This window comes from Mustelus asterias, chromosome 6 (genome assembly GCF_964213995.1).
Source record: "Mustelus asterias chromosome 6, sMusAst1.hap1.1, whole genome shotgun sequence".
Classification (NCBI taxonomy): Eukaryota; Metazoa; Chordata; class Chondrichthyes; order Carcharhiniformes; family Triakidae; genus Mustelus; species Mustelus asterias.
The window spans coordinates 112623529-112683435 of NC_135806.1; the positions used below are offsets into that span (position 1 = coordinate 112623529).

The following is a 59907-nucleotide window of genomic DNA, read 5'->3' on the forward strand; positions in this document are numbered from 1 at the left end:
CACGCATGGAATAAGCTGAATAATTAGTGTTCTTCACCTTTCAATGAGTTGGTTTGACATTCGGATTGAATTGCACATATTTTTAATTTACCGATAATCATTATTATTCAAAGTATTGAAACAAAAAATATGCACGACTAACAATTGGCAAGCAGCCAATGAGTGACCAGTTAATCAGCTCTTTCCTGATTGGTGGAACAGCATTACCCAAAACAGCAGGACAACTTTTAGATCGTTGTTGGCTAATGCACGAGGCTATTTAACTTAAAGTAGAATCTCAATTTAGCATGTTATAAAGCAAGTGGTACCGCTAACAATGCACTACACACTCAGCACTGTACTGATGTGTCAGTCACAATTATGTACCATATATCCTGGGGTAAGGCTTAAACTCACCTCTGAGTTAGAGGTGAGAGTGAGCAATGCTGACACTGGTTTTCAAGCTTCTCACCAGCCTGAAATAAAACTTCTAAATTATGTTTCAAATTAATGGCATACCCCAGGCTTTAAAAGCCTCCTGGAGCTGGTATGGAATGGTTTGATTCCTAACTCCACAAAAAGTAAAAGATGGAAATGTCAGGACACGAACAGGAAATCAAGCCACTTGCTGCATAAGTACTGTGTAGGAGGCCATTTTAATCATCACTACTGTAAAATATCTCACACTGCAGCTCTATGACAACTGTGAGGATGGGACAAGCAAGTTACCCTTCATGATGCTGAATTAAGAACTGTTTAACAGCAGCATCTGTTCAGATGACCAAACACTTATTTACATGCAGAAACTGAAGTTTACTTTGTGATCCAATCACAATCAAATTGTCATGCGCCTGTGCCCAGAATTAAGCGAGAAGGATGGAGTATTGTGCTCTCTAACCAAACAATATTATATATATCTGAAAATACAGTTCATAAAGGCTGTATAAGGGACGTTTATTAAGTCTGATGCAAACCTATTAACTTGATGGTTCAAGTTGGTTACCTTGGCAGTGTGATAAATGGGCATATGAATTGCATTTTTTGTACCTTCTTTGTTTAATCGCCAATGCACCCATCAGGCATTCTCAGATAGGATGAATGATAGATAAGAGTGTACACTATTTGTGTAATGGACTCCACTTATCTCTGTGTGTTGGTTCCAACCGGCCTATGATATAGCTGAAAAAAAGCTTGGCTATTTCTCAGGCAATCCAAGCTAAGAGCCATCCACAGGCAAGCAGAATAACAAACAAACAAACCTGCAAGCCAGCAATTCAAGTGGATCAGCGATAAAGAATACCACATTTTAAATAACGCAGCTGATTCAAATATTGTCAAGAGCATCTTTGGGTGTTATTATGAGTGAGTCACCTCACCCATTATTTTTATGACATCGGTAAAGGACAAAGTTCAAGGAAGCACATTGCTAGCGCATTCCATGGTCAAGGATACAGTATTTTCAAATTCATCTCAACATTAAATATCAGAAAATGAGAAATAATTGTTCTATTCATTAATAGGATTTGGGTGTTGTTGTCAAGATCAGCATTTATTGCTGTGTCTCTATTTGCCTTTCAGAAGGTGGTGATGGGCCATTGTAGTCCCTACACTGGAGGTCATAGTGTTTCTGCAGTGACAACTACATTGCCGTGGGTCTGGAGTTATATATAGGCTGGATCGAGTAAGGATGTCAGATTTCCTTTTTCAAAGGACATGAGTGAACTAGAGGGGTTTGAACAAGAATCCGGTAGTTTCATGGTCACCAGTATTGAACTAAATGAGGTTCCGTGTTGTTCGCCTGTGGATAAAAAATCAGGAGCAGTTCAGCCAGGGGAGGAACAGCTCGCCTGCAGTTATTTAACTGCTGATGGCTTTTAACAGGCCGGAGTCAGGATAGAAGCAAAATACTGCAAATGCTGGAATCTGAAACAAAAACAGAAAATGCTAGAAAATCTCAGCAGGTCTGACAGCATCTGTGGAGAGAGAATAGAACCAACATTTCGAGTTAGGATGACCCTTCATCAGAATCAGGATTCCTGCCTTTCAGGGACTGTAAGTCCTGCCTGAGAGAACTGCTGGTACTGCACTTGGGGCTTGAGGAGGCAATCAGCAATGGATTGGAACTTTGTAGGTGTTTAGGGTTGGGACAGGGTGACAAGGCTTTCAAAAATCAGAACCAGCTCACATTGAGAAAGCCTTGAAAAGACAGAGCTCTGTGATGATTGACATGTTGGGTGACCAATGGCAGGAGTCTGGGGGAGAGGCAGTTGACAACTTTAAAGACACCCAATGATTGCAGGCAGCAGTTACAAACTACAGACTTTTGTTTCACTGACATTTTCCTGTCTCAAAAAAAGCTGAACCAAGGTTTCATTCGTCACAAAACCCAGACCCTCTATTCCATACAGACATACAAAATAAGAGCAGAAGTAGGCCATTTGACCCCTTAAGCTCTGCCATTCAACAAGATCATGCCTGATCTGTTTGTGTTTCACATTCCCATCTACATAAATGGAGTTTAACCCTGATAAATGTGAGGTGATTCATTTTGGTAGGACTAATTTAAATGTGGATTACAGGGTCAAAGGTAGGGTTCTGAAGACTGTGGAGGAACAGAGAGATCTTGGGGTCCATTCCCACAGATCTCTAAAGGTTGCCACTCAAGTGGATAGAGCTGTGAAGAAGGCCTATAGTGTGTTAGCTTTTATTAACAGGGGGTTGGAGTTTAAGAGCCGTGGGGTTATGCTGCAACTGTACAGGACCTTGGTGAGACCACATTTGGAATATTGTGTGCAGTTCTGGTCACCTCACTATAAGAAGGATGTGGAAGCGCTGGAAAGAGTGCAGAGGAGATTTACCAGGATGCTGCCTGGTTTGGAGGGTAGGTCTTATGAGGAAAGGTTGAGGGAGCTAGGGCTGTTCTCTCTGGAGCGGAGGAGGCTGAGGGGAGACTTAATAGAGGTTTATAAAATGATGAAGGGGATAGATAGAGTGAACGTTCAAAGACTATTTCCTCGGGTGGATGGAGCTATTACAAGGGGGCATAACTATAGGGTTCGTGGTGGGAGATATAGGAAGGATGTCAGAGGTAAGTTCTTTACGCAGAGAGTGGTTGGGGTGTGGAATGGACTGCCTGCAGTGATAGTGGAGTCAGACACTTTAGGAACATTTAAGCGGTTATTGGATAGGCACATGGAGCACACCAGGATGATAGGGAGTAGGATAGCTTGATCTTGGTTTCAGATAAAGCTCGGCACAACATCGTGGGCCGAAGGGCCTGTTCTGTGCTGTACTGTTCTATGTTCTATGTTCTATGCTCTATCTGATAACCTTTGATTCCCTTGCTTAGCCTCCGCCTAAGAATATTCAGTGATCCAAAGTTGCACAACCCTCTGAGAGAAAAATATTCTCATGACCTCTTGTCCTATTAGGGCGACCCCTAATTTTAAAACAGTGCCCCCTCATTCTCGACTCACCCACAAGAGGAAACATCCTTTCCACATCCACCTTATCAAGACGATTCAGGATCTTATACACTTCAATCAAGCCACCCCCCCTCACTCATCTAAACTCCACTGGAAAGAAGCCCAGAACATCCAACCTATCCTCATAACACAACCTGCTCATTCCAGGTTTCAATCAAGTAAACCTCCTCTGAACCACCTCCAACACACTTCCATCCTTAAATAAGGAGACCAAAACTGTACACAGTATCTGAGATGCAGTCTCACCAATTCCCTGAACAACTGAGACATAACATCTGTGCTTTTATGTTCATGTTCTCTTGTAATAAATGCATTCCATTAGCCTTCTTGATTACATGTCGTACCTGCACACTAACTTTTGGGACTCACCTTCGAAATTCTGCAATCATTCTCCATTTAAGTAACGCCCTGTCTTTTTATTCTTCCTGCCAAAGTGAATAATTTCACATTTTCCCACACCATACTCCATTTGCCAGATTTTTGCCCACTCACTCAACCTCTGTCCTGACCACTGACTAAATCAGAAGACTGTATCCTAACTAGTATGAGTGAGTTCTGATACAAAGCTGCCGGGTCATTCTCTCTCTCCCTGATGTTTAAAGTTTAAAGTTTACAGTTAAAGTTTAAAGTTTAAGGTTTCAAGTTTAAATTAACACTGCAATGAAGTTACTGTGAAAATCCCTGTCACTGTGTCGCAGTGTCTGCAGCCCAGCCTCCAGTTCAATGACTCTGAGCCAAAGTTCCTCAAGCCGCAAGCACTTACTGCAGACATGTTTGCCCAGGATCACAATGTTATCCAGGAGATCCCACATGCTGCAGTCTTGACACATCACCTTAATATGTTTTAAATAATTGCTTAATTGTTTTATTCACTTATTTATGTTACATTTTTATATATTTTATTAACTTTACTGCCAATTTTTGTATTATTTTTAAAACTTAGGGATAGAATAGAAGTTACCCACTCACCAGTTACTCACCAAACAACCAGCTACTTTCCCAGTAATAGAGTAAGGGCCAATTCCTACCAAGTGAGAAATATAGCAAAGGAAACAAATACTCCCTTTCCCTCTTCACCAAATTCCTAAAAATAAAGTTAAAGTTTATTTATTAGTCACAAGTAGGCTTACATTAACACTGCAATGAAGTTACTGTGAAAATCCCCTAGTTGCCACACTCCGGCGCCTGTTCAGGTACACTGAGGGAGAATTTAGCATGGCCAATGCACCTAACCAGCATGTCTTTCGGACTGTGGGAGGAAACCGGAGCACCCGGAGGAAACCCATGTAGACACAGGGAGAATGTGCAGACTCCACACAGACAGTGACCCAAGCTGGGAATCGAACCCAGGTCCCTGGCGCTGTGAGGCAGCAGTGCTAACCACTGTGCCACCAAGTGCCCTATTCCACCACTCACCAAACTCCAAATCTGTACTCAGTTTCCTCAGCTGCACTCCGTTTCACTCTGACTTCATGTGCAGTGCACAAAGGTTAAGATTCATCTGCTTTGAAAAGCCTTGTTTGTTTTAATTGTCACCCTGGCTTAACAAGAGATGTTTACATCAGAAACTGGAATTTGAACTGGCGAACTCACCTCAAGTGCGGGAGAATTTGTTTGCACCCAGGGCCACAAGGAGGAAAGCAAGCAATCATTCAATGATATGCGGGCAAATCATGCCATGGCTCAACCAAATTTGCTTGTCACCTTTTCAGTGCTGATTGGCAGCATACCAATGGACGCCACCTGACTTCATTAAGTGCCGCATGTGGTTGGCAGGCAATGCTGCCAATCTTCTGCCATCACCTAGAGACTGATCTGAGCTCCAGATGCCAGTGAACGGATTTCTGTACTTGAGGGAGTTTAACGGTTGGCGACTGGGCGGCATTCCATTGCCCAGGTTGCAGCACAGTGTAACACGAGAGGAGTTTTTTGAGTTTGCTGACAGTAAGTGGAACACAGGAAGCGGGTTAAAGGGGAGAGGACTCAGCAGAGCAGAAAACTTAGGAGAAAACTGTCAGACACCCAACGTGTTTAGTGAAAAACCAGTCCTGTCTTGGCAAAATGGGGCCATCTGATCACCAAGGTTTGGGAGGGAGGTTGACGAGGGAGGGTATCTGGAAATTGAGAGGCCATGAGTGAGGGGTTACTTGGGGGAAGGTGACACCTTGGGGGCCCTGCAATGTCCCAGGCGTGGACCTCTTCTGCCAACAGTTAAATCCAATTGACCCCTGGTGGCTGGGCTGCCCAACACCACACCCGGGTGCTGTAAAATTGTGGTGAGGGCAGGGACAGCCAAGTAGGTGGTGGGCAGGCCCCCTCACACTGCATCTAAGGTGAGTTACATGGGTTGCAATGAACTAAGCAACTGGCCGTTAAATCCATGCTTTGCTTCATGCAGCTGTTGAATATAAAGTTGCAGATTCTTTCAAATTCCTTAGAGTCATCACCCTGCAGGTTAATTTGAAGTTTTTTTCAACCACACAGTATGATGGGTGGACAAAACATACCCACTGACATTTCAGTGCATCATGTAATCTCATCACTTGAACTGGCTCCCCACATCTACAATCAGAGCCACTTCTGTATGGAGAGGGATCTCCAGAATCCCATTTGTTGTACTCACTGTGTTCTATAGTCTACAAATAAATATTCAACAATGTCTGTTATGGCCAGATATTGAAAGGTTAGAAACGATGTATGCCACTGAACACATCAGTATCTGTCTGCCCTCAAGGCAATGTTCCGCCTTTTTATACTTTACAACGTGAAATCAGATTTGTAGAGTGCGTCATTCCATTTACTGAGAATAACCCCAGGAATCTGTTTCATTTTTACATGTATTTGAGAATAACTATTGTCCAGGTGAATTGACTTTATAACATTCAACCTGGACATAATTAGTTTTTTTTTAGATTTTAGTCAATCTTCAAAGTGACAGGGATTAACTACCAGCGGTGCTGCTGTTGGACATGTTCTATCGATAAATAGGTGCGGATTAAACTTTAGTCTGCTAAAAAAAAACGGATTAAACGTGTGGCATAGAAACTGAGTGCCTTTCGGAAGATGGATAGAATAATGAACAAATGAAAGGTCAACATAAACATTCCACTTCACTGGCTCAAAGCGAAGGGCATTAGCAAAATGTGATTGTTGTTCATGTTTTATAATTTACCAGAAAAATGAAAGATGACACTTTGACAGCAATGTTTGAAATATAAGAGGAACGCTGAACCCAAACTTTGAAGGGTTCTATGACTAGCATTTCAATGTTATTGCAGAACTTGTTTGAAGTAAATTATAAGCCAACAAAGCAGCAGAAGGGAGTTTCACCCATCAACAATACAGAATGGAAATTCACAAGGGTATTGACCTTGAAATTAGTTGCATACTTCAGTTTATGACATGCACTTCCAGCAAACCATTCTTGTAATCCTCTTCTTCACTCTCTCCAATGTGTTCACATCCTTCCTATGGTATAGTGCCCATAATTGTACACAATATTTCAGCTGAGGTCTGACTAGTGTCTTGTATAAGTTTAGCATAACCTTCTTACTCTTGTATTCTATTCCCTGATTAATAAAGCCCAGAATACAATATTCTTTATTAACTACTCTCTCCACCTATCCTGCCACCTTCAATGATCACTTATATGCCCAGGTCCCTCTGCTCCTGCACTCCATTAAGAACTTTACTCCTTATTTTATATTCTCAGATGAGTGACATTTGATAATGATTTAAAGTAGGAACTTTTTAGCTGATTTTCTCCCTCCCTCCCCAATCTAAGGGTGCTGAGACCAACCGTAGCCCTGAAGCTACATCCCTAGCAGAAACTAGCTCTCTCAGCACCAACCAGAAGTTGGATCAATAATTTTTCTGACCTATATAGTTCAACGGTAGCATGCAAGAGGAAGAGTTTTGGTTAGAATTCTCAACATAAAAGTGCGCGATTGATTTATTCATAAGTATTACAGATGTTAGCAACCAGATACCAAATGCACAATTGTACTGCTGCTCATATAAATCGAGAAACTTGAAGATAAATGTTTTATTGTGCATTTATCATGCTCTTATGACATTTATATGAAGGGTGGTGATATTTGCTGTGAGGATTACAAAGCCTGCACAGGAGAAGCAGATCAATTCGTTCTTCCTGGAATTATAATGGCAAATGTTTTGTTAAACTTTTTTAAAGCAGCAGTGCAGAAAGTTCTGCGGCAATTACTCATAACCAATAAAGCTGCTGAATCAGATTGATGTCCATCTTTCCCCAAGGCTAGCTCTGCAAAAATCTATTGCCTGTCAGGTATAAAGCATTGAAGGACTTCTTCAACTTGGAGGAACCTTGCCCACACTAACTTATTGGTTATAGTCCAGCCACACTACAAACAGTTTTCCAACCCTCCTTTTAAATGGTTCTTAGAAGCTTAGAGTCCCTACAGTGCAAAAGGAGGCCATTCGGCCCATCAAGTCTGCACCGACTCTCTGTCACAATATCCCCGCTCCCCCACCCTGCCCTCATGACCCCGCACATTTTACATGGCTGATCCATCTAACCTACACATCTTTGGCCACTAAGGGGCAATTTAGCATGGCCAATCCACCTAATCTATACATCTTCAGACTGATAGAGGAAACTGGAGCACCCTGAGGAAACCCACGCAGACACGGGGAGAATGTGCAACTCCCCGCAGACAGTCACCCAAGGCCGGAATTGATCCGGATCCCTGGCATTGTGAGGTAGCAGTGCTAACCACTGTGCTACCAGGCCACCCCATCTTGTAGCATGTTTCAGAATATATATGTCCTCGAAGTATGCGAGGCTACTCTCTAGTAACTCAAATTTAGGACATAACCCCCTACACATTTTGACTCAGAAAAAATATATAACCTAATTGAGTGCCAGATTTCTGATTTCACCAGGCTCCTAAACTAAAGAAAACATTCACATATAAAATTCTGAGCCAACTGTAAAACGTGGTCCAATTAATTCAGTTTAAATTGCTCAATGTAAGGTTTAATCTACTGCCAAGATTTTCATGAAGACATTTCATAAGTCTGATCTCTTCTGTAGGTCATGTTTTTGTTGGATGCTTTCTTTCGATAGGTTTAAATTACTACATCATTAATAGTTTAGTCGCGATAAAAGTTGTATTGCCAGATTATTTAAGTCAAAGGTCTGTGCACGTTTCTTAGCACATTAGCAACACTTCTTTAAATATTTACCTCCAATTTAGTAACTAGTTTTGGTTGATTGCTAAACACCAAATCTTTGATTTGATTTATTATTGTCACATGTATTGAGATACAGTGAAAAGTATTGTTTCTTACGTGCTACAGACAAAACATACCATTCATAGAGTGCATAGGGGAGAAGGAAAGGATAGGATGCAGAATATAGTGTTACAGTCATAGCTTGGGTGTAGCGAAAGATCAGAACATTATTAGAGAGTTTAAAAGAGTTAGCGTTCAGTTTTAAGAGCATAGAGCAAGAGTAAAAGATTGAATTTGAGGGTATGCTGGAGACAGCTCACAAGAAGTCTCCACACTCCGGCGCCATCTTGGAATCTCAAATCCAACATATCCTGACTCTCACAGACTAATTCACAAATTGTGTGAGACACTATTCCTGCCTGATACATCGATTCTTCAAAACATTTTCCTACATTTCTCTTCAAATACAATTCTGACATGCTCCTTCAACCTGTGGAATGGTCAAATTTTCCATGATTAGTGCATGACAATGTTCCATAACTTTATGTATCCGCCTGTCAGCTTGTACTGGTGATCTAATGCGCTCATCCATTAATAGTTTGCCCCCATATTATGACTCAGTTTTATGTGCTTTTTTCGCTGCATCTGGCACAGATGGAACACTATCTTATCTATGACTTTCTCCTCACTGGATTCCCACACTCCACAATCCATAAATTACACTCAGTAATCTATTGCCCTCATCCTATGGGATGAAGGGAAGATGCTGACATAGTGGTAAAGTGACTTGACTCGTATTCCAGACGCTCAGGCTAATGCTCCAGGGTTATGGGTTTAACTGCAACTAGTAGCATTTCAATTAATAAAATATGGAATTGAAAGCCAGTCTCAATACTGGTGGCCATTAAACTATCATCAGTTGTTGTGAAAACCCATCTGGTTCACTAATGTCCTTCAGGGAAGGAAATCTGCCTTCCTTGCCTGGCTTGGCCCACATGTAACAGATCCACAGTAATGTAGTTGACTCTTAACGGCCCTCTGAAATAACCTAACAAGCCATTCAGTTCAAGGGCAATTAGGGATTGGCAGCAAATGGTGACCTTGCCAGCGAGACCCACATTCCATTGTTGTCCATATCTTACAGGCAATGGTTATCAGCTCAGTACAAAGAGGAGGCAGTCTTGTCTCTACCAGTAATTCACTTTATTACTGGTGTACAACATAAATCATGTAATTTGTATCAAAACTATGTATCTGAAATGCACTCCCTTTGGTTTCCATGGCAATTCCTGAGTAATGACAGAATATGAGAGATATTATCCGAGGAAAAGAGCTACACTGACCAGGTGTCTGTCTTCCCTCTCCGTCTCCATGTCTGCCGATGTAGAGTTTTCCAATTGCGTTGTTAGTCTCCGGAGTTTCACTGCAGCTGCTCCCGAAGTTTCCACTCTTATCCTGTTGTTATCTCTTCCCAGACATGCTGTCTCTTCATTGTTAATTCAAACTTCCTCACTTATTTCGTACCTTTCTGTCATTGGCCCTAGCCAAAGGTCCTGGGTAGGATTACCTCAATACTCTCTGGCTAAATAAGGGCTTATAGCTTACAACATTTCCTTTGTAACTAAGTAAGCTGAACCAGTTCAAGCCAATTTTAGGCTTCAGGTTACTGTAGTTCAAATAGAGTTTGCAGACTTTAGCTGCCCCCCTTTTCAGTCTCTGGCCAATGTCTCCCCCCTCTTGATCCAAAGATACTTATTTGGCACTGCTCAATGGGCAAAGTGGCAATGCCAAGGGGGCATCTTGGCACTGCCCACTGGGCATCGGGCAGTGCCAAGGAGGTGGGGCCCAATGGGGCAGGGCCTATGGGTGCGGGGCCTCTGGGTGAGATTGGTGGGAGTAGGAGGTCCCGCTGCCACTCTGAGCTCAGCGGTGACTGAGGGAGAGAGGCCAGCGATCAGAGCTGGCCATCAGGGTCGGGGGGAGGGGGGGGGGGGGGGGGGGAGTCGGCCTGCCCAGGGTGTCAGGGCTGCCGGTGGAGGGTTTGGGGGGGGGGGGGGTGTTGTCGTGGGTGGGGTCGCACTGCCAGTGATGCAGTGGTTGCTGTGCTGGCCAGTGAACGAGCTGGTCAATGATTGGGAGGCTGGAAGCGTGGGGCTACTGCGGATGGAACATTTAAATTATGAAGAGAGGTTGGATAGACTTGAGATGTTTTTGTTGGAGCAGAGAAGGCTGAGGAGTAACCTGATCAAGGTGTACAAGATTATGAGAGGCATGGACAAGGTGGATAAGGAGCAGCTGTTCCCCTCAGTTGAAATGTCAATCACAAGGGGACACAAATTCAAGGTGAGGGGCAGGGGTTTTAGGGGGGATGTGAAGAAAAACCTTTTTACCCAGAGGGTGGTGACGGCAAGGAATGAGTTGCCTGGGACGGTGATGGAGACAGGATGCCTCACATCCATTAAAAAGTACCTGGATGAGCACTTGGCACATCACAACACTCAAGGCTCAAAGCAAAATACCACAGATGCTGGAATCTGAAACAAAAACAGACAATGCTGGAAAGTCTCAGCAGAAATTTTCCCCATTAGGCCCCACTCCCATGGCACTGCCCAATGCCCAGTGGGCAGTGCCAAGGTGCCCCTTTGGGCATTGCCACTTTCGCCATTGGGCAGTGCTAGGAGGTCAGGCACTGTCAGTGCAGCGGGCTGGGAAAATCGCTCCCATTGTGCGAATTGTGTTAGGTATACATTCTTCTTTATTTGCGTGGATGTAACACACTCATTGGGCGACAATGTCAGTTCCATGAGTGGCTCAAGGATGGAAGGATGATGATCCTCTGACGAAGGGTCACCTAGACTGGAAACGTTAGCTCTATTCTCTCCCCACAGATGTTGTCAGACCTGCTGAGATTTTCCAGCATTTTCTGTTTTTGTATAACATTCAAGGTGAGGGGCAGGAGTTTTAGGGGGGATGTGAAGAAAAACCTTTTTACCCAGAGGGTGGTGACGGCGAGGGATGAGTTGCCTGGGACGGTGATGGAGACAGGATGCCTCACATCCCGCTATGGGCCAGGTGCTGGTAAATGGGATTAGGTGGGAGGTCAGGTGTTTCTTGTGTGTCGGTGCAAACTAGATGGACTGAAGGGCCTCTTCTACACTGTATGATTCTGTAATTCTCTGATTTATCTCTCAATTTACCTCACTAAAAAATGTTATATGATCATGAATTCATCGTTATTTGTGGAGGCTTGCTGTGTACAAATTGGCTGTCACATTTCATATATTACAACAGTGACTACACTCCATCAGCTGTAAAGTTTCTTCGGATGTGCTGAGATTGGGAAATTAAGTTTAAAGTTTATTTATTAGTGTCACAAATAGGCTTATATTAACACTGCAATGGAGTTTCTTTTTGTTTATATATCCAATTCAATCCAATCAAAGTCCAATTCAAAGTCTCAGCAAGTGAGACATTCCAGATCCAAGCTGACAAGACAGGCCTCTCACTTCCTGTCTTGGGCTTGATCTACATGATCCAAGCTGATTGGAGCAGGCATTGCACCTTCTCCAAGGCTTGATCTCATTTGCATCAGAGCCAAAAGGCCAAGATGCCACTTTTAAAAATTGCTTCAAATGAAGCCTCAGTGTAACCTCATGACTTCAAACACTGCAATGGAGCTTTTTTTTATACTTTTCCAATTCAATCAAATTAAGTCCAATTCAGAGTCTCAACAAGTTGAGACATTCCCAATCCAAGCTGACAAGACAGGGTATGCAACCCCTGTCTTGGGCCTGATCTACATGAGCCAAGCTGATTGGAGGAGGCGCAGGTCTTCCTCCTCCAAGGCTTGATCTCATTTGCATCTTAGTCAAAAGGCCAAGATGCCGCTTTAAAAAATTGCTTCATATGAAAATGAAGCTTAAATGTAACCTAATGACCTCAACCAAGTGCAGCATCCGATCCTGCAATGGAGTTACTGTGAAAATCCCTGAGTCACCTCTTCGGGTACACTAAGGGAGAATTTAGCATGGCCAAGCAATTTCAATTTCAATTTCAGTACGTCTCACATTAGTGCAAGTCTTACCTTATTTTTATATAATTGGGAACCACAATGTATTAAATCATATGGATTCTAATGTTTGATTGATATTCTGGGCTTTACTTCCAGTTAGATTGTCATAGTTCTACTTGTTATTATGAGGTGACAATGCTAATTTGTATGAAAGTTGGGTTTGGCAAATCCATTACAAAGAACAAAGAACAATACAGCACAGGAACAGGCCCTTCGGCCCTCCAAGCCCGTGCCGCTCCCTAGTCCAAACTAGACCATTCTTTTGTATCCCTCCATTCCCAGTTAAATAGAAGAACGGATATTGACTCCTGCTAACCCAGTTTACAGAAACAACAACCGTAGTTTGGACACTGGAAATAGATTGGGATTAGGAGTGAAAAAAAATGTTAGCCTGTTATTTGAGTCCAGCTCACGGCAATCCTACCTATGTTTTCTGAAGATTGGTTTAACTTTTTCTAAAAAAATTTTAGGAACTTTGCTTTTGATACTGAAAGACAATTATGGTTGTATTCAGAAAGTAAACACTCATTTTTAAAAACTCTAGTCTAATTAACTCCATAAAAACTTTTGACTGTCAGTTGAAGTGAGGGAGGTTTTGACACATTAGTCAGTTGAGAATTCTTTTGGATATTCTGATACAGTACCATTGATTTGATTTGATTTGATTTATTATTGTCACATATATTGGCATACAGTGAAAAGTATTGTTTCTCGCACGCTATACAAAGCATACTATTCGTAGTGTGCATAGGGGAGAAGGAAAGGAGAAGGTGCAGAATATAGTGTTACAGACATAATTAGGGTGTAGAGAAAGATCAACTTACTATCAGGTAGATCCACTCAAAAGTCTGATGGCAGCAGGGAAGAAGTTGTTCTTGAGTTGATTGGTACGCATTTTCAGACTTATGTATCTTTTTTCCGATGGGAGAAGGTGGAAAAGAGAATATGTCTGGAGTGTGTGGATTCCTTGATTATGTTGGCTGCTTTTCTGAGGCAGCGGGAAGTGTAGATGGAGTCAATAGGTGGGAGACTGGTTTGCATGATGGACTGGGCTACATTCACAACCCTTTGTAGTTTCTTGCAGTCTTGGTTAGAGCAGGAGCCATACCAAGTTGTGATACATCCGTGCCAGGGATCAGGATTCAATTCCAGCCTTGGGTGACTGTGTGGAGTTTGCATCTTCTGCCCATGTTGGCATGGGTTTCCTCCAGGTGCTCCAGTTTCCTCCCACAGTCCAAAGATGTGTGTGTTTGGTTGATTGGCCATGCTAAATTGTCTCTTATTGTCAGGGGGATTAGCTAGGGTAAATACGTGGGATTACAGGGATAGGTTGGGATTGTTGTCGGTGCAGGCTTGATGGGCCGAATGGCCTCCTTCTGTGCTGTAGGGATTCTATGAATTCTGTCTCTCTCTCTCCACAGATGCTGCCAGATCTGCTGAGCTTTTCCAGAATTTTCTGTTTTTGGTTCAGATTTCCAGCATCCACAACACTTTGCTTTCAAATTATGTTGACGTTGTTTTAAAATAATTTTTTAAAAAGCACAGAGGAGACTGCAAACTAGAAAGTGGAATATGGCCAAAGAGTCCAGGGTGGGAGTTGAGAGTTGTGTTTTTAATTTAAGTTATTGGGTATGTTGATGGAAGCTTGCTGTTGCATTTTATCGCTCCTGGTGTCATGTTGCATCCAAAGTGAACATGTGGGCTGATTTTTTTCTCAATGTGACAATGAGAATCCGTGCTCTGCCACCGTCATATTCACGTATCTTTAGGTAAAAGCGATAGGGGAGCCTGGTAACTCGATTGTTATCAGCGACTTTATACTCACAGCATAAATTACAGACAGCTTTCAACCGAGTATAAAAGGCGAATTTCAATCATGTTCTTCAATACTCGTCAGTGACTGCAAGCTGCTAACACGCCGAGACAGACAGACAGAAAGAAAGATGTCTTCTGGCTTCAAGGTTCCGCTACACATCCTGCTGCTGTGGCTGCTGACTCTCCAGGGACAAGCCAGATACATTGAGGTGGGGACACTACCATCAGTCAGTGTCTGGAAGACAGAAATTCCTCTGTCTACCCATGTGTTCATCCAAATAGTCGTCTGTCTCTTTTTAGTCTTTATTTCAGTGATAAGAATTTGTTTTAGCTATATGTATTTCGATGTCTTTCTTTCGTTCCCGTTCTGCGCTGAAAATAAAGCTATCCTCCCTTTCATTTTCAATTGATAACCATCGCAAGATGCACTTGTCAATTGAAGCAACCCATTCCCAATCCGATGTTCCTTCTAATGTCTGCGCCCAGGTTAGTAAGGTGTGCGGAGTGCCTGGACTCCTTTAAAGCTTCTATGCTAGAATGAGAAACTTGTGATAAGGGAAAAGCCTTGTTTGTTTTCTAAACCGGCGTGTTGAATTTATGTTAGATTGAAATTATCAACAGAAGGTCCCACAGGCGTCCTTTCTACGGGGTTGTTAAAACAAATCCTGAAACAAGTCCTACATAATATATAAAACTGATTAAATATTGCTGATCTGAAAGGCAGGGGGATAAGTTTCATTCAAATTACATAGACAGAAGCTACAGGGAAATGTCTGCCCCTTTACAGCAAGGACTCGGAGTTACCTCAAACATCTTTTTAAGAAATCCACTTCGATACATTTGGACCAAAGTTTGCAACAACAGAAAGCTTGCTTTCCGCACACTATGTGTGCCTCGCGTTTGATTATCACGACATGTGGCCCTACAATATGTTTTCTTTTTTAAATTTCACAGATGTGTGCATATACTTAACGTGTTATTTCCAACTTTTTAAAAGAAAAATGAAATACTCGAGGACACCTTAGGGCTTCTGAACTCGGAGCTGAAGCGGGAACTTCCACAAGACTATGTTTATAGCCGGAATCTGAGTGAGTATTCTGGTCTGGCTGAGTCAGGGGCTATTTTGCTGTTCCCGGTGACAAGACTGGCTTGTTGTTGGGAGGAGTCACGTCGCCTGAACACGGGTTATATAAACTAAGAAACAAGCACAGGTTCTGAAGCTGCAGTCAGCAATTCACCCCCGAAAGTGTTGGCATTGCTGCTGCTTGGTTATATCTGTGTGCGATATTAAACTAAATACCAAACTTGCTCATTTGTTTTGTCACATGGGTTATAATTTTGTCCATTTTGGTTTATCATGTACACTTGACAATGGGGGGGGGGGGGGTCCCATTCAAATTTAAACGATTTGTGAACTGTGACCCATCTTTATCTTCGCATGTTTGCATTCTTAATCTCAGCTCCAAATCCGATCACCGGGTCTGTTTGGGGGCCAGCACCCCACATAGGTCCCTATGTATTTTCCAAATTGGAGTGGATGGGATTTGCACGTCTCCTGGCCTCAGTCTGTAAAAACAGGATAGGGAAGGTACTCTGAATTGTAGTTTAGACAGAAATCTGCCTGGGATGAGGGGGTCAAGGCAGCTACAGGTGAAAGTGAGGTGTGGCAGGGTGAAGCTGGCAAGAGCTCTTCCATCTGCCCACCTCCTATATGTCCCTCTAAAGTTGTAATGTGATGGAATCAGCCACATTATGCCAGCTGTTGGAACTTTGCAAGTACCATGTTGGCTCAGGTTAGTTTGGAATGAAGATTCCTAAATGAGATTCCTAGGCTGTGGAGGTAGACGGAAATATTTACACCCCTTGGGAATTAAACACCTCAGCATCAGCAAGACTTTTATAACCATTGACAATTTCTTGATAATTCCAGCATCCCTTAATTTTATGTTCATGGAATACAATACTTCTAATTTTAAATAAAGGGTCCTGATGGCAAGAGTTGGATTAATATCAATAGCCCATGGTACCATATGCAACCATTTGAACTGTTTCTGAGTTTTGTTCCCTTAGAAGTGAGGAGCGTAATAACACCTCCAGTCCGGTTTCCGAATTATACCATCATTGTCTATACTACATAAGAGTTTGACTTGTTAAAAAGGAGATTGATGGTGAAGCCTACTCTTTAATAGCAGGTCACTGCTGTGATGTGCAAAACAGTCACAATAATTTAAAATAATTAAAACTGTCATCTCACCGGCAAAATGACAGGCTATTCACCAATTCTCAATCTGTATTAAAGTTACTGTCTTGATCAGCAGATTATTCAAATGGCCGTTAACAAAAGTTGCAATGTTTTCATTTTTAGGCTTTTAATTTGGAAGCGTCAAATCTGGCTGTTAGGAAATGTACTTGTAGCCCTCCACTTTGGACATCAGATAGCTGATGGTTAGCTTAATGCAATGCTTCTGTCCACAGAATGTGTCAACATGCTGAGTGTGGAAGGACACTTCACATTCAGTGCTGATCAGCCACAGCTCCATTGTGGTATCTTCTTCATTGGCAATCCGAATGAGGTTATCTCCCTTGAATATGATTATGTCAACATAGACTGTCAAGGTGGAGACTTCCTCAAGGTAAGCATATAAAAGTTTGCTACTTTAAAGAAAAATCATTCAAACTCTAACAAATAGAGCTGTTTCAAATATTTATTATTTTCCATTGAACAAAGCCTAACCTGATTCGTACTGTTAGCTCCAAAGTTTCATGGTTCCATTCTTTGTAGTTTTTTATTATCTACTGATGGTTCTTGGCCTTACTATCTCCGCTAATTTAAATGGATCCCTCACAATTCCTTCAGTGCTCAAGTTGTCTCAAGGAAAGTCTGATTCGTCTTTCATGTCATAATTTATTTTCAACTCCTCAATTTTCAACATTCTTCGAAAACCCAGGTCCATTCAAGATCAGGATAATCCCCTAGGGAAAGTTCTGGTGATAATTCATGCATTGCTGGATAAGAAAACAGCCGATGTTTATGATGGACAACTGTAATCTTGCTTCCAGGATCCACTCTCTTCTCTCCCCATTCAAATCTTTCTTGCCACTTGATCAATAATATTTGACTCGGTGTATCTCTGAATTTCCCCTCCTTGATTATTACAGTCTCTTAACACAATGTGGGGCAATTTGAACCTGGGGTTTGCTGGGTGTAAACTGAGTGCTTTAAGTCAGATGCCCATTTTAAACTCTGCTCGATCATTCTCTTCATTGACTTCAATGAAGATTGAGCAGGGTGTAAAACAGGCGTCCAACCTGAACGTGTTTCAGCCCAGTGATTAGGCTAAAAGTGCTCCTGTTCTTTCTCAGGAGGAATCTGTGTGAAATTATTTGCCTCCTTTGGTCTTTCGTTCTTCATCCAAACAGCAAGCTCTTAAAATCTAATCGCTGCTTCATGACATATTCCATAATTTCCTCTATTACTGAGAAATAACCCATTGAGTGACATCCAGCCTCAGCACATCAGTCCAATGTACCCGAGGATCCAAGATCAACAAGCTGGTTTACTTTGCTATTAGCTTTAGCTCTTCATTACTTTTTCCTACTCAAAACCAAATGTTGTGTAACTCTTCTTTTGTCTTCCAAGGTTTTTTGTGTTTAAAGAAAGGGTAATTTATTTCAGAGTTTACAAAAGGAGCAGGGCCACAGAGCAAAAAAAAGGCACCAGCCTGAAGCTGGATGAAGCAGCTGCATAATGCTGCCAGGCTCCATTTCACACTGACAAGACCTCTGGAAAGAAGTTGGCAAAAAATGGAATGAAAAACATATGCTCAAGCAAATGGGCCAGTGTCTGTCATGAGAGTTAAGAGGTATTTGTAGAATGAGAGAGATACACAGTGATTTAAAACAAAATCAGCCAAAAAGAGGGGAGAGATGGTGATGATAATGCTGAGCAAATGAAAGACCTAGAAACAGGTTAAGTGGAAAGCACAATGGGAAAAAGTTAGCATGACAGTAAAATGCCACTTTCTGGGGATTGGGCATTGCTGGCGAGGCCAGGATTTATTGCCACCTTCTTGAAGCACTGGAGCCTGTGTGATAACAAGGTTATCAGGGAGGGAGCTCCAGGATTTTGACTTGACCAAGGCGAAGGAATGGTGATAATTCCAAGTCAGGATAGTGTGTGACTTGGAGGCGATGGTCGTCCCATGTACCTACTGCCCTAACCTTCTCAGTGTACAGGTTTGGAAGGTGCTGCTGAAATGCAACAAGAGGAGGACGTCATCATGGAAGTAAAATGATTAGAGAAACAGATTGCTGAGACACGGCTTGAGAGAAAAGACAGCACAAGATGGACGGCACAATCGTCCTGTCATTCCTTACTCTTGTAAACAAGCCAGAAAGGTGGAAATAAAGAGGAAATCTTGGGCTTGAAATCGGCCTTGATCTGGGAGTATGTGCATAGTTATCTGAAAAGCAATAAAGACGGTGAGACTTCTGTAACTGTGACTGACTTGTCCTATAACAATAAAAATAGTCCAGATGCATAAATAAGTAACATCTCAGAGTGCATACGAATCAAAGGTATCAAACCAACCACATTTTGTTTACGAACAATACAGATTTCATTAATATTGTCAATTATCACCGGAGAAAAAAGAACATTCTGGAAATAAAAAGTAGGCTGATCAAGCTTTTGTAGAAAAAGATGAATTAACATTATCCCATCTTTTGCTTTCAGATGCTGACTTGACTGGTTGTGTTTCCTGCATTTGTTAAATTTGAAATGTTCAGTAATTGTTCTTTTTGTTGTTGTTTTAACTGGCTTTTGAAATATTGCAACAGTGACTGACGTCAACACAGTCCATTGGCTTTGAGAGGGTGGCACAGTGATTAGCACTGCTGCCTCTCAGCTCCAGGGATCGGGGTTCGATTCCCGACTTGTGTCACTGTCTGCGTGGAGTCTGCACGTTCTCCCCGTGTCTGCATGTGTTTCCCCTGGGTGATCTGGTCTCCTCCCACAGTCCGAAAGATGTGCTGGTTAAGTGCAATGGCCGTGCTAAATTCTCCCTCAGCGTACCCAAACAGGTGCCGGAGTGTAACGACGAGGGGATTTTCACAGTCATACAGGATTCTTGTAAGGGGCTTGATAGGGTAGGCACTGAGAGACACTGATCTGGGAATCAAAAACACAGGGGCAGAGATTCAGTACAAGGGGCTGACCATTTAGGACCGAGATGATAAATAAATAAACTTGAAACTTTAAGATCTCAGAATCACAGAATCATACAGTGCAGAAGAGGCCCTTTGGCCCATCGAGTCTGCACTGATGCGTGGGGATGAATTTTACCGTCCCGCCCACCGGGGAGTCAGAGCGCGCGAGTGGCGGACCACGGGAAGGTCCATTGACCTCGGGCAGGACTTTTCGGTTTTGGGGCAAGCAAGACCAGAAAATCCTGCCCGCAATGTCCTTAAGCCATGTGAAAAGTGTTGTACACGTCTAAATACAGGCTCCTTCTTCTGTTACAAAAGCAAAATACTGCAGGTGCTTTTAAATCTGAAACAAAGAATACAGAAAATGATGAAAACTACTCATTAGGTCAAGCAGCATTTATGGACAGAGTGAGAGAAGCTGGATTTTATCAGCCCACTGGGTAGTGCGTGGTGTACCTTTCTCTTCCTGCAGCTATGCCTTCTGGCCAGTGGCGAGGCCGTGGCAGGCGGCCAGGAATGGGTGGCCATCCTTAAAATGGACAGCTAGCACTGACAAGATACAGCCCTGGGCCCTGTAGACCACTGAAGGGGGATTGCCTTCTGCTGGATCCCCACCGTGATGACTAAATCCATCCCAACATTTCCGGTGGGTGGTCTTCCATTAGGGCTGATGAAAAGGTCATAGACCTGAAAGGTTAAATCTTATTTCTCTCTCCACAGACACTGCCTGATGTACTGAGTATTTCCAGCATTGTCTGCTTCTATTCCTTCCATTCTACTAAATCGTTTTGTATTGATGCACAGGTCTTTGACGGCTGGATATTGAAGGGGGAGAAGTTTCCAAGCACATTAGATCACCCCCTCCCCACCTCAGAGCGTTACGTTGATTTCTGTGATAGCAACAATATCAGGACAATAATCAGATCCTCTCAAAATGTGGCAATGCTCTTCTTCCGAATTCACACGCCAGGAAATGGGTTTTCCTTCACAGTAAGGAAATTAATCAATCCTTTCCGTAAGTATAAAGAGATTATTTTAAGGAATATTTTTGCATGACATTTAGAAGCGATAAATTACCATGATGTCTTTTCAGAGTAAACTCTTTTCTTTCTGAACATTTCTCACTGCTGTCTCCTGATGCATTCACGCTGGGATGCAGCATCCCTAACAGTGGCTGCTTCAGCTGAGGGACCACTGTGGTCTTAGACAGTGAGTGTTATTTAACTGTATGTGTGTGTTTCTGGGAGGGAAGATTACCACAGTCTTACCTGACGTCCCCACACAAGGTGGGTCACTGGATAGGAAACAAGTGGGAAGCCTGGCTTTTATTTGCCCCCACCCCCACCCCCTTCCTAGCCCATGAGGCTGAGGCCAGTTGTAACATCACACTGCCATTCGAGCTGAAATCAACATAGACATGTAAATGAAACTTTATGATGTCCCTATTCCTTTCCATTAACTCTCTAGGGGTGTAAAGCGGGCAACATTTGGATTGCTGCCTTTACAACACCAAATTTCCTTTTGATTGAAGTCAGATATTTTACCCATTTTACATTCCTCCTGAACTTCCAGGTTCCACCCAATCTGTACGCATTGTTAAGAAGGTACAAAATCTGCATTCTACATTAGATTTGACTGTGGTATAGCACCATTAGTCTGTGTCCCTAAACATTCACTCCCTCCACCATTGGCATACCGTTGTTGCAGTATGTTCTAACTACAGAATAGGACATCTTTTATCTTAACCCTCAACCTCCACTACCTAGGACAGCAAAGGCAACAGGCACATGATGGAAATTCCGAGTTCCCTAGTTTTTGATCAAGCACCAGTGAAGAAATGGTAACATATGTACAAGTCAGTCGGGATGAGCAAGGCCGTAAAATTCCACCCATGCTGTTGATATGGTGAAAAGATGTTTGATACAGTGCCACACACAGATGTGTGAGCAAAGTTATAGCTCATGGAATATAAAGGATAGTAGTAATATGGATACATAATTTACTGAGTGACAGGAAACAAATAGTTTTTCATGCTGGAGAAAGGTTTATAGTAGTGTTCCCGGGGGTGTGGGGGGGAGGGGGGGGGGGAGGTGGGGGGGGGAGTGGGTGGTCAGTGTTGGAACCCTTGCTTTTCCTGATATATATTAATGACCTTGGCATACTGGGCACAATTTCAAAGTCTGTGGAGGATATAAAACTTGAAAACATTGTGAGCTGTGAGGAGAATAGTCTGGAACTTCAAAAAGATATAGACAAGTCGGTGGATTGGTCAGACAGATGAAATTCAATGCAGAGAAGTGTGAAGTGATTCATTTGGTAGGAAGATTATGAAGAGACAATACAAAATAAAGGGCAACTCTAAAGAGATGCAGGAATGGAGGGATAGGTTGAGAGAATGGTTAATAAAGCCGACAGTATCATGGGCTTTATTAATAGGGGCAGAGAGTACAAAAGCAAGGCGGTTCTATTGAACTCATGTGAGTCAGTAATCTCGCCTTAGAGTATTGCATCTAGTCATGTGTGATGCATTTTAAGAAGGATGTGAAGGCATTAAGAAAAGAGTGTTTCCAAGGATGAGGAGCTCCAGTTCTGAAGATAGATTGGAGAAGTTGGGACTATATTCCCTGGAGAAAAGGAGATTGAGATGAGAACTGATGCAGGTATTAAAAATCATGAGGGGTCTAGATAGAGTGGATAGGGAAAAACTGTCCCCACTCATTAAAAGATCAAGAATGAGGTGAAACAGATTTAAAGTAATTAGTAAAAGAAACAACAGTGATATGAGGAAAATCTTCTTCACTCAGCGAGCGGCTAGGGTCTGGAATGCTCTGCCAGAGGATGTGATTGTGGTGGACCTCAGTTGTGCCTTTGTCCTATATGGACCACCGTTGTGTGTGTTTGTCATACCTGGACACATCCCCTTCCAGTTTGGTTCCTCCCCTCAGCACCTAGTATAAAGGTGGCTGTCTCCTCCCCCTTGTTCAGTCCAGGTCGGTTAATTGTTGGGATCTGCTCCTGATTCTGTTGTGAATAAAAGCCTACACTTATATTGGCATATCGGTAGTCTTTCGCCTTATTGATAGCGCATCAGTGATGGAGGTAGGTTCATCTGAGGCTTTCAAAAGGGAATTAGACTGTTATCTGAAAAGGAAGAATGTGCCAGCGTTATGGGCAGAAGGCAGAAGTGGAACTAGAGAAGTTGATCATTCAGAGAGCCGGTACGGACATGATGGGCCAAATGGCTTCCTTCTGAGCTGTAACAAATCCGTGACTCTGTGACAACATGAGAAAAATTGGGATATAAATGTACATATTTTGAGAACATTTCAAGCATGAATAAGACAAACATTTAAAAATGAGGAAGGATTGGGACATCCGTGTTCCATTGAACAGGCGTAGCAAATCCCCATGAAAAATTGTGGCATCTAGATTTTAGTCAGACACCATAAATCAATTGAATGGCATTATTAGACTAACATCAGTAGCAGAGACAGCTATTGGGAGCTTTAAAAATGTGCACACATGCAGCGTTTGATCATTCTGAATTCATTAGGTTATGATAATAAATATGAATATTATACACATTATTATATTTCGAAAAATAATTTACAGGGTGCCATTTGTCATCCACAAAACCTCTGTAATGCCTTTACAGTGGAATCGCTAGATTATTTTTCTCTTAAAGAAAATGTTAAACTGAGCTGGGAAAATTGTACAATGTTGACATTTTACCACAAATGTTCATTTTGTTTTATTATAAATAAAGACAATGCAAACTGGATGTCTAGCCAAAGGGTACAGCACATGAATTGGTATGTGTAGTGCCAGGTCAGGTATAAAACAGGCACAAAGCACACCAATTTAGCAATGAGGGAGCCCGTGTATGCCAGGTCCCACTGTTAAATTCATATAAGCATCCTCCAGAACATTCCAACTCCCCAACCATGATGGAGCTGAGGATTTCTGCCAGTGAGACAATTTATTTCTCCCATTATCCCACTGTCCATGGGAGGGCGACTAGCAGCGGCTCATCCCAGTTTTCAAGATGAGTTCAGACACCCAACTTCTCTTGATTCTCGGGTCTCTTGCTGTGGCCGCATGCCCCCTCTGCAACATTGGGTAGGATTTTTGCCCTCGTCCTCCTAGATGGGGTCAAGCACAGAGGCAGATGGACACAACAATTTGCATTGTGTCCTCGTTTGCCATGATCATTCTGCCAATCAGGTCAATTTTTCTCTTGGTGGAGTTATGGCCAGCATGCGGCAGGCTGGTGGCCAATCAAGAGGTTTAAAATGGCCACTTTAGACCGATTGTCAGAAGCTGACTGGAATTTTCCAGTTGACCTCGGTGCCCCTCACACTCAGAAACTTAGGCCAGCTGCCTAAGAAAGTCCTCCCAGTAGCCAAATGTGAAGCCAGTGCTCCAGGCAGGCTTTTATGGCCTTCTCTGGCTAACTGCCCCCAGCTGCAATCTCTTACCTGAACTGCAGGCTTCATCTCCTTCTGAGCTGGAGAACCTCCTGTTGGCCTTCCAGCTTCCAGACCCCACCTGCCATCTTTATTTGGAGGGCAAGCCTACTCTCTGCCCACTAATTGACCAATTAGGAGTAAATCATTGATGGATGACTTTGCTCCACATATTGTGGGTTTGTGACCCCCATTTCACCCCACATTGGATCCTGACCCAAATTCCTGTCCCCGAAAAACCTGCCAGGATTGATTCCTAGCTTTGCGTCTCATAAGACCTCATCTTTGGGAATTGATTGTCAACCAAGACTTCACTTAAAACAAGATGCTTTAACTAAAATATATGATGAAGCTCTCCTCACAGCCTAGAAGAAAAACAAGCTTTCTAAGTAGCTGTCACGTGCTCTAGTTAGCACAACGAGCACTCAGTATGGCTTCATGCATGATGTCTTTTGAACATTACACAGCCATTAATCAGTTCATGGTTCAAGCTGAGCAAATGCATTTTGAGAATTGTATGTTGTTGGCTCCCCTCAGGCACAAGGAATACAGCAGAGAGAATAGTGGCAGAATAGGCTTATGAGATTTGTTGCCAGAAAATGTGTTCCGACATATTTATCCTTTCAACATTGCAAACGACATTAACGGTATATTCTCCCTGTTTGGTCATTAATTCTAATTGTTTGAGGTAATTGTTTAAAGCATTGTTCATAAGATTAGGGAATAATCCAGTGTCTCGAGGGTACTAATAGATGCTGTGTGGGAGATATTCAATAAGTAGTACTTCAAGTGCCAGCGATATGTCAGGAAACATTGGGTGCAAGAGACCACAACCCAAATTTAATCCCCAAAGAATAGCCACAGCAATGTTCAATTTGCACTCCCATATATCAATCATAATGGAACATTACCTTAAAGAGGGCCCAGCCAGCATTCCCACATCTGTTTGTGTATTATAGTTAGCGCTTCACTTTAGCTGAATTGTAGATAGGAACAAAGTACTTCAGTTTCTTTAGAATACTTTGGCTCACATTTTACTCCCTCGACGAAGTTTATTTATTTGCCAAATGGATGTGTTCCTCTTTCGGGCCAATTACGCAAGCCATTAACTCCCTTTTGGGAGGATGCCCAGGTCACCCTAGGGAGCCTGCCTGCATTGGGCCTCAAATTCAGAATGTTTTTAAAACATTTGGAATCTCCCTCTGGCCTATCCAATCAGTTGACTTGACAGGCATTATAGATTTTGAAAATGCAAAGGATTTCTCTCCGTTCCTGTTGCAATGCTGGGCTCCAGCACCAGCAGGTATCCGTGGCGTCCAGCACTGCCATGACACAGATGTCGCAAATTACATCAATGCATATCCACCATTTACATATCTTTTTACAAGAGATATTGTAAGGAAAAGGTGTCACCAGATGAGGAACTGGGAGGAGCCTGATGAAACACATCCCTGATCCATTTCTCACTGCTACCCACCAGTTCAAAGATGTGCGGGTTAGGTGGTTGGCCATGCTAAAATTGACTCTTGTGTCGGCGGATTGGAGTTGCGGGAATAGGGTCTGGGTGGGATTGTGGTCGGTGTAGACTCAATGGGCCGAATGGCCTCCTTCTGCACCGTAGGGATTCTAGGATTCTAGGATCCACAGAGGGAAGCTCACTTACACCATGTTCAGTGAATGGACTGGTGAAAATGAGTAAAATTATCATGAAGAGGAATCTAAAACAGCACAAACAGGCAAAATCAAATAACGCTGAAATAAAAGGTTGGCATTCAAAGCTCTATGACTCTAAAGCAGAACCTCCACTGCAGAACTTTCAGGAGCTGAAGAGTTTGCACTTTTGTGGCTGTTCTGGCTCTCAAATCTTGTTTGCTCTTCCGCAAAGCTTGCAATGTGATTTCGCAGACTCCTAACGGAAGATTCACAATGGTCGTTCCTCATCAGAAGAGAAACTGCAGCTTTTCCATCATTTACCCAACCGAGATCATGATCTCTGAGCTGACCCTGGGACATTTCAATGACTTACAGGTAATTATGATCCATAGAGGATTATGGCTGAGTTCTAATTTTGTGTAATTTATCACATCACACAATATTTTTGCATGTGTATCTTTTTTTTTGTTAATTATGACTTTAAAAGCATCATGAAAAGTATGTTGCTGGATCCTGCAAAATCTGAAGACCTTTCAGATAACAGAATTTTGTATATTTTGGGGACAGGGCAATGGATGAAAACTGGTCACAAACTTCCCAGGGACTGAGGAGATGCAGAGATTATAAAGGCGCTTTCTCCGGATCAGAGTAATGGGACATTAGCTAGAATTTTAAGTTATCTCAATGGTGGCCCGTAAAAGCCTCGGAACAAGCCATCAGATCATCCCATATTTGTCTCTAATTCCTATTAAGTTGCCAGTCTCACTGGAGGGGTTACAAAGATGTTTGCCGTTCCTGCAAACTCAGTTTCTGAGCCAGCAACTCCATCATGCTCCCTGGCAACTGCCTGAGGTTGAACCGTGGTGCTGGTAACTCTGGTGTCATACCTGACCACATGATAAGCCTTTGATCACATGGACCTGCCATTGCTGAGGCCACCTATTTCCATCTGGGTAACATTGCCTGAATCCATCCCTCAGCTGAAACTCTCATTTAGAATTTTGTTACTTCTGGACTTGACTGTTGCAGTGTACTGGTGTCCATAATCTCATGTTCTAACCTCTAAACCTGAGGTCATTCAAAACCTTGCTGTCCAAGTCCTGACTAATACTAAATCCAGTTCACTTATCATCACCTCTACTCACTCACCTACATTAGCATCATCGCCTGTACTCACTGACCGACATCAGCATCATCGCCTGTACTCACTCACCTACATTACCATCATTGCCTGTACTCACTCACCTACATTACCATCATTGCCTGTACTCACTGACCGACATCAGCATCATTGCCTGTACTCACTCACCTACATTAGCATAATCGCCTGTACTCACTGACCGACATCAGCATCATTGCCTGTACTCACTGACCTACATTAGCATCATCGCCTGTAATCACTCACCTACATCAGCATCATTGCCTGTACTCACTGACCAACATCAGCACCATCGCCTGTACTCACTCACCTACATCAGCATCATCGCCTGTACTCACTCACCTACATTACCATCATTGCCAGTACTCACTCACCTACATCAGCATCATTGCCTGTACTCACTGACCAACATTACCATCATTGCCTGTACTCACTGACCTACATCAGCATCATTGCCTGTACTCACTGACCGACATCAGCATCATTGCCTGTACTCACTGACCGACATCAGCATCATTGCCTGTACTCACTCACCTACATCAGCATCATTGCCTGTACTCACTGACCAACATCAGCATCATTGCCTGTACTCACTCACCTACATTAGCATCATTGCCTGTACTCACTCACCTACATCAGCATCATCGCCTGTACTCACTCACCTACATTAGCATCATTGCCTGTACTCACTCACCTACATCAGCATCATCGCCTGTACTCACTCACCTATATTAGCATCATTGCCTGTACTCACTCACCTACATCAGCATCATCGCCTGTACTCACTCACCTACATTAGCATCATCGCCTGTACTCACTCACCTACATCAGCATCATTGCCTGTACTCACTCACCTATATTAGCATCATTGCCTGTACTCACTCACCTACATCAGCATCATCGCCTGTACTCACTCACCTACATTAGCATCATCGCCTGTACTCACTCACCTACATCAGCATCATCGCCTGTACTCACTCACCTACATTAGCATCATCGCCTGTACTCACTCACCTACATCAGCATCATTGCCTGTACTCACTCACCTACATTAGCATCATCGCCTGTACTCACTGACCTACATTAGCATCATCGCCTGTACTCACTCACCTACATCAGCATCATCGCCTGTACTCACTGACCTACATTAGCATCATCGCCTGTACTCACTCACCTACATCAGCATCATTGCCTGTACTCACTCACCTACATTACCATCATCGCCTGTACTCACTCACCTACATTAGCATCATCGCCTGTACTCATTCACCTACATTAGCATCATTGCCTGTACTCACTCACCTACATCAGCATCATTGCCTGTACTCACTCACCTACATTAGCATCATCGCCTGTACTCACTCACCTACATTAGCATCATCGCCTGTACTCACTCACCTACATTAGCATCATTGCCTGTACTCACTGACCTACATTAGCATCATCGCCTGTACTCACTCACCTACATTAGCATCATTGCCTGTACTCACTGACCTACATTAGCATCATTGCCTGTACTCACTCACCCATATCAGCATCATTGCCTGTACTCACTCACCTACATTAGCATCATTGCCTGTACTCACTCACCTACATCAGCATCATTGCCTGTACTCACTCACCTACATTAGCATCATTGCCTGTACTCACTCACCTACATCAGCATCATTGCCTGTAATCACTCACCTACATTAGCATCATTGCCTGTACTCACTCACCTACATTAGCATCATTGCCTGTACTCACTCACCTACATCAGCATCATTGCCTGTAATCACTCACCTACATTAGCATCATTGCCTGTACTCACTCACCTACATTAGCATCATTGCCTGTACTCACTCACCTACATCAGCATCATTGCCTGTACTCACTCACCTACATTAGCATCATTGCCTGTACTCACTCACCTACATCAGCATCATTGCCTGTACTCACTCACCTACATTAGCATCATTGCCTGTACTCACTCACCTACATCAGCATCATTGCCTGTAATCACTCACCTACATTAGCATCATTGCCTGTACTCACTCACCTACATTAGCATCATTGCCTGTACTCACTCACCTACATCAGCATCATTGCCTGTAATCACTCACCTACATTAGCATCATTGCCTGTACTCACTCACCTACATTAGCATCATTGCCTGTACTTACTCACCTACATCAGCATCATTGCCTGTACTCACTCACCTAGATTAGCATCATTGCCTGTACTCACTCACCTACATCAGCATCATTGCCTGTAATCACTCACCTACATTGTCCCTTGGTTAAGCAGTGTCTTGATTTTAAAACTCACATCCTTGCTTTGAACTCTCTCAAAGACATCGCGCTCACTATCTCTGTAATCGCCTATACCCCACAACCCTCTGACTCTGGCCTTTTGGGCATGCCCGATATTAGTTGCTCCACAATTGGCAGCGGTGCTTTCAGCTGCTGAGGGCCTAAGTTGTGGAATTTCCTCGCTGAACCTCTCCGCCTCTCTACCTCTCTTTCTTTCTTTGAGATGCCACTTGGAACCTCCCTTTTTGACAAAACCTTTGGTCATAAGAAAAGAACAAAGAACAAAGAAAAGTACAGCACAGGAACAGGCCCTTCGGCCCTCCAAGCCTGCACCGACCATGCTGTCCATCTGAACTAAAACCCCCTACCCTTCTGGGGACCATATCCCTCTATTCCCATTCTATTTATGTATTTGTCAAGACGCCCCTTAAAACTCACTATCGTACCTGCTTCCACTACCTCCCCAGGCAGCGAGTTGCAGGCACCCACCACCCTCTGTGTAAAAAACTTGCCTCGTACATCTCCTTTAAACCTTGCCCCTCACACCTCAAACCTATGTCCCCTAGTAATTGACTCTTCAACCCTGGAAAAAAGCTTCTGACTATCCACTCTGTCCATGCCTCTCATAATCTTGTAGACTTCTATCAGGTGGCCCCTCAACCTCCGTTGTTCCAGTGAGAACAAACCAAGTTTCTCCAACCTCTCCTCATAGCTAAAGCCCTCCATACCAGGCAACATCCTCGTAAATCTTTTCTGTACCCTCTCCAAAGCCTCCACATACTTCTGGTAGTGTGGCGACCAGAATTGAACACTATATTCCAAGTGCGGCCTGACTAAGGTTCTATAAAGCTGCAACATGACTTGACAATGTTTAAACTCAATGCCCCGGCCGATGAAGGCTAGCATGCCATATGCTTTCTTGACTACCTTCTCCACCTGTGTTGCCACTTTCAGTGACCTGTGTACCTGTACATCCAGATCCCTCTGCCTTTCAATATTCTTAAGGGTTCTGCCATTTACTGTATATTACCTATCTTCCCTATTAGCCCTTTCAAAATGCATTACCTCACATTTGTCCGGATTAAACTCCATCTGCCATCTCTCCGCCCAAGTCTCCAACTGATCTATATCCTGCTGTATCCTCTGATGGTCCTCATCGCTATCCGCAAATCCACCAATCTTTGTGTCGTTCGCAAACTTACTAATCAAACCAGTTACATTTTCCACCAAATCATTTATACATATTACGAACAGCAAAGGTCCCAGCACTGATCCCTGAGGAACGCCACTTGTCACAGCCCTCCATTCAGAAATGCACCCTTCCACTGCTACCCTCTGTCTTCTATGACAGAGCCAATTCTGTATCCACTGCGCCAGCTCAGCTCTAATCCCATGCGACTTCACTCATCAACCTTAATATCTTCTTTATGCCTCTGAGAACGTTATAATGCTCCCGCAAAGTCCTGGCAGTGTTTATGTTTAAGGTGCTATCTAAATACAAGTTATTGATGTTTTTGTTGAAATCGGAAGGAAAATATGATACTAGCAAATGTTTCTTGCCACTGGGATAAAGGCATTAAGTTGGGATCGAATAGAGATGGCAGAATGAGTGCAGCTATAATCTGTTTACATATGACTATACTTAACCTTGAGTGCTTGTTGCTAATACTTGGTGCAAAAAATGGAAAATGTTTCATTTTTCAATTGATGAGTGAAATATTAACACCCACACAGAAAAATAAGCAAAATGGAAAAGATTTAACAAATTCCCCTGTATGTGTACATGGGAACTATTATGACCTTTACAAAATAATGGTCCAATGCATGTATTAAAATGAGCCTGTGTCACAGTTCGGCAATATACTAATTATGTACAAGTATATCTCAGCAGTTTCATGTATCTTTTTGCCTGGCTTCACCAATCAAAGGTATATTAATTGACACCTACAATACATATTCTTTTAGATAGGAATACACTATTAATCTCCACAGTCACACAAACTGTGATTCAGCTCCTCGTCATGTTGAAGGTAGACATTGAAAATGACAAGGCATCATTAGATGCAGTGCCATTCTCTGGCCAGTGAAAATGGATTTGTGTGAATTCGCGAGCATACGCAAAACTCTGCTTACAGGCATCCAAACGTTGGCTGGCTGTCTGCTAAGAAAACAATTTTAACTCTCATCTGTGAATTATACTGCCGCTGGTGAGAAGCCAAAAGCAGAGTGACACAAGCCCCTGGAGGTGGGCTCGGACCACTTTGATAAATTGAATTCACCCAACTTGACATCTGAATTATACTTCACAGCTTATGTTGATGCAAAGCCAAAAACGGCGTCATATTTCTGTAAGCCGTATAATATAACTGGAAAAGCAAAGACAGCTGTTTCGATACAGATAGAGTCTTTACCTTGCTACCATCTCTATTCCCATGGCAACCTACCTGTTAGTGTTCCGCTGATTGAACATGAACCTCCTGTAGAATCATCGCTCGTCCCCTGACAGATATGACGTCTGGAACATGTTTCCAACGTGTACCCAGCGGACTAAAACGTGAAGTTTGATTTACGTAATTCCACACGTTCCTCACCCGAGGAGAGACACTTAATATGTCTTTAGAACAAATACAAGATTAAAAGATGGATTCATTTCATCCAAAGTAAACATCAACCAACATTGTTACAAGTATGACGTTTGTAAGATTGTTGTGCTTTGGGACTGTGTCCTAGGGCAAAATTGGGGCAATGAAGAGGGTCATGTGACCTGCTGGCCTGCTCTGCAGACAACAAGCCTGGTGTAATTAAGGATTACAGTGGGGGGGCAGGGGGGAAGGGCGAGGCAGGTTGCCTTCCTGGAAACAATGAGAGGCTGTGCTGACAGTGGATATTCTGTGTCTCCTGGTCCCAGAGAAATAAGAATATCTTATTTTTAAAAATGATTTGACATAAACTGTTTATTTAATTCCAAAATAGAATTAAGTTGGGGTCTAGAGAATCGCTACTTCGCATTTCTACCTGGATATAATACCCATGTGATTCATGTTGCCAGGGAGAGGTACTTTGAGAGGCGAAGAGTCCTGGGGAAGCCATTGTGGGATTGGGTTGCAGGTTTTATAACAATATCCCTGAACCTCACAAGCAGGGTCAGTCTGCAAGAATCTGAGAGAAAAGAGCTGAGAGATGAAGGCAGCATGTCTCTGTTGTTCGCCACAAAAGACACTGGAAGGAGCTTGCACTCAAATGGAAGAGATTAAGGTTGAAGGTTTAAACAAAGCTAAAAGAGTCATCCAGTTTTGGCCAGAAGAAAGGATCTCCAGGGTAAACCACACCTTGAAAATTTGGGGATTAGAAATTATTCGACTGGAAAAGGAAAAAGGAGCTAAGAATCACTTTGGACTGGCTCCTGGAGAATGAAATGTCAGGACAAAAAACTGATTAATATATAAGTCATGGCAGGGAGATTTTCAGTCATTTTACATGTTAAATGGAGATATTATGTGGTTCAGAGCATAAGTTGCCCACTGAAATAGTGTTTAAGTCAATGTTGCTTTTATTTTGTATGTTACAGTCAAAGTCATTTGGATTTTTGTTGTGTAATCCTTTCAGCCATTCACTAGAAATTCAAATTTATTTTTACAAGTTGTTGGTTTCTACAGAATCATGTCGTTCCTTTGTTTAAGAAGGGAAGCAAGGATAATCCAGGTAATTACAAGCCGATGAGCCTTACATCAGTGGTAGAGAAATTATTGGAGAGGATTCTTCAAGACAAGATTTACTTCCACTTGGAAATAAGTGGACACATTAGTGAGAGGCAACATGGTTTGTAAAGGGGAGGTCATGTCTCATTAACTTGATCGAGTTTTTTGAGGAAGTGACGGAGATTATTGATGAAAGTAGGGCTGTGGATGTTGAATACTTCAGTAAGGCCTTTGACAAGGTCCCTCATGGCAGACTGGTGCAGAAGGTGAAGTTGCACGGGATCAGAGGTGAGCTGACATGATGGATACAGAACTAGCTCGGTCCCAGAAGACAGAGGGTAGCAATGGAAGGGTGCGTTTCTGAATGGAGGGCTGCGATTAGTGGCGTTCGTCAGGGATCAGTGGTGGGACCTTTGCTGTTTGTAATATATATAAATGATTTGGAGGAAAATGTAACTGGTTTGATTAGTAAGTTTGCGGACGACACAAAGGTTGGTGGATTTGCGGATAGCGATGAGGACCATCAGAGCATACAGCAGGATATAGATCAGTTGGAGACTTGGACAGAGGGAGTTTAATCCGGACAAATGTGAGGTAATGCATTTTGGAAGGTCTAATACAGATAGGAAATATACAGTAAATGGCAGAATCCTTAAGAGTGTTGATAAGCAGAGGGATCTCGGTATACAGGTACACAGGTCACTGAAAGTGGCATCGTAGGTTGAGATGGTAGTCAAGAAGGAATACGGCATGCTTGCCTTCATCGGCCAGGGCATTGAGTTTAAAAATTGGCAAATCATGTCGCAGCTTTATAGAACCTTAGTTAAGCCGTACTTGGAATAGTGTTCAATTCTGGTCGCCACACTACCAGAAGGATGTGGAGGCTTTGGAGGGGGTACAGAAAAGATTTACCAAGGTGTTGCCTGGTATGGAGGGCATTAGCTATGAGGAGAGGTTGGAGAAACTTGGTTTGTTCTCACTGGAAAGACGGCAGTTGAGGGGTGACCTGATAGAAGTCTACAAGATTATGAGAGGTATGGACAGAGTGGATAGTCAGAAGCTTTTTCCCAGGGTGGAAGAGTGGTTTAAAGTGCAAGGGGCAATGTATAAAGGAGACATATGAGGCAAGTTTTTTACACAGAGGGTGGTGTGTGCCTGGAACTTGCTGCCAGGGGAGGTAGTGGAAGCAGATACGTTAGTGACTTTTAAGAGGCGTCTTGACAAATACATGAATAGGATGGGAATAGAGGGACATGGTCCCCGGAAGGGTAGAGGGTTTTAGTTCAGACGAACGGCATGGTCAGCACAGGCTTGGAGAGCCTAAGGGCCTGTAACTGTGCTGTAATTTTCTTTGTTCTTTGTAACAAAATAATGCCTTTTGGCTAAAATTTACATTTACATTCAAGCTAAACTAACACGCTCAATGTCTTTACCCTCTGTCGAATATGGACTTTGGTGAAGTATTTTCTTTGGCTTTATGTTTTTACCCTCTGTGGAGCACTACAAATGAATGAGCTGTATGGATTTCCTTGTGTCATCTGCATTAGATCCCTGCTCAAAGCTGTGGTGGAGCAACTGATTATGTGCAGCTTCTGGGAGGGAATAGATTGGACCCCAGCCGGATGCATCCAGTGACTGACATTTGCTACTCTTTCAGTGGACCAGGTACGAGAAATTAATTCCATAAACCTAGCCATCCTCAGGTAAGCTAACAGGATGCTTCAACTTTAAAAATGATACTTCCATGTCTGGAAAGACACTTTTTAAAAATAAATAAATATATATGCATAGAATATCCATATTCATGAATATACATGTATAGAAATAAATATATATTTATTTCTATACACTTATTGCAGTTTATTAATTGCAGATTAATGCTGTGCTGATTGTGATGTTTATTTGGATCATGAAAGAACAACTATAGAATCATAGAATCCCTACAGTGCAGAAGGAGGCCATTCTGCTCATCGAGCCTGCACCAACAAAAATTCCATCCAGGCCCTATCCCTGTTACCCCACGTATTTACCCTGCTAATCCCACTGACACCAAGGGATAATTTAAGCATGGCCAATCCACCTAACCTGCAATATCTTTGGACCGTGAGCACCCAGAGGAAACCCACACAGACACGGGGAGAATGTGCAAACTCCACACAGTCACCCAAGGCCAGAATTGAACCTGGGTCCCTCGTGCTGTGAGACCGCAGTGCGAACCACTGTGCCACCTTGCCGACTGTGTTGAGTAGGACAATTGGTTAACTCCTTCATAGAGGTGTGATGGGTTTTCCTTCGATGCTGTGGTTCTATAATCTCAACAATTTAAGTTAAATTTTATCTTATTCCAAGTAATCTTTGCTGCCAGAATTTTATTTCCTGGTAATTTATGCCTGCCCAATGAATCTGAAGTATGAGGGAGATTTTTGATCTAACCAACTACATCAAATGACTTTGTTTCACTGCATAAAAGATCAGTGTCTGATCATTTTAATCCAATTCTCACACATTAATTGCTGATTAATTTATATTGACTCGGTGTGAGTTTGTAGAAGTGTTTGGTGGTTTGCAGAGTGATTTAAAGTTGACATTGACAGGGCGTGGTGCTGCACACAGTGAAGGCTTGGTTCTGACTTCAGGTATCTTGGTTAGACTTGCTCTCAATCATGGGTTCTGTAGCTACTATTCCTCTTGGGCCGTAGCATGTGAGAGAGATGGAGCAGAGGCAAAACAGAAGAAGACAAGCTGCTCTGTGAGGGAGGAGGAGGTGGGGATGGAATGGTTCTTAAGGTCATCTCCACCCAGAGTTTCTCAGGAGCATTCCTCTTACCTGAGCCTAACCCAGAGGAAGTGTGTGCATTGACTCCATTTTACAAAAGGGAATCTACCACCTATTGTAGGCAGACCTGCAGCCTGTGACACTGACTGTGAAGGTCACGGTGGCCTAGAATTTCTTTATGTCAGGACTTTTTCCAAGCTGGAGCAGGCGACATCTGTAGCATCTCCCAGTTCAATGTCTGCTATTGAATATGGGAGGTGACTGATGCTCTTTGTGGCTGGAGAGGGGAGTCCATTGTCTTCATTTCATTGACTTTGCCACAATAATCGGCAATCCCAGGGTGCAGATTACCTTCGTGCAGATGTGAACTAATCTTCAGTCCATGCCAGTATGTTAGCCCCTACACCATGAGCTTTTATTTTCCGCAATATTGATGTGGCACCTTATCAAATACCTTCTGGAAATCAGCACATCCACCAGTTCCCCTTTATCCATGGCACATGTGACTCCTCCAAAGAACACCAATAAATTGGTTAAACATGATTTCCCCTTCACAAAACCTTGTTGACTCTGCCTGATTGCCTTGAATTTTTATAATTGGCCACGGCAGTCAGATTCACAGCAGTTGCCTTTGACTCTTTTGAGGACCAGTTGAAAGTAATTTAATTTTTCATTACAGCCCAGGTGAAGATCGGCTGTGACAACACGGTGGTGCGTGTTGTGTCCAGTGGCAAGTACATAAATCGCCTAACGTTTGAGTACCGTCAGCTGGGACAGCACGAACTGGACAAACAGAATGAAAACGGGGTTGAGGATTTTTGCTACGCTGCTGATTGAGTGCGTTCCTCTGTTCAGATTCCTCCCACTCTCCGACTGAGGGAGCAAAGCTGTGTTGACGCTGTAATTCTGTCAAAAATACATTTTGGGATTTGTAGTGGACATCTGTTACTACTTTGTCAATTCATTTATTTAGAACTTTGCCAGTGAGCTGCTGAGCTATCTCCCTGATTGATTGATTAATTCTGTGGTGGATTCCTGCGGTGTTGCCAGTCAACTGATCAGTAAATGTTTAGTAAGATCAGCAGCCAGAGTGGTCAGGGCCAACAGAAAAGTGTTCCATCGCTTGCTAAAACTTCTACTTGTTTCAATTGTGAAATCAAATTACATTTACTTTATATTTATTGTTTAGAAATGATTCTGTCACACCAGACCACCAGCACTGTATAAAACATTTTTGTGAGGTGATCAAATATTGTATAAATAAAGATAATTAATTGACAGCAATATCTTTATTCTGCGCTATGCTGGAGTGGTCATTTTGTTTTGTTCTGACAGAAATTGTAAACTCAGTATATACTTGGATAGTGTTAAAATCCTTCAGAGGAAGGGTCATCAGTCCCTCGACAACTGTGTCAAAGACACCGCATTGGTTAATAATAACGAGGTAGCAACCTATTTTGTTCAGGGATCAAACTTAAATTAAAATTTCAAAAGCAAAACACATTCACATTCAGTCTATTGACTTCAAAGGCCAAGAGTCTCATTTTAACCTGGGTAAAAGGGTAGGATTGGGTGATAGTTAATGGGTTAGATAGACAAAAATTCCCGCTGTGTTGGAACACTGGCTCCAACTTGACAAATTCTGGATTTCATTATGGTCGGAAAGAGGTTGGCAACCAATCCCCTCCCAGGAGGAAGGTTAACACTTTTAATATGTACTGCTTCCTCTCTTCCCCAGCCACACCCCAACCTTGACAAACTCCCCCCAACTATCACACCCCCACCATCTCCAAACAAATGTTCCCTGGGTTAGAACCCTCTGCGGTTTGAGGATCGGATTCCCCAATCCCCTCACCTGGGACGGGATTAGACTACTCTGGGCTGGGGATTGCATTCAGAATCCCTTTGGAATCAGATATTCCCCGGCTCAGGGAATTGAACCCATTCTATGACCAGTCACCCCCTCACCCCACCAGGCTAAGAGATCGGAACCCTCCCATTATTGGAGATCGGGCTGCACTTCAGTTGGGTCCCCCGGGTCAAGGTTCAGACTTCCCCCACACCAGGGTCAGGGAACAAATTTCCCCTCTACGGTCTGATGCCTTGGATCAGAAACTTCCCCTGCCAAAGATTGGACCTACCTGGTCCCATGGCCTCCATATCTGGCTGACTGGAATGCATCCTGTGTGTTAAAGCTCCAATATATGTGAGGAAACAAAGACTCTGGGTTTCTCTGGACTCAGTAAGAAGTTTAACAACACCAGGTTAAAGTGCAACAGGTTTATTTGGTAGTAAAAGCCACACAAGCTTTCGGAGCTGCAAGCCCCTTCTTCAGGTGAGTGAGAATCTCACCTGAAGATGGGGCTTGCAGCTCCGAAAGCTTGTGTGGCTTTTACTACCAAATAAACCTGTTGGACTTTAACCTGGTGTTGTTAAACTTCTTACTGTGTTTACCCCAGTCCAACGCCGGCATCTCCACATCTTTCTCTGGACTACCAGACCACTAACCCACCCATTCCGTATGCTACTAAGTGAAAACTACTCCTCCAAAAAGAGTGAAAGGATATTTCAGACAACCCTCCCCTTTAAACTAACCAATACAGCATTTCTAATAAGCGGTTTTAATATTATTTAGTCATATCATTATTTAGTATGTTGTCATAATTAAATCCTTTTAATAAATATTTTAGTGACATGAGAATCTGTGTATTGAAGTTTAATCATCTATATTTAATCCAAAGACAAAATAAAATACTATAGACCATGTAATTTTTTTCAAACGTACTGTTTTATTGACAACAGGTATCACTCGTCGTGACTTTGTCTTTATTTCCTGTAATTCACATTTACATTACTGCTCTCAGGTCACATTATAATATCTTGAGCTGCAACCCAGCATGTTTTATTTGGATTGATTTCGCAACACTTAGTTTTGGAAGGTCCATTAGCCAGTAGGCGATTAATGCAGATCTCAGTTTGCTTCCAATAGTCCCGTCATTAATAGGAAAGTTTTATTCAAAATAAAAAAGTGCAGAGAATGCATATCATGTGGAAGAGAGTTGCCCTTCTGTACTTGTATCACCAGATCAATTTAACATTGAAATTACACTGCAGGGTGTTATTGCAAAGATTCCTAACTCAAAATAAACAATCCAGCCCACCCCCACCAACCCTCCCACCTCCCCCCCCCCCCCCCCCCCCCAGCCCTCCCCTCCCTGGTTGAAATGCTGAACACATGCATATCCATATAATAGTAACATGGCAATTTCACACTTTGTAGCCCAAATATGTATTTAGCATTTTGGGGGAAAATTGGACCTCTTACACCCAAATCACCTAAATATACTAAAAACAAAACGACCTCAATACTGACCCTTGGCATACACCATTCCATCCCTTCTCCAATCTGTGTGTTATTCATTCCCCAGGCGATTGTGTTTCTTGTCTGTTCGTCAACTTCCTATCCATGCAGCTGCATTTCCTCTTATACCCAATGCCTGAATTTTTATGAGTGTCTTGTGGCGCATTAGTCGGAATTTTACTGTCTCCCACCCGCCACGGAAATTGGAGCAGGTGAGGGGCGGACCATAGAAAGGTCCATTGAGCTTGGGCGGGATTTTACAGTCTCGGGACGAGCGAGGCCGTAAAATCCCGCCCGAATCATACCAAACAGCTAGAGACATTACAGCAGCTATTCAATCCGTTACTCCTTCAAAAAAACTATGGATGGGTTTTTGGCTCTTCCTGCCAGCGGGATTTCCAGGTCTTCCGAAGGTGATGCCCCCTCTCCGAGACAGGTTCCACGGTAGTGCGGCCAGCGAATGATGCCAATGGCCATTGATTTCGGCAGAACCGGAAGACCCTGCCAGCAGCCGATAGTGAGCCGCCTCCGTCATTGGAAAACCCACCACTGAGATGAGGGGTCAGAAAATTCCGGACTATGTTAAAATAGTTGAACATGACTTGCCTTGAACAAATTTGTATTGGCTGTCCTTCATTAATTTAGGCATTGCTAAGTTATATCGAAATGCTAATTTCTCAGACTAAAGCTAATAATTATTTGTTAGACATACTGATTTATCAAGCAGTCTTTAAAGTAACATGGGGCCATTTACTGCTATTCCGTGACTGATCAGAAGAATGCTCCCCACTTTGTCCATGTACATTACTTTGTAATAGTTCAAATCACTCAATATTATTGCCCTGTTGTTCTCACAAGTCCCCCAAACTATTCATTGTTCTCCACCCCATCTCATTTGCACTGTTAGGTTGTTCATACTGAACGCTAAAAATTCATAAAACCATAGAATCGTTACAGTGCAGAATGAGGCCATAGTGTCTGCACCAACCCCCCACCCCCTTCCCACGCTATCCAAGTAACCCCACTAATTTACCCCAGCTAACCTTGACCCAGAAGCGATTTTATGGTAGAGTGGACCAAGTCCAGACGGGAAGACCACCAATGCCCCTTAATAGCCATTTAAGGGTCTTTTCCCGCCAGCCTCAATTTTTATATGGGCGGGCGCCTTGATGGTGGGAAACTGAAAAGTCATTCCTGGTTGGGAAGTGGGGTGAGAGGGTCCCTCAATCTGAAGGCCCTTTCAGACTTGGGTGCGCACCTCCGCTTAGGGACCTGGGAGTTCCAGCCGTCCTGTACACCATCCCACTGGTCCCGGTTTAGCCCCGACACTGAGATCACCCCCTCCTGACCTCCCAGGACATAGCCCACACTCCTCTACCACCTGCCACCAATCACCCCCAACCCCCACCACCCCCTTCACTCCCGCAGTATCTCCAGAGCATTAATTTAGATCTCTGAATTTACTAGTCCAGTGGCAATACCAGAACAGCAGGGGCTTTCAGCAGGCACCCCCTCAGCTCCGCTTCCTGGGTTCCTCGGTCAGGCCACTGAATGCTTTTGAACAAGGGACTTCCCCAGGGAGCCTGCAAGCAAACATGCCCGGGTTTGCCTGTTATGCTGGTCACATGCTGAGCTCCTTACCCGCCACTGGGTTAATACCAACAGCAGCCAAATGAGACCCTCAAGGGGGCATAAATTGTCCACAGAGCCTTCCCACCTTGGACTTAATTGGGGTGGAGGCAGGAATTTAGAGTCCCAACTTGACACCTTCGCACCTGATTAACTGCCCTCCTGCCACCAAACTTGCCATGGGGGTGGGTACAAGATTTCATCCAGAGAGACATTTCTGAGATTGACTCTTCCTTTCTTCTACAGAGAAATCCTGATAGATGTGAGGTGATGCATTTTTGGAGGTATAATGAGGGTAGAATATACACAATGAGTGATAGGCCCCTAGGGAGTATTGAGGAACAAAGTGACCTTGGTATACAAGCCCATAGAATTCTGAAGGTGGCAGCACAGGTAGATAGGGTAATGACAAAGGCATGCAGAATATTTGCCTTCATTAGTCGGGGCATAGAATATAGGAGCAGGAGGTCTTGGTACAACTTTGTAAAACATTGGTTAGGGCACAGATGGAGGATTGTGTGCAGTTCTGGTCACCACACGTGGAAGGCATGATTGGACTAGAGATGGTGCAGAGGAGATTCACCAAGATGTTGCCTGGGATGGCAAGTTTCAGCTATGAAGAGAGGCTGGATAGGCTGGGTTTGTTTTCTGTGGGGCAGAGGAGGCTGAGGGGGGATTTGATAGAGGTATACAAAATTATGAGAGGCACAGATAGGGTGGATGGTAAGAATCTTTTCACCATGGCAGAGGTGTCTAACACCAGAGGGCATAGGATAACGGTGAGGAATAAATGGTTTAGAGGGAACCTGAGGAAAAGTTCTTTCACCCAGAGCGTGATGGAAAATGGAATGCGCTGCCTGAGAGGGTGATGGAGGCAGCTACTCTCGCAACATTTAAGAAGCATCTGGATAAGCACTTAAATCACCAAGGCGTAGTAGACTGTAGACTAGGTGCTGGTAAATGGAATTAATATAGATTGGTATTTGATGGTTGGCATAGACATGGTGGGCCAAAGGGCCTATGTCTGTGCTGTATGACTTTATGACTCCATGACTGAATCCCATTAATAACACTAAGAGATGCCAGATACCAGCCAGTGAGATATTTTTCAATTAACATATGGGAGACAGTAAGGCTAAGTCATAAAAATCAATAACAATATTCTACATTTGCTGGTTGTAATTAACTTTAATCACACCCTCACAAACCATTTAATAATTCCTCCATTGTTACTAAATGTCAGTTGTATGACGAATGCAGTCACTTGTACAGATGCATTTTCTCAATCGATTCCAAGGAGAAAATAATGTTTTCTTTTGTAAGGGCCATGAGGGATCTACAGAAAATCTCAAGAATTCAAATCAGCAACATTTAATTTGTTTCTAAGAAAACAAATGCTTTACAAGGTACACTTACAATATACTGGTCAAAATTACTCTTGGCAATGTTATGCTGTGAAGGTTCAATGTGTCCAAATCAATTATGTCTCATTCCCACTTTGACAGAGACATTGAACTATCTAAAATAAATGGACTAAACCCTCCACTAAAATACTGGTCAGTGGAATTTGATGAGCAAGAATTTATAAGATACTATTCTTTTACCCATAATATCAAAAAAAAATTACAGAGCGCTGTAACCTCTCTGGAGTTCTTGGGAACAACTCACTTTTGGATTTTGTAATTTTCTAGATTACAGATTAATGTTGGAATGCCTAACCACGAGTGTGTGAGTCTAAGAACCATCACAGACAAAAATATTTACTTGAAGCGTAGTGGCAAAATACCATTAAGCCGTAATAAAAAGTGTTTTGTTTATCCAAATACTGTACTTTCCAGGATTCTGCTTTTAAAGCACTGTATTAAAACCAATCCACAAATTGCTTGTGGATTTGTTCCAAACATTTCTGGACCACTTGTGTCTCCAAACAAAGGGTGTGATTTTTCAGATGGTTGAGTCACCCAAAGAATCAGCAGGGGCCACATCCCTATATCCAGGTTCTGAGTCCCAAAGTCCCAAAATATAGGGGGGATCGTCGGGTGGGAGGGGACTCACAACAAGGAGGAGAGGTGAGGGCCCCAGGGAGGTTAGGGAGTTGGGGAAGTGTGGGGGTCTTGATGAAGAGGCTGGATTGGGTGAGAGCACCTGCATAGGGGAGGTGGGGGGTGCCCAATGTGGAAAGGAGGCCCGTGAGAGAGGTGCCCCCTCCACATGCTTCCCCCCCCCACCCCCACTAATTTCCCACCTGAGGCCCAAGCAGGGTGACTTGCCAGATTTTCCCATTGCCCCTAAACTCCTTCTGATAGCCTGAAAATTGAGGCCAAGAAGGAAGTGATAATTAGAACATAGAACATAAAACATTACAGCGCAGTACAGGCCCTTCGGCCCTCGATGTTGCGCCGACCAGTGAAACCAATCTAAAGTCCATCTAACCCAAAACATTGGCCATTTGAGGGCCTCAATTGGGGAGAGGGTGGGTGTGCTGTCCAACTGTCATGGAGTCATAGCGTCATACAGCGTAGCAAAGCCTTTCGGCCCATCAAGTCTGCACTGACAATAACTACACTGAAGTCGCGCTAATCCCATTTTCCAGCACTTGTCCCACATCCTTGGAAGTTATGATATTTCAAGTGCTCATCCAAATATTTTTTAAAGGTTGTAAGGTTTCCGACCTCCACTCCCTTTCCAGGCAGTGCATTCCAGATTTCCGCCACCTACTGAGTTAAAAGAAAAACTCTGAATCTAATCGGAGAATCTCTACAGTGTAGAAGGAGGCCATTTGGCCCATCGAGTCTGCACCGACTCTCTGAAAGAGTATTTTACCCAGGCCCTCTCCCCCGCCCTATCCCTGTAACCCCACGGGGGTGATTCTTTCAGCCCGCTGTGCTGCCTTTGTAGTGCAGCGGGCCAGGAGACTTAAGCGGAGACCGTGTAGCGGGCTTCCCACTGGGCGCCATGGCCTCCGTGTGTCTCTGGCCCCCTGATTTCAGGCATTGGCTAGCAGTGCCAGCCTGCCTCCCAGCACTGCCCATTGGGCAAAGTGGCAATAACCCAGGGGGCACCTTGGCACTGTCCACCGAGCATCGGGCAGTGCCAGGAGGACGGGGTGGTGCCACTGCCACCCTGCAGTCGGTGGTGACAGAGGAAGGGAGGACGGCGATCGGGGTGTGGTGGGGGGGGGGGGTGCAGGACTGCAGGAGGATCAGGGTTGGGGGGTGGGGGAGTCAGGGCTGTCAGTGGGGGGGGGTTTGGAATTGGGAGATCGGGACCACTTGGAGGGGGAGGTGGGAGGAGGGGGTTGGGAGATCGAGACTGCCGGTGGGGGGGTGCATCGAGGCGGACGGGGCTGGGGCTGGGGCTGGCCTGGACACGTCCAATTGGGCTATGAGGAGATCAGTGGGGCATCGTTGCAGGGTCGCGGGGCTCCAGTGATCAGGAGGCTGGCTGTGCGGGTCTACTGCGCATGTGCCAATCTCGGAGCTGACAGGTCAGTGCATGCGCAGTGGTCCACTCAGCGATGTGCTGCCGGCCTCTCCAGCGGGAATAGGCCCTGCTCACTGATCTTTAGCGTGATTCACGCTCGGACTCTCTATGATGCTCAGAGTGTGGGAGATTCATTTTGAAAATCCCGCCGAAAAACCAGCTGGATTTACTCCAGTTTTTACACAAATTCAGCAGTTAGAAGGTTTTTGGGAGAATTCCAACTCACACATTTACCAGGCCTAATCCATCTAACCTACACATCTTTGAACATTAAGGGGCAATTTAGCATGGCCAATCCACCTAACCTGCACATCTTTAGACTGTGGGAGGAAACCGGAACACCCAGAGGAAACCCACACAGACATGGGGAGAATGTGCAAACTACACGGGCAGTGACCGGAGGCCGGAATTGAACCCGAATCCCTGGTACTGTGAGGCAGCAGTGCTAACCACTGTGCCACTCTCCCCCTCAGTCTTCTCTGCTCTAAAGAAAATAATCCAAGAATCTCCTTACAGCTCAAATTATCAATCTGTGGAGAGGTTGGGGGTGGCTGGGAGGTGGGGTGTGGACCCCACCCACTTGCAAACTCACCAGTGAGGGAACCATAAAATGTTGCCCAATATAATTCCCGACTGGAGAGATTGCAGAGTATTTACAACCAAATAAGCACCTCATTAAGATGAAAGCAAATTACTGTGGATTCTGGAATCTGAAACAAAAATAGAAAATGCTGGAAAATCTCAGCAGGTCTGACAGCATCTGTGGAGAGGGATTAGAACCAACATCTTGAGTCTGGATGACCCTTCGTCAGAGCATTTGAGCTATAAGGAGAGCTTGGATAGGCACCCTAATATGTAACTTTTAAACTACAATCATGTAAACCCGCACTTGGGGATGTTATTCAGCAAATATACATTTTACTACAACAATGGGTGGCACAGTGGTTAGCACTGCTGCCTCGCAGCGCCAGGGACCCAGGTTCGATCCCCAGCTTGGGTCACTGTCTGTGTGGAGTCTGCACGTTCTCCCCGTGTCTGCGTGGGTTTCCTCCGGGTGTTTCGGTCTCCTTCCACAGTCTGAAGATGTGTGGGTTAGGTTGACTGGCCATGCTAAATTGCCCCTTAGTGTCAGTGTGGCTAGCAGGGTAAATACATGGGGTTACGGGGATAGAGCTTGGGTGGGATTGTTGTCAGTGCAGACTCGATGGGCCAAATGGCCTCCTTCTGCGCTGTAAGGATTCTATGATCAGATTTTTCAACCAATATTCAAATTCACTTGGTTTAAATGAAGGATAGAATTCTAATTCCAGAGTGCGTTTGATTTTTCAAAAGAGGGGCAAATGTCAACCATTGTCAGGTCCTTCTGAAGAAACAAAGTCAGAAATATTTGGAGGGACTTTCTTTAACATTTCTTTGTAGTTCTTCTGATAATTTTATAACTTCGTAACCTCCAAGTTGAAAAGGAACTAATCCTTGTGCTGCAGTAATTATCCATTCTTCCAAAGGAGAATCTGCTACAGCTGGGGAATAGTGTTACCATTACTTCCATTTTCCAAAACAATCTGCAGCGACTTGTTTCCAGTAAACTGGAAAAAATTATTGTTTCTCACACACTGTAATCGAGTGGAATCAAAATATGCATGCTAGTGCTGAGTGTGGATTCCTGTCTGCAAATCTGTACAAGAAAATAACCGTTTGTTGCTGAATGATAAAAGGGCTTTAAAAGACAGTGTGCAGAGAGTGAGTCTGAGGCGTCACAAGTATTTTAATCACTGCTTGATTCTGCTATTAACAAAATGTATTTTTAAGTCAAATGGAATGCAGATAGAGGAACAAGTTGGCACTTGTAAACAGGAGGTAAATTAATGAAGGAGCGCTCAGTGGGGAGATTGTGAGTTTGTACTTTCTCCCATCCCATCTGGTTAATGATGCTGCCGTTATCGGGGGCACTCTCGAAGGGGACTCCTAGGGGACATGTTAAATGCTACAATCTATATTAACCACCGGAAAAAGAACAGTCTGCTGTCCTAACAAAACCTTTTGCATTGGTCCAGTGTGACTTTCAGCGAGTCAGCCACCACATCACCATCTGGTATTCACCTCAAAGATGAACTACATTTTAAATCATTTGTACATATGTATATTTTCTTTTATTCATTCGTGGGACATGGGCGTCGCTGTCTGGCCAGCATTTATTGCCCATCCCTAGTTGCCCAAGGGCAGCTGAGAGTCAACCACATTGCTGTGGCTCTGGAGTCACATCAAGGCCAGACCAGATAAGGACGGCAGGTTTCCTTCCCTAAAGGGCACCAGTGAACTAGATGGTCTTTTACAATAATCTACAATGGTTTCACGGCCATCAGTAGATTCTTAATTCCAGGTTTTTTTTAAATTGAATTCAAATTACTCCACCTGCCATATATGTAAATGCAGGTCATGAATTATTTCTGTCAGCAGCAAATGCATTTATATAACACCTAATTTATATCGCACAAAATCTCAAGGTGCTTTAGAAAGAGGACAGGCCACAAGAGCAAGCGCTGGAAATCAGGGCTATGAAAGGCTATAGAGCAAGGTTTAGCGGAGACTTGTGAAGGCGGAAAGAGCTGCAGTAAGAAATCATAGAATCCCTACAGCACAGAAGGAGGCCATCCAGCCCATCGAGTCTGTACCGACCACAATCCCACCCAGGCCCTATTCCCATAATCCTCATTTACCCTGCTAATCCCCCTGACACTAGGGTCAATTTATCGTGGCCAATCAACCTAATCCGCACATCTTTGGACTGTGGGAGGAAACCGGAGCACCCGGAGGAAACCCACGCAGACATGGGGAGAAAGTGCAAACTCCACACAGACAGTGACCCGAAGCTGGAATTAAACCTGGGTACCTGGCGCCGTGAGACAGCAGTGCTAACAACTGCGCCACCGTGCCACCGTGCCACCGCGCCACCGTGCCACCGCGCCACCGTGCCACCGCGCCACCGTGCCACCGTGCCACCGTGCCACCGTGCCACCCCAAATCTAATAGTTTTATTAAAATGTATTCTTGCAAAAAGAACAACTTGAAATAATATGCCCAAAATACGGGACTGCGCTGAGCTTCTGGGATATGGAGACTAATGACTGTAGTTTCGATTGCTAATGGGGTGGAAGGTGGGCGGGAGGAATGGCACACATAGAACCGGGGGTATAAACCAGGAGTGAGGTCGGAGAAGATTGCAGAGGTGGGCAGGAAAAGAGTAACAGGGATGACGATTTTCAAATCAATTTACAGCAGAACAGGGACTCAGTGGTGAGAATATGGGTAAACTTTATTATATCTTTTAAAACAAACATCGGCGATTGTTGCACTATTACAAAAGGGTCACAGGAACGGAATAGCTGCTTGCAGTATTCATTCCAAAATGGCAGTTCAGACAATATGAAGGAAATAAGTTCATTAAAATAAACTACTAATTTTCTTCTCAAAAAAAGTTGGAACAGTGGTTGCAGGACCCGAGGGGACAAATTGTGCATTCAGCATAGCTGGGGTGGTCATGGTTTGGAATGGACATGCAAGGCCAGGAAATCAGGAGAAGATTCTTATTAGCAGGTCATCGATCGTTTTCAATCTTTAAATTGACCTTTTATTCCAGCCTGAAGTCATCTTGAACACATAAGAGCTTCCTTTCAAATTAAATGAATGGTAATGTCAACATAATGATTATAATTCTCCAATTTTCTCATCCCGTGAGGTGTTTTGATGGCTCATTAAGTCAGTTAAGGGCCGTTAACAAGTGATTGATTCAAGAAAAATCAGTGATGTTCCCCATGCTCGCTCTCAAAAGCAAATCACAGCAGTGAAATTCTGAAAGCTGGAACATACAAAGTCTACCTGTAACAGTAATACTCCATCTGGTCAGCGATTACCTGTAACAGTAATACTCCATCTGGTCAGCGATTACCTGTAACAGTAATACTCCGTCTGGTCAGCGATTACCTGTAACAGTAATACTCCACCTGGTCAGCGATTACCTGTAACAGTAATACTCCATCTGGTCAGCGATTACCTGTAACAGTAATACTCTGCCTGATCAGTGATTACCTGTAACAGTAATACTCCATCTGGTCAGCGATTACCTGTAACAGTAATACTCCACCTGGTCAGCGATTACCTGTAACAGTAATACTCCATCTGATCAGCGATTACCTGTAACAGTAATACTCCATCTGGTCAGCGATTACCTGTAACAGTAATACTCCATCTGGTCAGCGATTACCTGTAACAGTAATACTCCATCTGGTCAGCGATTACCTGTAACAGTAATACTCCATCTGGTCAGCGATTACCTGTAACAGTAATACTCCATCTGGTCAGCGATTACCTGTAACAGTAATACTCCGTCTGGTCAGCGATTACCTGTAACAGTAATACTCCACCTGGTCAGCGATTACCTGTAACAGTAATACTCCATCTGGTCAGCGATTACCTGTAACAGTAATACTCTGCCTGATCAGTGATTACCTGTAACAGTAATACTCCATCTGGTCAGCGATTACCTGTAACAGTAATACTCCACCTGGTCAGCGATTACCTGTAACAGTAATACTCCATCTGATCAGCGATTACCTGTAACAGTAATACTCCATCTGGTCAGCGATTACCTGTAACAGTAATACTCTGTCTGGTCAGCGATTACCTGTAACAGTAATACTCCATCTGGTCAGCGATTACCTGTAACAGTAATACTCCATCTGGTCAGCGATTACCTGTAAAGTAATACTCCATCTGGTCAGCGATTACCTGTAACAGTAATACTCTGTCTGGTCAGCGATTACCTGTAACAGTAATACTCCGTCTGGTCAGTGATTACCTGTAACCGTAATACTCCGTCTGATCAGCGATTACCTGTAACAATAATGCTCCGTCTGGTCAGTGATTACCTGTAACAGTAATACTCCATCTGGTCAGCGATTACCTGTAAAGTAATACTCCATCTGGTCAGCGATTACCTGTAACAGTAATACTCTGTCTGGTCAGCGATTACCTGTAACAGTAATACTCTGTCTGGTCAGCGATTACCTGTAACAGTAATACTCCATCTGGTCAGCGATTACCTGTAAAGTAATACTCCATCTGGTCAGTGATTACCTGTAACAGAAATACTCTGTCTGGTCAGCGATTACCTGTAACTGTAATACTCCATCTGGTCAGCGATTACCTGTAAAGTAATACTCCATCTGGTCAGTGATTACCTGTAACAGTAATACTCTGTCGGTCAGTGATTACCTGTAACAGTAATACTCCATCTGGTCAGCGATTACCTGTAACAGTAATACTCTGTCTGGTCAGCGATTACCTGTAACAGTAATACTCCATCTTGTCAGCGATTACCTGTAACAGTAATACTCCATCTTGTCAGCGATTACCTGTAAAGTAATACTCCATCTTGTCAGCAATTACCTGTAACAGTAATACTCCATCTGGTCAGCGATTACCTGTAACAGTAATACTCCATCTGGTCAGCGATTACCTGTAACAGTAATACTCTGTCTGGTCAGTAATTACCTGTAACAGTAATACTCCATCTGGTCAGCGATTACCTGTAACAGTAATACTCCGTCTGATCAGCGATTACCTGTAACAGTAATACTCCGTCTGGTCAGCGATTACCTGTAACAGTAATACTCTGTCTGGTCAGTGATTACCTGTAACAGTAATACTCTATCTGATCAGCGATTACCTGTAACTGTAATACTCCATCTGGTCAGCGATTACCTGTAAAGTAATACTCCATCTGGTCAGTGATTACCTGTAACAGTAATACTCTGTCGGTCAGTGATTACCTGTAACAGTAATACTCCATCTGGTCAGCGATTACCTGTAACAGTAATACTCTGTCTGGTCAGCGATTACCTGTAACAGTAATACTCCATCTTGTCAGCGATTACCTGTAACAGTAATACTCCATCTTGTCAGCGATTACCTGTAAAGTAATACTCCATCTTGTCAGCGATTACCTGTAACAGTAATACTCCATCTGGTCAGCGATTACCTGTATCAGTAATACTCCGTCTGGTCAGCGATTACCTGTAACAGTAATACTCCATCTTGTCAGCGATTACCTGTAACAGTAATACTCCACCTGGTCAGCAATTACCTGTAACAGTAATACTCTGTCTGGTCAGCGATTACCTGTAACAGTAATACTCCATCTTGTCAGTGATTACCTGTAAAGTAATACTCCATCTGGTCAGCGATTACCTGTAACAGTAATACTCCGTCTGATCAGCGATTACCTCTAACAGTAATACTCCGTCTGGTCAGCGATTACCTGTATCAGTAATACTCTGTCTGGTCAGCGATTACCTGTAACAGTAATACTCCGTCTGGTCAGCGATTACCTGTAACAGTAATACTCTGTCTGGTCAGCGATTACCTGTAACAGTAATACTCCGTCTGGTCAGCGATTACCTGTAACAGTAATACTCCGTCTGGTCAGTGATTACCTGTAACAGTAATACTCCGTCTGGTCAGCGATTACCTGTAACAGTAATACTCCATCTGGTCAGCGATTACCTGTAACAGTAATACTGAGTGTCAGTCCTGGGCACCATGCTATAAGGCTGTGCATGGCACTCATGTCATGGTCCCACTCCAGGAAGGAGCAAGGCCTATGTGCTCAGTAGGGGCTGTGCACAGCATGGTGTACAAGGTCTGGTCAGTGCCTCTCACATGGTGGTCCTGGGGATGGATGGCTCGCTACATGGCAGCAGATGGAATAAGCATGTTCAGGGGAGGCATCTGCAATATTTGCAACAAGTAAATGGGGAAAATGTAATCAAGTGGGGGTACTCAAATCTCTCTTGGCGGGTGGGGCACCTCTGTATGTGACCTCATGCACCTCGTTTCAAGATGGGGAGGGGCAAGGTTCACATGGGGCATGGGGACATCAACAGTGATGGGTTCGATGGGAGGGCAGGAATGTCTACAACAATAACTATGGACTCCAGGGTCACCGGGGGAGGCTGGAGAATAATCGGACAGAAGTCTATCTGCACATTGTGGGCTTCCAGAATGATCGAAGGAACATGAACGATTACAGGGGGAGGATCGAAGGTGATCCGGAAGTTGAAATGCCACACAACCAACTTGAGACCCTGAATCAACAATGGAGTTTAAAAGTGAAACTGGAACAAAGAACTGAATTTCAGGTGCGCACTGGGTAGGCCGGGCTATGGCCGTTCTTCCGGCTATGATTGATCCGACAATGCCATCTCACACTGTTTGGTCAATTAACGGGCAGCCAGAGTGAAACACGCTCTGAGAAAGGGAAGGGTGGGAAGAGGGCAGGTGCCAAGAAAAGGGAGGGCATTGCCTGGCACTATTGTTGGGCTCCCTCAAGGTGGACAGCTGCCGTGAAGCTGTCTCAGTGAGCTGCAGGCCTCTACAAATTAAACGGTGATTAAAAAGCAGCAGCAAATTGCGTGTCTGTGCAGCACAGTCCAATACCTGACTTCAGTATTCGGTGCCCGGATACTTTTTTGATTAACTTGCATCCCAGACATTTCATTCCACCCTGGATCGAGGTAGAAGTGAAAACGTAAAGGCTTCTGGCTGATTGACCCGCCCGCCCTCCATAAACGTGGATGGACCACGTAAAATCAATTTAATTTGACTCATTCATGGGTTTAATTGCCTGCTTATCTGTAGGGGGGCATACTTGGGACTTCTGAGCATGCCAACTAAGTGAAATGTCGTGCAAGTGCGTGATGATGTCAGGCTGCACGCCTGCCGGGTTCTTGCACGATTTCACGAATTGTCAAATCGGGCACGCTCCCGCTCAAAAAGCCTAAAATTCTAGCCAATGTTTCTGGTGTGTGGCAACGTGAGAGGAGACCATGGCTGAATTCCAGTGTCCTTTCAGGGGATACCTTCCTTCTCATTAGCTTCTCAATATGGAGATGAAGGTTCAGCTGATAGAACTCATGAAAACTTTACTGAGATGTTCTTCTTGGATGCACGACCTAACCGTGTATGTTATGCATTACTGGAATAGCACAACGCAGAGGACATGCCCGGGACACACTAATAGCCACAGGATTCCAGCAGGAGTAAGAGTGAGGCAAAGTACCCACCCACACTTCTCCTGCCCTTTGGTGCCATGCCAGTGATTGGAAAGGCCTTTACAAACAGTGACATCACAACCAAGGTCAGTATTTGGCCGCAGACATCAAACCCGTGAGGATTTTTAAAAAATTCATTCATGGGACATGGGTGTCGCTGGTTGGGCCAGCATTTATTACCCATCTCTAGTTGCCCTTTGGGGGGCAGTTGAGAATTAACCATATTGCTGTGGCTCTGGAGTCACATGTAGGCCAGACCAGGTAAGGATGGCAGATTTCCTTGCCTAAAGGACATTAGTGAACCAGATGGGTTTTTCTGACAATGGTTTCATGGTCATCAGTAGATACTTAATTCCAGACATTTTTTTATTGAATTCAAATTCCACCATCTGCCGTGGTGGGATTCAAACCCAGGTCTCCAGAATATTAGCTGAATTACTGGATTAATAATCTAGTTATAATTCCACGAAGCCATCACCTCCCTTAGGGATCAGAAGGCCCTAATCTTTGCAAAAATCAGCAGCTAAAGCTGGAAGCAGCTGCTGTGGGAAGTGAAAGGCAGCACACCAACACACACCCTGCATCAGCTGCATAATGTGCAGTGGCTGCCACCTGACGGAGACACTTTGTACAACCATAGAGTTGTAGAGGTTGCAACAGGGGCAGTTCATGCACTTTTACACTCACAATGAACACAGCTCAACATAACTTGCAACCCTCCAAGACCCATGAGCTCACATAACTCTATGGTGGGTTGCAAATCTTCAAGTTTCAAAACTCAGTGTGCAGTCACTTTCACAAAAGAGCTTGACATCATGTCTACCTGACCTTACACAAGGGGTGAGTAACTAACATGAATCTGCTGAACATTATGTGAATCTGAGACTTACAAAGGGAGGCAATCACAGGCTGAGAGCTTGGGTCATCCTTGCAGTAAGAGGCCACATAGATGCATGTGCACAACACATTAAAATTATGGAACCATTGTCATGAGCAATAAATATTTTAACAAAGGAGCATGATATCTACAGTGAGTGAAAACCTGTGCCGCCCATCGTGATCCCACACCTTCTTAATTTTTCTCACTCCGATTACTACGCCAAGGTGCAGCCCCGACACCCGGAGCAGAGTTAGGGGCAGCTTGCAGACTGCGAACCCCTATTGCCTTTGATGATCTGGGCGGGTGTCCTCTGGAGACCCCAGTCCTAGAGGGCCCCAGCCTTTTTTTATTCATTTATGGGATTTGGGTGTTGTTGTCTTGGCCAACATTTATTGCCCATCCCTATTTGCGCTTGAGAAGGTGGTGGTGAGCTGCCTTCTCGAAATGCTGCAGTTCCAGAGGTGTAGGTACACCCATAGTGCTGTTAGGGAGGGAGTTTCTGGATTTTGACTGGTGACAGTGAAGGAATGGCGATACATTTCCACGTCATGATAGTGAGAGACTTTGGGAGAACCTCCAGGATGTGGTGTTCCCAGGTATCTGCTCCTCTTGGCCTTCTGGATGGTAGTGGTCATGGGTTTGGAATTTACTTCCTAAGGAGCATTGATAACTGCCTGCAGTGTATCTTGTAGATGGTACACACTGCTGCCACGGTTCATCAATGGTGGACAGATTGAAAGGGGTAGCAATCAAGTGACCTGCATGTCCTGGATGGTGTCAAGCTTCTTGATTGTTGTAGGAGCTGCAGTCATCCGGGCAAGTGAAGGGTATTCCATTACACTCCTGACCTGTGCCTTGGGGATTGTGGACAGGCTTTGGGGAGTCAGGTGAGTTACTCACAGGATTCCTAACCTTTGAATGCACTGCAAGAAGGGATATGGGACAAGTGTTGGAAAATGGAATTAGCATGACTTTAGTGGTAGCTATTGTCAGTACAGACTCGACGGGCCGAAGAAACTTTTCTGTGCTGTACAACTCTACGACTCTATGAGGGATTGAATGTTTGTAAGAGGGGCAATAATCAAACGGGCTGCTTTGTCCTGGATGCTGTTGAGCTTCTTGAGTATTGTTGGAGCTGCACTCATCCGGATAAGTGGAGAGTATTCCATCACAGTCCTGACTCGTGCCTGTAGATGGTGAACAGACTTTAGGGAGTCAGGAGGGGAGTTACATGCTACAGGATTCCTAGCCTTTGATCTGCTCCAGTAGCCACAGTATTTATATGGCTAGTCTAGCTCAGTTTCTGGTCACCCACAGATTTTGATAGTGGGGGATTCAGCAATGACCATGCCATTGAATGTCAAGGGGCAATGGTTAGATTCTCTCTTGTTGGAAATGGTCATTGCCTGGCTCTTGGGTGGCTCGAATGTTACTTGGCTTTTGTCAGCCCAAGCCTGGATATTGTCCGGACCTTGCTGTATTTGAACATGTGCTGCTTCGGGTCTCTCGCTGTGATAAACGTCCACTCTCCAGAGTCCACATCATCCAGGCTTACTGTCCAATAGAGTACCAAGGGAGTGCTGCACTGTTGGAGGTGTTGCATTTCAGATGAGACATTAAACTAAGACCCCAGTCTGCCCTCTCGGGATGGGTAAAAGATCTCTCTAAATGAAGAGAACCTTAGTTCTCTTGGGTGTTCTGACCAATATTTAAGAAAAAATATTTTAAGAATAAATGCATTTATTAATAGCACCTTGCACAACCTGAGGTCATTCCAATGTTTGATTCAACCAATTGACCTCTTTTGGTGTGTAACAGCAAGCTCCCAAAAACAGCAATGTAATAATGAGCAGATAGCCCATGGTAGGTGTCAGAGAGGGATAAATATTGGCCAGAACACCCTTGAGAACTAAGCTGCTCTTCATTCCGGCCAAAGTATATAAACAGATCCTCCAGACGGAAAAATTACTTAAGACGGAAGAGAGTTTCTTGAAGATTAAAGCTGGCTCCAAGCTAACGCCTTGGTTAGTTCAAGAAGACTTTGGCCAGGAGAGAACATTTCAAAGTTAACATTTACATTTATTCAGCTGTTCATTGGCAATTAAAATATTCAAGGTAATCCTTCCTATTTCTGTTGAAAGCCAAATGCGGGCAATTGGGATTAGCTTAGGGGTTTAAAAAAAAAAGGGCGGCATGGAAAAGTTGGGCCGAAGGGCCTGATTCCATGCTGTAAACCTCTATGACTCTATGACTCTAAGTGCACGAAGTCATCTTGTGGCTCTATGGGTCACCTCCCATCCTCCCTCATCAGGATTGTCAATACCTTGTTTCAGTTCTCGTGCTTGAGAGATGTCCTTAGCCGAGATAACAGCCTTCACTTTTCAGCCCAGAATGGCACAATGAGAGCTTTTTTCAGAAGAGAGAGAGGATATTCAATAAGACTGTAAGCCCATAAGAAATAGGAATGGGTGTAGGCCATTCAGCGCTTTGAGCCTGCCCCCCCATTTAATAAGGCTGTGGCTGATCTAACACTCACTAAATCCACTTTCCCGCCTTCTCTCCATAACCCTTAATTCCCCTCCTGTTTAAAAACCTTATTGATCTCAGCCTTGAAAAGATTCATGGACTCGACCTCCAGAGCTTCCTGAGATAAAGAATTGCAAAGATTCACCACTTTTTGAGAGAAAAAAATATTTCCTCAAATTCGTCTTAAATGAGCACCCCCTTACTCTGTGACTATGTCCTCCGGTCCTACACTCTCCCATGCATGGAGACATTCTTCCAATAAAGTTCTTTGTATTTTATAAAGTTATTATACAGTGACTTCTTGCATGCTTTACATTACCTCATGGAGGCCTAGTTTTGGTAGTAAGTTGTGCCCTCAGTCTATTTTCGCAAAGCTTCTCCTTCATCCTCAGAGCATCAACCAATATGTAGGTCGTGTTGTCCAGTATGTTAACCATTGACCTGCCCCTGCCAAGTGTCGCTACTCATAGCAGCAAATCTACTATTATGATGAGCGTTACGTCAATGGTAGGGAAATTATTGGAGAGGCTTCTTCGAGACAGGATTTACTCCCACTTGGAATAAGTGGACGTATTTGTGAGAGGCAACATGGTTTTGTGAAGGGGAGGTCGTGTCTCACTAACTTGATCGAGTTTTTCGAGGAAGTGACGAAGTTGATTGATGAGGGCAGGGCAGTGGATGTTATCTACATGAACTTCAATAAGGCCTTTGACAAGGTCCCTCATGGCAGATTGGTGCAGAAGGTAAAGTTGCATGGGATCAAAGGTGAGCTGGCAAGGTGGATACAGAACTGGCTTGGTCATGGAAGACAAAAGGTGGCAGTGGAAGGGTGCATTTCTGAATGGTGGGCTGTGACAAGTGGTGTTCCTCAGGGCTCAGTGCAGGGACCTTTGCTGTTTGTAACATATATAAATGATTTGGAGGAAAATGTAACTGGTTTGATTAGTAAGTTTGCCGATGGCACAAAGGTTGGTGGATTTGCAGATAGTGATGAGGACCATCAGAGGACACAGCAGGGTATAGGTCAGTTGGAGACTTGGCCAGAGAGATGGCAGATGGAGTTTAATCCGGACAAATGTGAGGTAATGCATTTTGGAAGGTTTAAGACAGATGGGAAAGATACAGTAAATGGCAGAACCCTTAAGAGTATTGATAGGCAGAGGGATCTGGGTGTACAGGTACACAGGTCACTGAAAGTGACAACTCAGGTGGAGAAGATAGTCAAGAAGGCATATGGCTTGCTTGCCTTCATTGGCCGAGGCATTGAGTTTAAAAATTGGCAAGTCATGTTGCAGTTTTATAGAACCTTAGTTAGGCCGCACTTGGAATATAGTGTTCAATTCTGGTCGACTCCCAGAAGATGTGGAGGCTTTGGAGAGGGTACAGAAAAGATCTACCGGGATGTTGCCTAATTATGGAGGGCATTAGCTATGAGGAGAGGTTGGAGAATCTTGTTTTGTTCTCACTGGAACAATGGAGGTTGAGGGGTGACCTCCAAGATTATGAGGGGCATGGACAGAGTGGATAGTCAGAAGCTTTTTCCCAGGTGGAAGAGTCAATTACTCGGGGGGGGCATAGGTTTAAGGTGCGAGGGGCAAGGTTTAAAGGAGATGTATGGGGCAAGTTTTTTACACAGAGTGTGGTGGGTGCCTGGAACTCACTGCCAGGGGAGGTAGTGGAAGCTGATACAATAGTGACTTTTAAGGGCCGTCTTGACAAATACATGAATATGATGGGAATAGAGGGATATGGTCCCCGAAAGGGTAGGGGGCTTTAGTTCAGTCAGATAGCATGGTCGGTGCAGGCATGGAAGGCCGAAGGGCCTGTTCCTGTGCTGTAATTTTCTTTGTTCTTTATTCTTTGCTGTCACAGTATGTCATACTTATCTGCATTTCACCATCTTCCACAACCACTAAATAAGAATATAGATGCGGCACAGTGGCACAATGGTTAGCACTGCTGCCTCAGTTCCAGGGATCTGGGTTTGATTCCTGGTTTGGGTCACTGTGTGTGTGGAGTTTGCACGTTCTCCCCGTGTCTGCGTGTGTTCCTTCAGTGTTCCAGTTTCCTCCCACACTCTGAAAGACATGCTGGTTAGGTACATTGACCCGAACAGGCGCCAGAGTGTGGTGACTAGGAGAATTTCACAGTAACTTCATCGCAGTTCAAGCCTTACTTGTGACTAATAAATAAACTTTAACTTTATAAACATTAGATGTACTTAATTACATTTCTGATTAATAAATAAAAATGCCCATGTGATCCTGATTCACACCTTCATATAATGGTCGCATGTGCACTTTGACCTTTTAGGTTTTTATTGCTAAAATGTTAAGAGGAAAGATGTAGTGCTTTATTTCCTTGCTTACAGAATAGTGGTGGATGGTTTTTAAATGGATATGCTTCTATAAAGCGCTGTCTAAGGGAATGTAGGATTTTTAAAAATTAAATTTAGTTTATGTGACTCATAAAAACCTAGCCATCTGTGGGTCATCTGTGATTTCTATTGGAAACTGTGGTAGGAACAGTCACTTTTATCAATGTAGTCAAGAACAGACTTTTCTGTGACAGCCAACCATTCAAGGATGAGGTTAAGTAGATTGCTTCCTCATGTTTGTTCCTTCACCATATGATGCAGTCTAGCAGCTGTGTCCTTCGGGACCCAGACAGCTCCCAGTAAGAGTGATGTTGCTGAGCCAACCTTTGGGATGAACATTGAAAAAATTATGCAGAGCCCATTTTGCTTCCTTGCATCCCTCAGGAATTCCTCTTGTTAATGGGCAAATGAAAGAATATGGAGGGGACCTGAGGGTGAGGTGACAGATGGCAATCAATAGGAGCTCTCTTTTTCCACTCCTTCCTGGCTCATCTCTGGGCTCGCGGCTGAGGCTTGATAGGGAATTCTCATCCTCTTCCGAAGACCTTGGTTTCTTCCTGGGCGTGCCTATAAGTGAGATGGGAGAGTGCGCATGACAGCATCAGCTGCCTCCAACATGGAGGCACATTTGATCCTCAGGTTTGCATTGAATGCCCAAAGCTGAGCTTCCCAGCACCAATGGTTCTGCTCCACCCCTTCGAGCTCAGATGCCCACTCCTCGAATCCGTCTGAGATCTGACAAATAGTAACTCCCCTCCCTTCTTCTCATGTTCTCTCTGATTGTGATGGATGTTCTCCTCCTCAAAGAAGGAGGAGTTACATGTTGCATGGGTTGGAGCATTGGGATTTGGTTCATTGATCACTCCTCCCCTTGTAAGTTAGCCCACCTCTGTTGTGGCAGGTCATCACTGATGCGACATGGGCAGAAGGGTTGTGCAGCAGCTCCCTCCAGAGTGCCAAGGGGAAGGTTCAGACAGTCATGTGATTTCCAGAGGTTGCTTATTCCCTGTGTGCCTACACTGGCATCGCTGCAAGCTCTTTTGAATTCAACAGTGTGTCTAAAGGTTTAGGGTCTGTTTCTATTGCAAGACATAATCAGCAAATTTCTTGCATGCCTATGTGACAACTAATACTTCCTTTTTGATCACTGTTACCGGAATTTTACCGCCTCACCCGCTCGAGGCTCATAAGATCCTGCCTGAGGCCAACGGAGAATTCCATTCTATGAGCCTCACCCACCCCGATTCCAGGACGGACGTGCCGGTAGAATTCCGGCATATGGTATCTCTTCTCTGTACACGTTAATGAAGGTGATGTGTAACAGACTGTCTGTGTTGTGCACCTCTACCCAAAGAAGTACAGTGCCCAGCCATGTACAGGATGTGTCTGCATCTTTATTATGGATAATTCCAGTTTGTAATGTGCTAATCTCTGATGACATCAACCCCTCCTTGATTTTTTTCCAATAACTTCTGAAGTGTTTCCTCTCAACACCATTCATTGTCTTGGTGTAACAACTAACGTAGTGCCTCGCTGAGTTCTGTGAAGTTTTTTTGGGAATGTTGACACTTGATAGCGGCAGAGATTTTTCTATCACCATCTTTGTGCTGCTTACCACTAAATTATATTGTGTTGTTGCGTTGGAGTTGTTTCAACTCCCAAAGACTGCCAGCTACAAAAAACTCAAACTTTATTGTAACACAGTTATGAGAACACTTGCTTACACTAGT

The 59907-nt window shown here is 43.9% G+C and overlaps 1 protein-coding gene across 1 annotated transcript; it reads left to right on the forward strand.

Moving 5' to 3' along the window:
- Positions 1-14463: 14463 nt before the first annotated feature.
- crhbp (corticotropin releasing hormone binding protein) lies at positions 14464-37095 on the forward strand. Its single transcript, XM_078215443.1, has 7 exons — positions 14464-14771; positions 15560-15650; positions 17038-17195; positions 20575-20785; positions 26122-26264; positions 34585-34702; positions 36493-37095. The coding sequence occupies exons 1-7, from the start codon at positions 14691-14693 to the stop codon at positions 36648-36650; spliced, it is 960 nt and encodes a 319-aa protein (XP_078071569.1). The 5' UTR covers positions 14464-14690; the 3' UTR covers positions 36651-37095.
- The last annotated feature ends 22812 nt before the right edge of the window (positions 37096-59907 follow it).

Bases quoted from the DNA above. Each gene is read 5' to 3' on its own strand.
- crhbp (XM_078215443.1), top strand. From the start codon at position 14,691: ATGTCTTCTGGCTTCAAGGTTCCGCTACACATCCTGCTGCTGTGGCTG. The intron at 15,651-17,037 runs GTGAGTATTCTG...TTCTGTCCACAG, and splicing joins TGTTTATAGCCGGAATCTGA to AATGTGTCAACATGCTGAGT. The intron at 26,265-34,584 runs GTAATTATGATC...CATCTGCATTAG, and splicing joins GACATTTCAATGACTTACAG to ATCCCTGCTCAAAGCTGTGG.